This window comes from Lates calcarifer, unplaced genomic scaffold (assembly GCF_001640805.2).
Source record: "Lates calcarifer isolate ASB-BC8 unplaced genomic scaffold, TLL_Latcal_v3 scaffold_8_19, whole genome shotgun sequence".
Taxonomy (NCBI): Eukaryota; Metazoa; Chordata; class Actinopteri; family Centropomidae; genus Lates; species Lates calcarifer.
The window spans coordinates 7,408-78,897 of NW_026118185.1; the positions used below are offsets into that span (position 1 = coordinate 7,408).

General features: G+C 41.0%; 3 protein-coding genes across 7 annotated transcripts in view; 1 reads left to right on the forward strand and 2 right to left on the reverse strand.

Annotated features, from left to right (window-relative positions):
• Nucleotides 1–5,567: 5,567 nt before the first annotated feature.
• LOC108884609 (WAP, Kazal, immunoglobulin, Kunitz and NTR domain-containing protein 2) lies at nucleotides 5,568–9,252 on the reverse strand. The gene is made up of 2 exons (XM_018678604.2): nucleotides 8,650–9,252; nucleotides 5,568–7,833 (listed from the first exon to the last, which is right to left on the reverse strand). Exons 1-2 carry the CDS (start codon nucleotides 8,833–8,835, stop codon nucleotides 6,292–6,294), a joined length of 1,728 nt encoding a protein of 575 aa, XP_018534120.1. The 5' UTR covers nucleotides 8,836–9,252; the 3' UTR covers nucleotides 5,568–6,291.
• Nucleotides 9,253–13,870: 4,618 nt separating this feature from the next.
• Nucleotides 13,871–54,628, reverse strand: abcc3 (ATP-binding cassette, sub-family C (CFTR/MRP), member 3). 4 transcript variants are annotated; one of them, XM_018678605.2, is made up of 31 exons: nucleotides 54,285–54,623; nucleotides 42,109–42,285; nucleotides 41,528–41,653; nucleotides 39,427–39,564; nucleotides 37,047–37,172; nucleotides 35,894–35,955; nucleotides 34,497–34,628; nucleotides 32,094–32,351; nucleotides 30,851–31,028; nucleotides 30,608–30,769; nucleotides 30,107–30,199; nucleotides 29,625–29,828; nucleotides 27,947–28,093; nucleotides 27,749–27,836; nucleotides 26,964–27,030; nucleotides 26,721–26,847; nucleotides 25,948–26,124; nucleotides 25,594–25,761; nucleotides 24,392–24,575; nucleotides 24,189–24,297; nucleotides 23,906–24,062; nucleotides 22,963–23,170; nucleotides 20,560–20,873; nucleotides 17,927–18,126; nucleotides 16,863–16,989; nucleotides 16,560–16,661; nucleotides 15,927–16,073; nucleotides 15,685–15,843; nucleotides 15,357–15,523; nucleotides 15,070–15,264; nucleotides 13,871–14,730 (listed from the first exon to the last, which is right to left on the reverse strand). In XM_018678605.2, the coding sequence occupies exons 1-31, from the start codon at nucleotides 54,318–54,320 to the stop codon at nucleotides 14,619–14,621; spliced, it is 4,647 nt and encodes a 1,548-aa protein (XP_018534121.1). In that variant the 5' UTR covers nucleotides 54,321–54,623; the 3' UTR covers nucleotides 13,871–14,618. The 4 variants fall into 4 exon arrangements, with proteins under 4 accessions (XP_018534121.1, XP_018534122.1, XP_050925627.1 ...); XM_018678606.2 differs by lacking the exon at nucleotides 20,560–20,873 and adding an exon at nucleotides 22,144–22,454 and having other exon boundaries at nucleotides 54,285–54,622; XM_051069669.1 differs by lacking the exons at nucleotides 13,871–14,730; nucleotides 15,070–15,264; nucleotides 15,357–15,523; ... (2 more) ...; nucleotides 16,560–16,661; nucleotides 16,863–16,989 and having other exon boundaries at nucleotides 17,988–18,126; nucleotides 20,654–20,873; nucleotides 54,285–54,628.
• A 4,607-nt stretch (nucleotides 54,629–59,235) lies between these two features.
• Nucleotides 59,236–71,490, forward strand: part of LOC108884612 (ras-associating and dilute domain-containing protein) — a 21,706-nt gene continuing 9,451 nt past the window's right edge. For both annotated transcript variants that reach the window (XM_018678609.2, XM_018678610.2), the window contains exons 1-10: nucleotides 59,236–59,826; nucleotides 60,691–60,890; nucleotides 61,614–61,788; nucleotides 62,859–63,091; nucleotides 64,037–64,473; nucleotides 66,861–67,157; nucleotides 67,239–67,643; nucleotides 68,606–68,643; nucleotides 68,732–68,946; nucleotides 69,254–69,366. In XM_018678609.2, the coding sequence (XP_018534125.1) occupies nucleotides 59,711–59,826; nucleotides 60,691–60,890; nucleotides 61,614–61,788; nucleotides 62,859–63,091; nucleotides 64,037–64,473; nucleotides 66,861–67,157; nucleotides 67,239–67,643; nucleotides 68,606–68,643; nucleotides 68,732–68,946; nucleotides 69,254–69,366 (2,229 nt within the window). In that variant the 5' untranslated portion in view covers nucleotides 59,236–59,710. The remainder of the gene's footprint in view (nucleotides 59,827–60,690; nucleotides 60,891–61,613; nucleotides 61,789–62,858; nucleotides 63,092–64,036; nucleotides 64,474–66,860; nucleotides 67,158–67,238; nucleotides 67,644–68,605; nucleotides 68,644–68,731; nucleotides 68,947–69,253; nucleotides 69,367–71,490) is intronic.

Below are 71,490 nucleotides of genomic sequence, written 5' to 3' on the forward strand. Positions count from 1 at the left end.
CTCTCTTTCTGATGAGGGGATTGCATAAGAAAGGAGAAGGGATGGATTCAGGTCATGGTGGCTCTGGGAGCCAGGGTGAGTGATTAGACCAGACAGAGTCAGGCAACTCAAGCTCGTTCCCTGTCTGGAGAGGAGGGATGGAGGGATGAAGTGAAGGAGAGAGAGACAGACAGAGAGAGAGAGAGACCGGCCGTCCAGTCTGTCAACCCATTCCACTTGACTGCTGTTTCTATTCCTGACCACCCTGTGTGCTGTTCCAAAAATAAAACACTATGAAGGAGTGGGCGAGCTCCTGCATATGCAGCAACACTCCCCCCTCCGCCTCCTCCCTTTAAAAAACACTCCTCACACATAAAACAAATGACAAAGTCTTTTCCAAATCCTGAGGAGGCTCCACCAGAAAAAGAAAACAAACACATCCCCAAATACTCTCTACTCTAAGAGTCATACTTGACTCAAAAAGTAGAGGAAAAATTAGCACATTAAAAAACTTCTTCAGTGCAACCAAACAACCTCAGCAGATTATCCTCTAACTCATCATTAGTTATAGTTACAAAGATAACAAATGATGGACATGGAAAGAGATTAAAAAACACAGATGGAATAAGATCTAACAACGTTGGCTAACGTGTTAGTTTTTAAACATCCAGCAGATTAACATTCATTTGGAGTCATGTTTCTGTCCACTTAACAAATGTAAATCCTACATTTATTCTACTTTTAGCTCTATTTTGGTCCACATAAACTTTTGAGAAAAGTGGTGACAAAACAATAACGACAATTATTGCAAAAAAACATTTCCTCAATAGAAATTTCTCCATGATAGAAATATATTGGCTTTTCATGTTGTCTGTAAAACATGGATGGAATAACTTCTGTTGACATTGTATTGACCATGTCTAATATTTGTACTGAGTAAAAGTTATTTAGCGGTAATTATCATTATCATTTTATCAGCTAGCTTTAAGCTAACGTTTTCTTCTCTGCCTTTCATCACACCTTCACTGTGATGAAAAGATTGAGATTCTGAATGTTGAACAGTTTCCTGAAGGTTACATCCAAATAAAATCCTTTATTGACACTGACACATTCAGCTCGTCTTATAGTAGCTCTACAATGTTTGTATCTGGTCTCAGTTAAACTACCAATTCAGTCTGTTTATCTGGTGACATTGTGTGAATGCAGCATCGTACCGTTGACCCTAAACATCTGTCTATCTATTCTCATGTCCTTTGTTCACAAATCTTTTAATTTTTTAACATTTAATATTTTAACCTTTAGTTATCAAGTTCAAGATTTTAAATGTTAAATGTTTAGTATGAAAACACTTTGCTGTTATGTAATTTTTGCTGCTGTTAACTGTTCAGAGGATTTCCATACCAGTCCAATATTAAAGATGAAAAAAATGCCAATGAAACCAATGAAATATTCAGGAGCAGTCAATCAAGGACAATAAACTGCTTCCTTCTCGGAGTGTCACTTTGCTACCTCGTCACCATGACAATAAATGACGGGAGGACACACTTTCTCCCCTCGTTTTCCACCAGTCAGTCACTGTTTTGCTCCGAGCAGTGAAAGTTGCTGAGTTTGCAGTGTGTATCTGTGTGTGGTTATATGTCGTCCCTGGCTGTTTCATTACATAAGGACAGCAGCAGTGGAACAGAAGTGACCTCGGGCTCAGTAACTGGTTTACAGTGGAAGGTTGTAAAAAAGAAAAGAAAAGCATAATCGAACAGCTGGATGGGAGACAGAAGCCTGCAGTCCATTTCAATAGCACCCTTTAGTGCTTCATTACATGGTCAATTATCTGGGTCTTAGATAACAGTACTTTTCCACCAGAGGACAATAAAAGTCAGGCAGAACTAAAGCTACTTTTCCTGAACGTGTTTCTGCATTGCGGGTAATAAGGCTCCAAGAACGGACCATTGGTTCTCTGAAGTTGTCTAAATGCTTCATGAATCTATGGGAAAATAGATAGTAAGGGAAATGATGTTACAAGCACCCACTCTTGGACCACTCTGCCTCAGTATGGATGTTGGAGGTAATGGATTACACAAACTTGTGCTGCCATCTAGTGGAGTTTAAGGATTACTGCGCCTAATTGACAATATGAACCGTGGTGGCTGAGATATATAGAGATCTCATTCATCCATTTTTTTGCCTGATAGTTCTTATTATGGGTCACAAGAGGCAGGAGCACATCCAAAGTATGCACTGGGAAGCACCCTGATATTGCCAGGCAGTGTCTTTGAATTTGCCCAGTGTTTTGTACCCAAATACCTCCCAATGTAGTGTTCATAGAAAGTCATCATACTGTGTCAAAATCCCTACCTTTGAATCTTTTTCCAGCTGTATTTACACATTATTACCTTAAACATCAAAGAGGAAATAACATTTTTAAAAGAAGCTTGACCAATTATTAAAATTTGATTGGTGAAATATTTGGTTTGGAGTCCACTACTAGTCCATGTCAACGCAAAGAATTCAACATGGTTTTATAGGTGGTTTTAAAAGGTTTCTAAGGATGTTGTGAATAGGCACAACCTAGGAGAGGGAAAGACCAAGTCAATACCCTGATGTCCAGTGATGCCTAAGGGTGGACTTGAAGGGCACATATTCCCTGATCTAAGTGTGCAGAATTGTCAGTAAACATGCAGGTTGATGGCTGTAATTAAGGGACTGATTACTTTTCCAATTTTGTTATTGTAGTTTTTCATTTTTATTATTTTTCAGAACTGTTGCCTTTTTCTTTTACTTCAATGTTGGAAAGCAAAAAAGTATTTCAGTGGGTTTGAAGTCAGTACTTCAAAGGAATTGGTTGACTTTCTATAGGCACTGCACTGGGTTTTTAGATTTTAAGTGTCAGTGGAAGGGGAAGATCTGAAAGTGTACTGGCAGACTTATTCTCACAGGTAACATACTATTTAGTTACCTACCTACACTTTAGCTCACAGCTGTAGCTAACTATATATTTCCAGCCTTACTGTTTCCTCTCAGTAACTATATCTAGTTACTCCTTGCAGTGGCCCAAACGGCCATACGTAGACAGGCTTCAGTCAACACCAGAGGATGCTGTGGCTCACACAACCTCTCCAAATACACAACCACATTACCTGCACTGCAGGAACACAGGCAAATACACTGCTCTGCACTGATGAGATCAGCTTTAAGGTGGTAAATTCAAGCTTTATATTCCACTACATCTTTTTTTTTGTTTAAATTAGTAAATCCAAAAATCCACTTTTGCTATCCTCTAGTTGCAGCCAAAAAACTGAATAAAGGAGATTTAATTCACTAGTTTTAAATAAAAATAAGATCCTAAAACACTAGACTAATGACTTGACAAACACTCTTATACGAGATCATCTTTTCCTGGTTTTCAGTCGATCGTACACTGATGGCCTTTTCAGAGAAACATCATTAGAGAGTCTGTCACCATTGACAAAGGAGGGTTTGTGGGTGAAGTGCCTTGCTCAAGGCCACTGCTAACTGTGATTCTGGGAAGTGACAGCATTTCTCAATCATGTCAGCCTCCCAGGCTACCACCTACCAGCTTAAAACCTTTCAACTGCAGCTGCCCCGGGATGATGTACTGCCAGGGGATCCTGTTAATCTCCAGTCAATGCGTGTGAGTGGCTACTGTATCTTTTCAATACATGTTCCAAATGATATGGCCATAACAGATGCAGGTCATGAATCAAAGGTCTTAAACCACCCGGCTGGCTAATCTCTTCCACAGGTGCTATGGTCCGATCTCCTCTGGATACACAACATGGAGGCACCGCATAGAAATACAAACAGAGAGTCAAACCGGCTGTTGGGTTTCCAACTCTACTGTCTGCTTGTGTCCTCTCTACCTGATGCAGGGCTACATCTGAGCCTTGCATGGACCTCACCGACTATTCCTGCCTTGAGTGAACTGAGCTCGTGAACGCAATGACCCCATCCAATCAACAAACCCTGAGAGGAAGGAGAGGAAAAAAAATATGAGTGAAAATTCTGCACAGAATATCAAAGCATAACTCCTGTACCCTTTTGGTTGGCCCACCTCAAATTACAAACATGATCACACATGTTTCGAATATGCTGAATTTTAATTGATAATAAATTGTGCTTTTGTAGACCCCAGACTACGCATTGAAGTGGTAAAAGGTGTTTTTTTTAATGGAGATCAGCTGGAAAATCAGCAGAGAAGAAAAATAATTGATGGCCTTTTGAGGTTGTTCTGAGGAGTTTTAGTTTGATAGTTGAACTAGTTCCCTCAGCTGAACTGTTGCTTGCACCTGTGAATGCTATAAAGTTCATCAGTCAGACTAAACTGAAGCTACATCAGCAGATAACGTATGTACCAGTATTTAACAGTACTTAAGAAACTAAAATGCTTCTCCATAAGAACCAGTTTGTCATTTAAATAAACACTAATTCAGTGGTTCCAAACCTTTTTAGATGACCCATTAAAATATTGCAAAGCATGGCACCCTGTAGAGGTTAAGAGAAAAATAGTGTATGTATGTAAATATTATTTTGTGTAACAAGTATTTTCTCTCTTTTTTGCCATTATTCAGAAGACACAACAACATATGAACTTTTGTAGGCCAACCCAGAAGTTTGCATCACCCTGGTTCCCTTCATTGGGTTTTGGATTTTTGCAGAAACACAACTGTTCTGGTGTTTGAAGCCTAAATCCAACCTCCAGAAGTAAAAAGCTAATGTTAGGCTATAAACCAACTACACCACAGTACTCACAACTTATTCTTAGTGTTCAAGATTCAAATTCTGTCAAAGCTGCACCGTATAATGTTATATTAGCATTATCTGAATTACATGTGTGAATAAACCAGTCGAAAAGTTTAAACTGTGGTCTTACTGTGAATCAAAAAGCAATAAACTGTTGGTAGGTCTGTGTTGTTGAAATGAACCTTGTTTATATTGCTTTCTGACGTGATCCAAGGTGCTGCAGATCTAATATCTCTCTGCTCCAGTCTCAACAGCTGCTGAAGTGCAGGTCTGAGCTCCCAGGTGGTTTTGCCAGTAAAGGAACACCGTACATGGGCCGATCTCCTGCCTCCCCTCTGGATGGGAGAAACAGAATCTCATCTGGGAAGTAGAACACCCTCGTCGAAGCCCACCAAGGCCTGTTCCTAGTAACCCAGAGACGCTTGTTGGCACGGCATGAAACACATAACTCTTTGCATGGGAGTGGATCTGAGGTTTACAGCTTGGGCTCCTTACCCAATTAGACTGGATGACGGAGGCAAAGCAAAATAGGATGAAGTTTTTACAATGCCACAGGGGTCTTAAGAATGGATGGGGGGTAGAGGGGGCTGGGGATACTCTATTCCCAAGTCTCTTTTATCACGACCAGTCAGAGGAACCACACAGGTACATGGAGCAGCCATCTGTCCTTCAACAGGTACAACAACGAAACCAAGCTAAAAATGTTGTGTACCTTGTCCGATTATTTGTAAAATATTAAACCATTTTGTCACCTCTAGAATCAAAATATAGCTAAATATTACACAGATTTAAACAAATATCAACAAAAGAGACTGAAGAAAAATCCCAAATCTTTATTTTCTTTGCACAAAATTACAAAATGACACTTATTTTCAGAGGAGGTGAAGTATAAAAACAAGACAAAAGAAAAGCTTATATGATAATAAATAGCTAAAAAGTGGTAAGACAGTTTGTGACGAAGTGTGCTGGTAAATAAAATATATTACAACTCATTTATTTGGATGAACCAAACTCAAACTTAATTTGTCATACTGTATGTGCAATACCCTGTTGAGAAATACAGTATGGAGTAAATGTATGAAGTTAAAGTACTCTCAGGTATTGACAGTGCCAGGAGGGAGTGGGAAAAAAAATAATGCTGGCAAATAAAAGTATCAAAAGAACAGTGACAGTAAAATTATGTACATAAAAATCAAACTCAATCGTGTCTGTTTTATGCTTCACTGCAAGTCTGCAACCTCCATTTCTGCTGGAGGGCATGAGGAACGACGGAGTCTGGGGGATTAAAGGTAACAAGAGGATCGTGATGGATGTCTCTTGTGTTCACGTACATGGTATTTCAATCAACAACACCAATGACCGCACCATAACAGACCACACGAAGACACACTTCTGTACATACAAGACAAGGTTCCCAATCAGGAACTTTCAGAAACAAAAAGAAATCCATTAAATGTGGCAAAACATTATTACAATTAATGTTCAGAGGATGACAGCCTGTTGCTGTTGAGTCAGATTTTTTCTAAACTTTATGTTCAGATTACGACCCTAACCCTACTGAGGGCTGTTAGTGATTGCTTTGAGAATGTCACACGTGTTCTTAGAGATGACTTCTCTCAGCTTCCGTACGCGGCGAGGGCTGGAAGCACCCACGTAGCTCTCCGGCTGAAGGACTGCCATGCCGTCGTTGACGTTGCCCATGATGATGACCTGTCCCTCGGCGGCAGCACCTGTGATGTTTGGGCATGGGCAATTCCAGTCCATGTTGAGGAAGGTGACCTCCAGAGGTTCCTTACCGAAGAAGCGGAGCCCCATCTTCTCGTCCTTCAGGATCTCCTCCACGGTCACAAGGGCGTGGCCCGAGTCCTTCTCCTCTGTGAGCTCTGTCATCCGACCCAGGATGACGAAGTCGCTCCGGCAGAAACTCGTCACCATCTTGCCTCTTGGCTTGCAGGACTTGCAGTGTTGGTTTTTTGGGTAGGGGCACATCTCCTCGCAGGCTTCCTTAGATTCAAAGTTGTTTTCGTTGCCCTCACAGCCTCCGTAGATGAAGGACTGGCACTGCCGCAGGGCGCTGCTATAGGCCCAGCGAGGCTCGTAGGCTTTGCAGGGTCCTTGAAGGCTTGGGAGTCCGCAAGGGCCTGAGAGCTCTGGACCGCAGCACTGCATGCAGTCCTCATATGTCTCGAAGACCTTCCTGGCATGCTGGCTGTTGTTGTTGCTGTGGCAGTGGGTGAAGGAGAAGCAGTTGTTGGTCTTGGGTTCATAGTACCAGCTGACCTTCTCCAGCTCGCTCCCACAATCCTCAGGGCTATCAGGGGGTTTCAGGCACTCATCAGGCAGGCAGCGGGTGATGTTCTTCGGCTCGGGGGTTTTGGGCGGCACTGTGGGCAGCACGGTTAGTGGGTGGCTGACCTTCACTGAGCCGGACGGGTTCTTGGCCATGCAGGTGTAGACGCCTGAATCGTGCGGGTGGGCGTTGTAGATGACCAGCTGACCAATGTTAGTGACCACCATGTTCCCTCGCACGTGATTGGGCCTCATTATCACCCTCTCCATGCCCTCCGGCAGCTGCTTCTCCCAGGTTATCTCGGGCCGGGGGCGGCCAATCACGTCGCACAGGAAGCTGGCCGTGTTACCCTCCTTTACAGTCTGGTGAACGGGGCTGCTGACTGCAACGGGCGGCTGAGAAGGCGGAATGGTCGCCTGAAGGGGAACAGTGGTTGGGCGGAGAGTGGTCACCTGGGGCAACGAGGGGCTGGTGTTGGGCCAGGTGAGGTGGAAGCGGCAGGTGACGACGGACAGGGTGATGCCTTTGGAGCACGCCTCCGCATCCATGTAGCACTTGTTGTAGTAGGTCATGCCGTCGGAGGCGCAGGTGAAGTGCGGCTCCCTCTCACAGCGGTCCCGGCATTTGCACACCGGCTGGCCGTCCCAGATGTCGCACTCGGACCCCTGCTGGGTGCACATAAAACTGGCACAGGAGGCCTCCTTGGGCATTCCCACGGGGCCTTTCTTTCCGTCCACGTAACGGGCTGCAACACAGCTTCGATTCCCACACACATTTTGGCAACACTTCTCGAAGGTCTCACACTCCTGTAAGAGGAGAAGAGAGGAATTACAGTTGCTGGATGCTGCGTTCAAGTGCAGGATTTTACAGAGATATGACAACACTAAACTTAAACTGAAGATTAAAATGGTTAAAAGCAAATTAATCTATATAATACAGAACCTGCATGTCAAACAGCTTTACATTTACAGACTAGGATTGCAAAGGAGTAAAAAATTTCTGAATAAATTTCCAGAAACTTTCAATAAACCTTCCATAGAAAGTTAGGCTAGGGAATTTTGGAAATACTGAATTAGAAATTAGAATTGAATTAATTGGAAATTAGGGGTAAATTACACAAACTGTATCATATACAAACAAACATTTTGTTTTGTCAGAAACAAACTAATACAAATTTTTAAAATTTGACTTTATTTGTAAGTAGAACTTTAATCAAATCTTTCATTGCACAACAAAAAACATGAATGTTGAATAAAATAGCGTTAGCTAGCGTATATTTAGCATATAGCATGATTTAGCAGCTAGCTAGCTACAGTATAAACACACACTGATGTATTTTTTGCCCGTAAAACTTTAATATCACAGATCAAACATATGTACTCCTGTAAAACATCTAAACTGACTTGAGTTGATGTAGTCTGTGGGCTCAGATGCAGTAGCAGAAATGATCTGTGCATGTGATGTGATTATGCTGTAATATGTTTTTTTAAACTACATTTAAATTCCCTGTTACAGGCGAACCTGCAATTTTGCAAATTTCCCGTTTATTCCTGTTAATTCCCGTAATTTTGCTACCCTATCAGGAACTGTAAAGAGGACGATAAAAAAGTGATTTTAATTACCTGGTCGGTTTCACACTCTCGCGTACAGGTGCTCATGGCGTCCACCCACAGGTTGGGGTTCATGTCATTGGGGCAGATCCCCGCGTGGGAGTAGGTGATCTGGGGCAACACTCCGACCTGGAGCTCCATCCACACGGAGACGCACGCCAGGAACCAGATCCACCGTGGAAACAGCATCCACCACATCTCCAGAGCGGAGCGGAGCACAACTCAACAAGTGGAGGAATTAAAAAGAAAGAAAGAAAGAAAGAAATAAAAAAAGAAATAAAGTTGGAGGTTTTAATCCAGCTGTAAACAAATTCCACTTCTTTATGGATAAAAGTTGGAGAAACAAAAACCAAATTAAACGCGCATCAACACGTGCGTGAGTCTGCGGTGTGTGTTACAGCTGATAATCCAGGTTGTTTTCCCACCTCTGCAGCGATGATGCTCTATTTATACCACCGACCCGCGGCCATCGCCGTTAACATGACTCACCAGAGTTACCCGCTGCATGACAGTTTATAGGAGCTGCTCCTGGGACGTTAAAAAGTCAGCGGCGGTGAGCTTTGGGCTGGGACTGGCGGGGCACCTGCCTGTTTAAAGGATCACTGGTAACCCTGTTTAACCCTTTGGGGGCTCTGTGTGCAAACACGAGGAGGATTCTGTAAAATAAAGATGATTTATTTATTACTTACTCGAATTAAAACTTCCTGAACAGTTAACAGACCTTCGGCAAGTCCTGCAGTTTATAAAGGTGCATGAAAGTCCATTATTTCTATGAATAAATATGTAAATAAATATATTTTTACTTGCCTGTTAGAATAGAAACTTCATAACTTTAGTATACAATTGGCTTATTCATGAAATAATTATACATTAGAGATTATTTGCTTAATATTTTAGATAATTCAACACATTTGTTTTTGGTGCAAACTAAATACAAAATAAAACAAAACACATTTTAAAAACACTTCAGAGGTTATAGGATGATTAGTCTGTATGTGCTTTTGCTTTTATTTATTTATTTTTAACCAAGTTAGATTTAAATCAGACATCTTCAAAAAAACATGAATAATGATTGAATACAGAAATGTGTGCTGATGAGTAAAGTTATTCAGGTTTGACATGTGATATATTAACTGAAATGTGTTAAAATAAAAATGACAGACACATTTATTCCTCCTTAGTTTAGTGCTTTACCTTAAAAAGTGTTGTGGCAAAAATAAATCTAATCAAATTAAAGATCAAACTGAAATACTGAAGGAGATGATCGTCTCTAATGTAAAAACTTAATTTACAGTTAATTCCACTGTTGCTCTGAATTGTTGTAAATTAAAAGTCTGAAATGTTTCTAACCTTGTAAAACACTGCATGTACAGTAAATGTTGGACTGATTAAAGAGTTTTTCCATGTTTTACATGTGACCTGTGATACCGGTCATATGCCCTGGACTTAAACTTCACCATATACATGCTGTACATTCAACAGAGCAAGTCATTGTACACAGGATTAGTTTGGTATTCTGTGTGGATTTATGGAAGTTTACAGGCAAAATCCTGAAAAAAAAAACTGACTCAGACTGTTGCAGATGTAATTTGTGGGGCATTGACTCGACAAGAAAACCATTGTTTGCAATTAACATCAGACACTCTGGTTTTTGTACGAGTCAGGCTTCATACCTACGACTTAAAATAGCAAACACAACTCCAGCTTTGAATACACGCCTTCTCAAATCTGACTCGTAGGCCAGCAGAGGTGAGATGAGGACAATATAACTTAAAAAAAAAATAAAAATACTTTACAGATCAGGTGATGTGCTCCAGTGGGGCGTGTGTGTGTGTGTGTTGGCAGGGCGTTTAATGAATGAAGGTGTTGTTTAATTTGCACCCCTCATTCCTTTCCTGTGTAAACTCCTTCGACTGGTTTCATCCACAGTTCAGCTGAGGATAGGGGAGCTATTAGACCGCCTTCCAGTGCAATAACAGTGGACTCACGCTGGAGTCAAAGTGTTTGTGCGGTGGATTGTTTGTTCTTGATGCAGACATGCTGATTTTTGTGCATATGTGTGTAATAAATAAAGCCTGTTTATCTCGATCTTTCCGAGCTTCCAGAGCTGCAGGTCTCAATCCTGTAGGAAGGATTATATCTGCTCCATTTCACTGCCAACGACAAACAACTGCACATGTATGATCAGCTTATTTAACAGCTTTTTACTGTGTATCTGGGTCCTTCTCATCTGGGTCACTTTCTGTGCAATCTACCTGCAAAAATCCTTGACTTTTTATTAGATCCAGAATTTTAAGAGCTCCTGACAGCTGACTTAAGTGATTTTGTGTATGTGTGTTTTTTGTGTGTGTAAAACAAAAATAAAATACCCAGTCTTTTCCCGACGTCAGGAAGAAGACGGCTCACCTCGTGCGACCCTCACCCAGTCTGAACCTGTCATTTACAAATGAGACGTTTCGTACGGAGGCGGAAATAATAAACTCCAGTCAAACGAGGATGGATACATCTTGAGGCTACAAACACATAGGAAATGATAGGCTTTATTCCACGTAACCAAATAACAGGAGCCCAGAAAAGCACAAAATCATCTGATGGCACGCCATCAAGTGAGAGGTTATATGAGGATTCCAGCTTCAATATAAAAGTAACAGTTAGTAGAAACTTCTCTCAACCAGATTGTAAAATTAAACCCAACACCTAGTGAGTTTTTTTAAGATATAAGTGAGTCCAACGTCAAACCACATAGCTCCAGAAGCTCACATTAGACTTAGGTGACCATCAACACATAACACTTCAAAATCAACCCAACATGAGACTTGCAGACGCAAAAATATAAAATGAAATAAAACTGAAACAAAACTGTAAACAAGTCTAACTAAGTCTACTAACGCGTTAAATCTCTGGAGCACACACGAACAGATACTGTCAGAGTTTTGTTCTTATAGTGTGAGAAGACCAACACAACCACACCACACACTAACAGATTCACCACCAACAACCAGTCTCGCACGGTCAAACACAACTTCAGGGTGAACAAACATGGCGGATGACAAGCAGGAAGAAGTGATGATGGTAGTTTGCGGATGTTTGCACATGCTCGGTTTTCCTCGGGAGATTTCTGCCTGTAAATCCTGAACACGTTTAATATTTATCGGTGCAGCCATGATCATCTTTGGAGTAGATCAGGGAAGGTAAAACCACTCTGAACACACCTCACACCACAGGAGAATCTGACAAGATCATCTTAAGGACCTTCAGATAATCAGACCTTTGCAGACTTTGATCGGGAGGGGAGTGTGCGTCTTGTAGTGTGTACCCTAAATATCTCTCCAAGAAAGTAAATATGTTTATTTCCCAAAATGTCAAACTATTATTTTAATAAACAAAAGGTTGCTTTGTCTGTTGTGACTTCTTGTTTTTACACTTGGGTTTTTGTACGAATTAAACAAATTAAATATATATTAGTGGGTTTTAGAGGTGCTAGCCAAACTTGCTAATTCCCCTCTGTTCCCAGTCTTTATGGTAAGCTAGGCGAACTGGCTGCTGGCTGCAGATGAATCAAAAGCAGTGAGGTGAATAAGCATATTTCGCAGAATTCTGAATTATTCCTTTAACTGTTTAGACAGCTGTGGGTGGCCCAAACACAGGTTGGCATCCACAGATACAACATTGAGCAACACTCAAGATAAATCATGGACAGAAAAACATGGAGTTTTTTTGTGCATTGTCACCACTTTGCTGATGTTGTTTTTTAATCCTCCAACAGCCAGAGCCAAGCCTCCCTGCCATTTCATGCAGCTTTGCCCATAGGCAAGGACATTACAGAAAACAAGCTGGCAGCCGAGCGCTCATTCATACTGGGCCATCAGCATCTGTCTGTGTTGGCATGGCATGTTCGGCTTCAGTAATTGAAGGAAAACACTGCAGAGAAATGCTAACCGCAGCAGGCCATGGTGTACGTCTGTATGTGTGGGGGCAAGAGATATCTTGCTGTGAGGGATCTGTGGTGAAACACATCCTCCAACTGAACAGTCGCTCGATTAAAAAGTACAGAAACTCCTGAAACCCTGTCAACACGTTGACTGGACAGGTTTGTCATTTAGTTGTGTATGTATGTGTGAGGTCACTGCTGACGTGCTGGTGTTTAAGGCGACTTCACCTCAGTATGGATCTGACCTGGTGTCAAAACCCTCCACTTATATTTTTTATTCTTTAAGGATCAAAAGTTTTTTGGAGGCTGCTGTAATATCACAGCAGCTCTGTAGCATTAGTATCTAGTGGATCCCTGATTGACTGTGAGCGCACTCTAGTGGACGAGTCGGAATAATTACATCTGTATGTAAAGTTAATGCCTCACCAAGACTGATTATCTCTGTTGGGTCAGTCTGTCTGTCTTTATTAGATACACCAACAGCAGCTTGAAGGATAGGTTCACATTTTTTCAAGTCTGTCTTTAACCTCCTTGGCCCTGAGCATTGATTTTGTCTGCATTTTTAATTTGTACTAGCCATTCGGGATCAGTAGGACTTGATTAGTATAAAAACTGAACCATATCTTTGAACAGGAAGCAGTTTTTTAAAAAATGTCATTAGCATATGGGGACAATGGGTTTATTTTACTGTATAACAAGTTAAAGTCATAAGTGTCACACTTGGGCACTTACGACTTTGAAAGAGAGGAGATAGCAGGGAGAGGCCGGGGCGACAAGAGGCTCTGGATCCTCCTAACAGGATGGATGTAGATGAATCTTCTGAGGAGGAGGGCTGAGGTGACGCAGGTAACCCTGAACATGAGAGAGAAAAATTACTAAAACGTACAAACACAATAGAACTGCAGCTCAATAACCCTAAAGGCCGCCTGAAGTTACCACCAGCACTGTGGAACAATCTGACGAGGAGGGGAGGGTCCAACCAGGCTTCTTATACTGTGGCAGGTGAGCTGATTGAAAACAGGTGAGTCTGGGGTTGTCACAGCGACCACCTCTGAGGGGAGAGAGAGAGGAAGAGAGACACAGGAGCAGCAAGAAAACTTGCCGCCATCTTGTTTTTACACTGTTGGGTGCATTGCACAAGAAAGTGTCAGCAAACCTAAACTGTAATGTCCCCGTATGAGGACGCAGAGTCTCAGGAGGAGTCATGTTTTGAAAAATCCACGGTTCATTTCCTGTGCAAAAATTTATTCAAAGGTTTGACTGAATATGTCTGAGGATCATATCAAGACAGCACACAAACAGTGTTCTTCCTTTTTTTAATAAAGGCATTATCATATTTTGGTGGTACAGAATTCAAGTTTTTATAGATTTGGTTCACAGAAGAATCACATACAGTATTTAACTGAGCAAACTTCCCTAGATGAGAAAAAGTCTTTAAAAAGTGGCTTAAATAATGGTACAGTACAAAAATAAGTGGGTTTATCACAAAAGTGTATGTTTTTTTTTGTATGAGGAAAGTACAGTGGCACAGCATTTTTCTTTGTAGAAAAAATAAAATAAAAAAGTTCCTCCTTTTTTTTCTTTTTCATTTTTTTGTTGTTTTGCAGCAGACAGCCAATTAGAAAATGATACATTCACTGGCTTTCTTCGTCCCACTGACAGAAGGCACTAAACAGCAGACTTGGATCAGCTAGAACTTGCACATATGGCTTGTTTTTCTTTTCCTATTTAGATGCCGCAAGGACAGTGTTTGCCCCACAGGACAATAGAGTCAGTGCCAGACACTTAACACAGTCAGAAGAGTGAGATAATGTCCTGATGTGGGTTCAGACAAACACTACACAACTGTTAGCAACTGCTAACTGATCCAAGTTTGCAAAAGAGTTCAGACAAAACCAGCAGTTAAGTGCCCTGAAAATATACCAAATGCACATGAAAGGTGGTCTTCAGCTCCACTGCCAAGGTTTTTTAAACTCAGAGTCCGACTGAAGTGAACTGAGCTGATCCTCCTCCACCCTGCTCTTGTAGCATCGGGACAGAAAAGGTGGTCCTACTGTGCCAGTCCTGCATCTTTAGCCATGCCGTAGAAGATTCCTCTCTGTGATATGAGGTTTGCAGGAGTATCGAACTCTGCCACCTGTCCCTTGTCCAACACCAGAACTCTTTGAGAAAAGAGGAGAGAATGAAGTGAGATGTTAATAATGATATAAAGGATTCTCAGAGAGCACATCATTAGAAAAAAAAAAAAACTGAATAAAGTAGTTTCATGTTAAAAATCGGTTTTTCCAGCACTCTTTGGCGGACACAGGACGTCGGTAAGGGGCTGCAGGTTGTTAGCCGAGCTGCTGCTAACGTTACGTTAGCTTGTTTTTAGGTTAGGATTCCACCAAGCTATAGACAGCAGCAGTGTTGACTATAGCTTAGCGGTTGTAATATTAATAGTTCACTCAGAGTTTTATGGTGGATTTTTCTTTTAAAGCGAAAGTGTATAGACATCTAACCTTGTGTAATCCATGATTGTGTTGAGTCTGTGTGCGATGGTAAAGACGGTGCAGTCCTCAAACTGAGTCCTTATGGTGGACTGGATGAGATCGTCTGTCTCCAGGTCGATAGCAGCCGTAGCTTCATCCAGGACGAGGATCCTCGTCTTCCTCAGGAGAGCTCGAGCCAAACACACCAGCTGCCTCTGGCCCACACTGAACACACAACAGCACACAACAGGTTTATCTAGTAACTAAAAAATTACTTTAAAACACAGTTCACTGAGTGTGCTTTCCTCTGAACCGACCTGAGATTCTCTCCTCCCTCCGAACACTCCAGCTCCAGTTTTGCCGGCTGGTTGCTGACAAACTTGTGGAGGTGAGAATGTTCCAGAGCTTTCCACACCTCCTCATCGCTGCACTGGTCGAAGGGGTCCAGGTTCATCCTCAGAGTCCCAGAGAACAGCACAGGCTCCTGTGATGGAGAGAAGTCAGGAGGATTAGGGATTTCTGGGGGTTTTTATCTCAACCAGACTCCATTGGCAAAAACAATAATTTAACAGAACTGAATTTAAGGTGCTAACAAAAAGGTTATCAGAAGTCAAAAAGATTCATGGCCTTTAGGGTTTAGGTTACCTGTGGAATGATGGTGAGTTTGGACCTCAGGTCGTGCAGGCCGATCTCGGCTATCTTCACCTCGTCGATGGTGATCTCTCCTGCTGCAGCCTCCAATAATCTGAAGAGGCAGAGCGTCATGGAGGACTTACCGGCTCCTGTACGACCCACGATACCAATCTGTACAGAAAGAGCGAGTGATTAGGAGGCCATTTTGTCTGACCCGTGATCCTTTATCGATCAGCTTCTGACACCCTCCCCACCTTCTCTCCGCCCTTGACGCTCAATGTCAGGTTCTTCAGGACGAGGTCCAGTCCCTCTCGGTATCGAACGCTGTATTCCTGGAACTGCACGTTTCCCTCCATCGGCCATTCAGGAGGGGGCTTCTTGTCCTCCACCTCCCAGGGGGCCTGTGAACACAAACAGCAGCAACAGAACAACTCATTAGCCTGCTTGAACTGATTTGTTTTATCACTCTGAAAACCTGAGTTGTGTGCAGACAGTCCCTCAGAGCTGCCAAAGGTTTATTTAGTTCACCTTGGGGACGAACTGGATGATACAAACAAAAGGATTTATGCTTAAAAATATACCAAAAAAGTACACTGTGTACAGTACAAATGCCCTTGTGCAACAGAGGGGCCCTTGTTGGCATCAAGTAATCTAACATTTCTGGATCTAGTTATAGTTTATGGGTCCTGTGTTGTTTAAGAGCATGACTTGGCAGCAGGACAGTTTTTAAGAATGTGAGTAAATTCCTACTTTTTTTATCAGCAGCACAAAGCCAACACTTATTTCACCTCTGAAAGAAAACACATGCACAGTCCATGTCAAGCTTCTGTGAGGTATTAAAGAGAAACACATTCTTTATGTACAGTCTCACATGCTGCAGGACATACCTCTGGCTTGGTCTCAGAGTATTCCTTCACTCTCTCCACTGCCACGATGTTGCTCTCCAGATCTGAAGTCATTCGCACCATCCAGTTCAGAGACATGGTCACCTACAAAAACAATACAGGCTTTAGAGTGATGCTTAAAGGAAGTAGCTCAACGGGACCATAGACGATTTTATCGCCCATCACGATGAGAAAAAAAAACAAACTTCATTTTTAGTGTAACTTCGCTATCTATGCTACATATCATACAACAAATGAAACAGCTGAATCAAGTCATTTCCTATTAACAGTCAGTCTGTAGTGTACCTGTAGAGCGTAGGACACCGACAGACCCACAAGGCCGGGGTTCAGATTCTCCTTTCCGGTCACAGCGAACAGAGCAGCGAACAACACAATGCAGTTCCCAATGAACTCAATGCGCACTCCGAGCCACCTGTACGACAGAGTTACAGCAGAGTCACAGTTAATAAGACACCTGACCTGCAGGAGAACTCAGCTTATTATATTTATTATATATTTATATTAAAACTTGAAAATAAAATATCAGGTCAAATTGTGTTGATTTATCCTTCTAATGAATGTCTCATGATAAAGAATTGTTTTTGATGGTAATTAAATGCTAATTTAATATTACTGCCTTTTTCTCAGCAGACATTTTTACAGAACATTTAGATTTAACAGAGATAACTGTCATTTTTTAATGTAAATAATTTATAGGGACAATAATCTTTGGAATCGGTGCAGTATTGATTAAGAACAGACGCCAGCTGCTGTAAACAAATGGTACACTCATCCACATCAAGATGTAAACTCTGATTTTGTGACACCACAAAATAAACGATAGCATGCAATATGAAACGTCATCTGATAATATCATCATCATATCACAGCTCTATCATTTAGAAATGAGACTGTGTAGAGCTATGAATCAAGATTGTGATTTTAATATGATTAACTGTGCAGCTGTCATTGCTGCATTCCTTATAACACCTGTGCTTTTCCTGCTACGACCAGTAAAAATGTCCGCTGTGAAAATACCTATTATTCTGTAAGTGAAACCATATTTAACTACTGTGTATGTGTAAGCTGCAGTGAGGCTGTGATATTCTGGTGTGTTTATTTAGTGAAATATGTCAGCAGCTGTGTTTCAGTGTCATTTTCTTTTGCCTCTTTCACCTCCTCTGCTCAGCCTCTGGTCTGAAAGAACTGGCAGTTTACTTTAGTGAATATGTTTATTTCCAAAATGTCAACCTCGTCCTGTTAAGATAAAGCCAGTGGCTGTGCACAGGAGGATAAAAGAAACAAAAGAGACAAAGTCTTTTCAACTGGAACACAGCAGCTGTTCTGCTGAGCTGAAACAGGACACGTACCTGTTGGACACTATACCAGGGTAGTAACTCTTTTGGTTCTCATCCACTTTCATATCACTCATCAGAACAAAGGCAGAGTGTCTGCCATAGGCTCGGATTACACTAGCGCCAGTGATGGTCTCAGAGAAATGGGAGTATATGGGAGAGCGGCTGACCGACTCCAGGCGCTTTAGCTGCCGAGACGTGGCAACGTAAAATCTCTACAGGCGTTGAGGAGGAGGGGGGGAAAGAAACAAACACAACATTACAACTGAACAAGACATCACAGATGCTCAAATATTCAAAATAATAGTAATTGTGATGTACACAGACGAACCCACACACATACACACAAGCACTCAGAGTATAAAGAAAGCCTGTGTGAACAAACCACCTGCAGTATTCATTTGATATCCCAGTTTTCAGATTGTTTGATAAGGTACCAGTTTAATGTGACGTGTGAAGTCTACATGGAAATCAGATCACCTACGTTAACCTCAGGAATGTCTTACACTCTGTTTTGCATATAAACAGTTCTCAGAGTTATCGGTGTAATCTCGAGAGGAAAACTTCATCCGTGTTTTCCACAAGGAATAAAAAAGCAGTGGTGATTTTTAACTGCAAGTGTTTTGTTCATCATTACAAATACTGTTTGCATCAAAATCAAATTTATAGTCTAATAAATTCAGTTATTTTGAAAATGTTAAAAGGTTGAAGTAGCAGTTCTGTTTCCTTGAGTGCAATCATGTTGTTATAGTGAGTTGGTTTTAGCTTTCATTTGATCTATCAATCAAACTGATTGACCGATTATAGATAAATGATGCAGCAAAGACAAAGGCCATGCAAGATGGATGCCATGACAAAGCCACAGGAGTAATGTGAGCCTGTTAGTTAGGTTGATTTTGGAGGTTCAGTTAGTATGAATGAAGTGAGCACACAGAGCCTAAATGGCCCATGAATCTCTGCCCTGTAATCACTTTAATAACTAACTGTATTCACCCATATAATATAAAACTCTATCTTTTTTTTAAGGCTAAAACAAGAACCTTTCGTGAGGTGGCACCTTGCACTGTATGAAGTTTAGAGCTACCGCAGGATTTCCCGTCGACCGACTACTTTCTCACAGTTTCAAGTCCCGTCACTTTTTATAAAGTTCTAACTATAATCTTAAATCAGATGAAGGATTTTTGACATCAGACATCTGGATCTTAAGTAATCAGAGAAACAAGCTGAGCAACTCTCTATGTCCAGTGTCCATTCAAGAGCATCACAGAGAAACATCGATTTTTAACATGAAACTGTTTTCTTCAGTGTTTTTACTGATTTTAACTACGTGATCTGTTTGTTTTGAAGAGGAGGAGACCTGTGTCGATAATTCGGCTCCCAGTAAAAACCTCCTGAACATGAACACTGAAGGAATCCTAACCCAAAAACAAGCTAACGTAACGTTAGCAACAGCTCAGCTAACAGCATGCAGCCCCTTACTGACGTCATCAATGACTTGTTTCACAATGCAATCAAGCCGACTACTCCTGATTGAAAGCTGATCTGATTTACCAGATTGCCAACACTGTATGATCTCTATCCAGTGGGGATACTACAGCAGTTTAGTAAGTCACTTTCCACAATCTGAATCAATAGGACCTTTAAAATAAACATGAAAACCATTTATGTGACCACCTCACCTTCACTCATCAGCCCTAAACTCAAAGATAATATAAACACAAATATCACCATCACCTGTCTGTCTTTAAACTAGTAGACATGAGAGTTTATTCCTGCCTACAGAACAGCCCTACCGGAATTAAACAGGAATAAACTGGGAATTAGCAAAGTTGCAGGTTGCAGGTACTAAAATGTAATAACAAAACATCTAGCAGCATAATCTTGGTTAAAACAACCAGATTGAATGCAAATTCAGACTACATCCACTATGTTTTGACGATATTACTGGTGTAAATGTATTTGATCTGTGGTATTAAAGTATAACTAGCAAAACAAAACTGTAAATTTCCCCATTGTGGGACTAATAAAGGATTATCTTAAAAATAAATCAAAATGTGTTTAAACAGTAGCTAGCCGCTAAATCAGATGTGCCAAATGTTAAAAAAAGAAATAAAATAAAAAATAAAAAATAAAAATGCAGAAATCAGAAGCTTGAGAGAAAATGCTTTCATTTAAAATTTTGAATGGCTCTTTTTAAAATGTTTATTTTATTGAACATTCATGTTTTTGGTTATTAAAGAACTAATTAAAGTTCAACTCAAAAGTCAAAAATGACAGTTTGTATAAATTACCCCAAATTTCCAGTTTATTCCCTTAAATTCCTGTTCCTGTTTTCCTGTATTATTAAAATCTCTATTCACCAAAATTAACAAATCACTGTTTAAATGTTATGTTTTAAATCCGTAAAAGGTTTTAGTAGTAACCCACTGAACCGAGCGGAGCTGCCGACTAGAGCTCCCACTACGACAAACTACAGACTGACTATGACGGCTACACTACCAGCGACCAAACCACACTGCAGCTACAGCACTACAGCAGCAATGATCATCGTTTCACCCACATGCAACAGTCCAGCAGCACACACACTCAACAACACTCTCAAACATGCATGTTGTATTAATGAGTTAGCAGACTCGTTTCCTATTTACCTGAACCCACCAATAGAACACCATTAACGGGGCTATGACTATGAGGAACATTGGGGTGAGGGCAGAGCATATGAGCAGCACATTCAGTGTGTACCAGAAAGTGCGCATCCATATGTCAATATTGTCTGGGATGTGGGAGTCTATAGCATCCACGTCTTTGCTGAAGCGGTTTAGTAACCGCCCAGAGGGGGTGCTCTCGAAGAAGGCCTGCGGAGCTCGCAGGACCCCCTGGAGCAAGTTGCAGTGCGTGAACTTGGCTGCCCGCAGCATACTGTAGGCCCGGCACAACAGGCAGTTAACCAACAACAGCAAACCTGCGAGAAGGGGGGAGGGGAGGGGGGAGGGGTCAAGTGTGACAACACAACAACACCTGTGTTAAATGGATTAGGACCCACTCCTAATGTCTGATCAAACAGCACCTCCCGCTGTCGGTGCAGGTTTCACAAACTCACATTTTGTTTTTTTTTTTTTTTGAAAAACATCTCATGAGACAACAAACAAGACAAAGTTGTTTGTTGTTTTATATCATCACTTTTCCTTTTTTTGTAGCTGCCGTGTTGGTTATTACTGCGCAAGCTAACTATTTGCAAAAAAGGGTGCTCCAAACCAACAGAAAAAATAATAAGATGCTGCGTTTCTTGTGTGCCAGTACATGTCACTAAAAGTAGAGGAGAATGTCAGAACAAATACAACACAACTTTGGCATCAGAAAAGTTTACCTTCATATGTGTATTCACCCTAATTAGGCAACATTAAACCACTGACAGGTGAAGTGAATAAGGACCCGAGGTTTCCCAGCAGAAGACTGAATTGTAACAAGATGATTAATGTGATTGACTTCACCTGTCAGTGGTTTAATGTTGTGGCTGATTGGTATGTACCTTTACAGAGTACTGATCCAACACCAGCTCGCTTTTTCTCACATGTAAACCTATTTTATGTGTACGTCACTGCATGGAAATCACTGGAAAACATGAGGCCAAGGGATACTGTGGCAAAAACACAGATTTTTTTTATGGCACATAAAACTAAAATCTGTATGACGCAGTCGTATCTTCTTTTAAAGTCAGGATTAAATCAAACCCTAAATACAAACAAACAAAATGAATTGTTGTAACACCAGTCCACCACTAGAGGGAGGTTACGGATCACTAAAATAAATGGTGCTCCCCGATCAGGTTTTACAGTAAAGTCAGCTCCGGTACACTGTGTGCATACTGGGGTTGGTTGTATTGCTCAATATGGCAGTGTGCATGTCTTTATGAGTGTGTGTGTGTGTGTGTGTGTGTGAGGAAGGGTGTGGAAGCAGGCTGCAGGGCAAGACAGGAAGTGCTTCAGCTGCGGAGAGAGCAAAGTGAATATACGATTTGAATAAACAGAAGGTAAATCACAGCAGCAGATGCTCATCGCGGACAACATCACGTCACAGGCTGAACAAAAAGCCCAAACTCGGAAGGTTAAAGAAGCTGCTGCGCCAAAACGTGCATGAGGCATGCCATTCCAGGAACAGGAAGAGTCGCAAAATTTGCACAGAGAAGAAGAGAAAAAACAGAGGATCATATGTTTTTTTAATCCCTCGAGTACCTGGACAAAGACGTATATGAAAGCCAGGGGTGCTATGACAACGGCAAAGATGGGCGTGCTGGAAATGATAACAATCATGGTGGAGAGAGAAACGAAGAAGGTGCCCAGGAACATGAGCACGGTGGCTGGGAGAGCCTCGTCGATCACGTAGATGTCCTTGGAGAAGCGGTTGATGACGCGTCCTATAGGCGTGGTGTCAAAGAAAGACTGGGGGGTGTGAAGTTTGTTGGTGAGCAGGTTATAGTGCAGCTTCCGGGCTGCGCCGATGTTCCCCATGGCTAGAGTGAAGGAAGAGATCATGACCAGGATACCTGAGGACGGAGGCGAACCAGAGGAGGAGGAGGGAAAAAGATATGAGACAGGACAGGTTATTGTGGGAAATGGAATTACTTGTAGACACAGACGGCATCTGTCCTGAACGTACAGACGGTAACAGTTCACTGAAAAAGGAACAAAACATTATGTGTCACATCCACAGGCGCTGTGCTCTCAGCCAACACAAACCACCAGACGACAACAATGAATACTGATTGTTATAAGTGCAGCTGATCCTCTCAGTCAGTGTTTTAAAGCTATTTCTAGTAAACGTCCTCTGGCCAACAGCAGCTCTCCGGTGAGAAAACCTTTCAGCAACAAGAAACTGTGAGTGGAAGCGGCGTTTGGCAGCATGGAGTCAAAGAAGCTTGTTCAGGTGCAAAATGATTGCAGCACCGTGACGTGGCAGCACACCTGAAAGCACAGTCTGTACCACTGTGCAAAATATTAACAACAATAAACACCTGAGAACAACTTTAATACGAGCTGCTGCTTCATTCTTACCTTGTGCAATGCCCAGCGCCGCGTACACCCCCACCCTCATATGAACATTCTCCTTAGTCTGATTCCTGGAGGCGTCGTTGGTCCACTGGCTGAGCCAGATGTTTGCTCCGATGGCGGCGGCGCTCTGGCAGCCGTACAGGAAACAGATGAGCACTGACAGCAGCGGTCCCACTGCCTTGGCATACTCTAGGTACACTTGCATTTTCACCTGGTGAGGAGCGAGAGTTGAACACAGGTCAGTTTGATGTTTTATTATGCAGACAATGGTATTTTGTTTAGTTCTATAAATGAGTAATAAGTGTGATATTGCAGTGTTATGGAGATGGAGGTATGTTTTTAAACTTGAAACTTTAAGATGATATCAGACCCAGTGTGTCCAGATTTAACTTATTTTATTAGGAATAATTTCTTCTTAAAAATGGATAAAAAGAATAACACATTATTCCTGCAGCTAATAAAATATAATTGATTTGAAGTGTGAACCAAGCAATGAAGCAGAAGTTTAGCATCTTAGTTATACTCTTCTTTTTTTAGTATATATCAAACAAAACTTGCAAAAACTTGTCTTTAAAATTACATATTGGTGCGTTCCAACTCAGAAGTCGAAATTTCCAAGTTCCTAGTCAGAAATTTCAACTGGAATGTGTCCTGAAGTTGGATTTCCAACAACAGTCAAAGAAACCCACCAACCCTGACATAAGAATTAAAGATGGCTGCTACTCACATTAAGTGAGCACTCTGCTAATTTATTGTTTATAGCAGTTCTGTCTTATTAGTTTCACATTAAGTCAGTCATACACATAGTACTGTTCAGTTTTTATCCGTGCATATGTTGCTACACTGTTTGTATGAGCAAAACAGAACAATGAAAATGAAGTCTTATCTAAAAACTGGACGATTAAAGCTCTTTGCCTGAGATAGAGAAGAGATTTGATGGACTGACCCTGCCGGTTTCTGCAGTCTCTGCCTGGATGAGTTTCTCCACCTCATGTGGTTTCTTCTTCTCTTGTGCTTCTGAGTGTTTCCTCTGGCTGCAGCCATGTCTCCTCACCGACCGACACCTGGGGTTCTCTCCATCTGCTGAAATGATGCTGATCTGCCTGTGAGAGGGAACGCAGGTTTCGTAGTTTATTCAGATTTATTTTGTCCTGGGTGTGTGCTCGGCTGCAATGCAGTCTGGGTAACAGGAGCAGGGTTTGAGGTTTTACTTGTCTTCCTTACAATACCTTATGAAATGTCTCTTAGCTTCATTTATCACCGGTTCGTTGTCCACCATGTCTGTGTGGTTACTAAGGGCGTCGTCAGGGAACAGCTCCTCATCTTCGATCAACTCCTCTGAGAAAGCATCGAGGAAAAACAGTATAACACACAGCCAGAAAACAAACTCAGCCATCTGATATAGAGCAGAGGGAGGAAGCAGAGCTCTTACCGATGGCCTTGTCCTCCTCCACGATGTCCTCCAGGGCGTAGTTCCTGAGAAACTCTGCGAAGGCTCCGTTCTGTTTGAGCAGTTCCTGGTGGGAGCCCATCTCCGACACCCGGCCGTCCACCATCACCATGATGTTATCCACCTGAGGCAGGAAGCTGATGCCGTGCGTCACCAGGATACGTGTCTTGAGTGAAACACCAAAAAGCCCTCTGTTATAATTTAAGAAAACATATACATACACTCACCGGCCACTTTATTAGGTACACCTTGCTAGTACCAGCTTTTGGTGTCAGAACTGCCTTGCTGCCAAATTCTGACCCTACTATCTGATCGTTGCAGCAGAAATCAAGACTCATCAGACCAGGTGACATTTTTCCAAACTTTTATCATCCAGTTTTCCTCAGTTTCCTAATCTTAGCTGACAGGAGTGGCATCTGGCGTGTTGTTGTCGTCGTGTTGTACGTTCAGAGATGATCTTCTGCAGACCTTAGTTGTATTGAGTGGTTATTTGAGTAATCGTTGCCTTCCTATCAGCTTGAAACAATCTGAACATTCTCCTCTGACCTCTGGCGCCAACAACAAAAATTTGTTTGGATATTTCGTCTTCTTTGGATCATCCTCTGTAAACACTAGAGATGGCTGTGTGGGAAAATCCCACCAGATCAGCAGTTTCTGAAATACTCCAACAACCACGCCACGTTCAAAGTCACTTAAATCACCTTTCTTCCCTGTTCTGACACTCAGTTTCAACTTCAGCAGGTCGTCTTGACCATGTCTACACGCCTAAATGCCTTGAGTTGCTGCCATGTGATTGGCTGATTAGATATTTGCGTTAACAAGTAGTTGAACAGGTGTACTTTATGAAGTAGCCAGTGACCGCAAATAGATATCAACGCAAACCGACAGCACCGCACACGCATTTTATTACCAGCAGGATGCAGGCGCTCTCAACCAGCTCTTATCAGAAAATGGGGTCATAAACATGAAAAACAAACTGATAAAAGATACAACTTCCTCTCTGCTATAACTAAAACATCTAACTTCCTCTGTGCCTCTATTGGAACAAGATTACAGCCACACTAACAGCTCTGTCAGGCTTTACTTAGGCATGCAGGTGCTTTGAGCTAAATGCTAACATGCTAAAGTTAAAGCAGGTATAACATTTACAATCATCCGTCCTCCTACAATCGTTGTCCTCTCACCTTGCCCTTCAATACGCCCTCTGGGCCGATGAGGTTGTCAAAGATGTGTTTGGACACGTGGGCGTCCACGGCGGACAGCGGGTCGTCCAGCAGGTAGACGTCAGTGTCGCTGTACAGGGCTCGGGCCAGGCTCACCCTCTGTCTCTGGCCACCGGAGAGGTTGATGCCCTGAAAATATATGAATGTAATCAAATATCTAAGAATCTAAGACTTGATCCGACGTCTTAAGACTTTATTTGGTGACAGATATCAAGAATTGCTGAAAGGAAACTAGAACCAGAGCTGATAGTTGGAGACAGAAACAAAAAGTGGTCGCTGAGTAAAAAGGAAATGAAAGTGGTTTTCCTTCTGTACCTTCTCTCCGATCTCAGTCATGTCTCCTCCAGGCAGTACTTCTAGGTCAGGGGTTAAGGCACAGGCTTCCAGGACGCACCGGTACTTCTGCTCATTGTAGGGTTTTCCAAACAGGATGTTGTCCCGCAAGGTGGCGTTCTGTATCCAGGCCTGCTGAGGTACATACGCCACTGAACCCTGAGGACCAGAAGCCAGACAAATGTTTGTTTACATACCTCAATGCTCTTAGGGCCATTAGGCGATTTTATTTGTCTACTTCGATCTACATCCTTTTAAAAAATTCTGTACTAACACTCATTTCAATTAATCCCTTTACCTTAACAACCAGTGACAATAAGGCTTAATGGACGAAAAGTTCACATTAAATATGCTAAAGCTAGCAGGTGATTAACTCAGTTTAGCATTAAGACTGGAAACTGTCCAGAGTTCAAAACTTCACCTCCAGAGCTCATTACTGCATCTTGTTTGTTTAATTGTATGAAGTAAAAACATGTTTCTGTAAATATTTTTTAAAATAAATTTTCATTCTTTTTTTAACTTCTGTTTGAGTGTTTACTTCTTTGACATCTGAAGCACTTTGAGCCGCACTGCCCATTCATCCGTTTACTACACTACTTTTGTGTTAACCAGTGCATGTAACCATATATAAACAAAGTGACCCCTTTCACATTATCCATGGTCAACTGATCCCCATTGCTAAAATACAAACATTGTTTAGTGCAGCTTTAAAGGATTCAAAGTGAAAATAAAGAAGATAAAACATGAAGTCTTACCCGAATAGAAACCTCTCCCTCTAGTTTCTCCATCTCACCCAGCAGTGCAGAGATCAGGGAGGACTTCCCACAGCCAACGTGGCCCACCACTGCCAGCAGGGAGCCCTGGGGCACCATCACATTAATGCTACAAAACACACAGTCAGCACTCAGCAAGTTTTAAGAATAGCCTGAGGTACAGCAACAAAAAGAAACCAAACACGAGACACATAACAATGGAGTATGTGGCTTTTCCTGACGTACTTGTGCAGAACAGGAGGATCTTCTTTAGCCCAGGTGAATTTGCCGTTGACAACTGTCACTGAAAAGTCTGTTGAGCAACAAAATGTCACGTGAATTTCTTTTCAGCCACAAACTGATGACAGCTCACATTTAGATCTGAGGATAAAAGACTGAAAGGCATTCTTTAACGATCAGTCATCAAAACGCTCTTCAGGCTATGAGTCACTGGCTGAAAGGTAAGAGTAGGCAGCAGTGACTTGCACTTAAAGCCTTGTAGTTAAAGAGTCTGCTGAGTTTATACAAAGTTATACAAATGATGACATATTGTACAATGGCAACTAGGGCTGCGTGATACGTCAAAAATCTCATATCCTAATAACGACATATACGCAAACCGTCACAAACCGTCATCCAAATGATGACAAAATCAGTTTACGCTAGACTTATTTTTTTACGGCCAACTTGAAACTTCAACTACTGGACATATATTTTTAACAGACAGTTAACAGCCTTCATTTAAACAACAATAAAGCACAAACATTATGATTTAACAAATGTAATTGAGTAGTTAGTACGACTGAACTCCCTGAGTGACATCTGCTTCGACATGTCGGAGTCGTGCAGAATGTTAATACGCGAGTCAAGCCGGGTCACGTGACCAAACACTGAATGAAACAGCAGGGATCCAAGGAAAGGTTTAATCGAAAGCAACTGGACTTAGTTATAGTCTAGAAGACGTTTAGAAACTGAAGCTGGTCTGGGTGGAACAAAACATTAGAACAAAGGAGGAGCATGGTTAAATGTACCTGTGGTTGTGTTCTTTCTGTCGACTGAATCTGGATCCAGCTCATCATGACTCAGGAAACCTTGGATTCGCTTCAGTGAGACACTGGTCTGAAAAGACATTTAAAAAACACACGGGCACTCAGTGAAACCTGCTAAACAAACACAGGCAGGAGAGGAAGATGAAAAAGATAAAGAAAAGAAAAAAGAAGAGTTCCCACCTGCACCATGCTGCTGATAACTTGGGGGAGCATGTTGAGAGGAAACCTGAGGATGTTGAAGAGTGAGAGCGACACAAAGGCCTTCTCCGCGTCCAGGACGTTATTCTCATCCACGGTCACATACACGGCAAATGTTGTCAAGGCAACCTGGGAAACACAGCAGCAAACAGGGCACTCACACACATTAATATCTGAGTCAACCAGTGCTTCATCAATGACCGCAGTATTAACAGCTGATGATATTCACCACACTACAGGGATTTTAATCACTGATACACACACAAATAAAACATGTTAAGACCACAAAACAACCAGTAGTTTAATTACATACTGCAGGTACAGTGACTTTATGATTTAGGTCGGTAGACGAGGAGTAGGTGGATGAACAGTGGTGTGTAATGTTGCTATGGCATGTGCACCTGAGCTTTGCTTTGCAGTAAATTATTTGCCCACTGTCTCTGGTGTTGTCAGGTTGATAAAGGGGCCAGTCACAAGAATGTTTAACCACCATTTCTTAATCATTAAAAAAAAAAATGTGGCAGCTGTTGGCCGGATATTAAAAAAACTTCAGCTGACATCCTAACCTAAAATCAAGCTAACATTAGCAGCAGCTCAGCTAACAGCCTGCAGACCCTTACTGACGTCCTGTGCCTGTCATGGAGCGCCGGAAAAACACAAATTTTTAACATGAAACTACTTAATTCAGTGTTTTTGCTGATTTTAATTACTTAGTCTTTTTGTTTAGAGAGGAGGAGGAGAACCGTGTGGATATTTCAGCTCATCCTAACCTAAAAACAAGCTAACGTAACTTTAGCAGCAGCTAAGCTAACAGTCCTCAACAGGTGCTTTACATTTCACTACAGAGGCATATATTCACTCATTATAGGCAGCTGTCACTGATGTGAGGAAATACTTTACTTTTTTGGGAGCTAAGCTTTTATGGCTAGCTTTAGCTTTAGTGGTACATTAGCTCTGTACTGCTAACAGCACGTGTATCCTTGGATAAAGTTTGACTATTAATGGCAACTGTATGGCAACACTAAGTAAAAATGACATTGACATAACACTGTTTTCTACTCTTAACTCTAAAAAAACACTGTACACTCAGCACCAAATAGAAGATAAATTAATTCCAAATGAATGATAATGTTGTTCCATAACTGCTGGATGTGTAAATAAGCATCTATTTGTTAGTAAATTAGCCACATAAACATCTTTCTATGTCTACTGTGCAGCCGTATCATTTAAGAAAATTAAAATTTAATACAAAATAAATATTAAATCTGACTTTGATTTGGCAAATGAAATTAAAAGACTCAAAATTGGGGGCTAAAACCACTTAACTGGGAGACTCCTAATGCCTATGGTGCCAAGATGTTTTATTTACACAAAACTGACCCCAATATTCTCTTCCTCCTACGGTTTCTACACAAAGGAGCCCTTTATCAGCAGGTTTCTAAAAATGGTTTCAAATAAAGCTCCTTTGTAATTTCTGACCACAAACTAGGCTATCTGAATACTTGCCGAATTGTATTTACAGCCGTAAAACATGACTTATGAGCTTATGAAGGCTGCCTGAGGGGAGACTCCTAACTGGCAAACAACAGCACTGACACTTATGTTGTCATCTTTAGAAAGGCAAAGAAAGCCAGCATCCAGACATGTGGATCGAGCCTACCAGGAAAGGGGCGCTGGTCCAGGCCATGGTGGACAGCGCTCCCAGGTAGGCCGTCTTACGCAGCACGTTGAGCTCCTTCTGCCGAATGGCCAGGACCTTTTCTTTGAAGGAGTTCTCCCAGGCGTACAGCTTTAGGACTTTGATGCCGTTCAGGATCTCGTTCATCAGCTTGATGCGTTCATCCTTGTACTGCATCTGTTCCACCTGGGCAAGAAGAAGAAGAGGAGGATGAGGATGAAGATGAGGAAATGAACACCAAAAACAGGGAAGAGTGGACAAAGATGCAAACCAAATTACATTTTTGACACTGAAACTGAAGGTTATTATTACAATGAGCTGTATCCTATTTTCTGCTTTTTTAAAAATAACTCTTGGAATAACTTATAAAAGTGTTAAAAAATAGAAACAAATTGTAAAATAATAACACAATATGCTTCTATAACTGTTGTAGTTCCACTCAGTCTTAGTTTGACTGATGGTACCTGGTAGGCTCGGGTCTTCATGGCGATGACGGCATTAAAAGGGATCAGCATGATCATGACAGCCACCCCAGCCAGAACAGATGGACCGAGGTTCTGTCAAATACAACACAGTAAGTAAATCATGATAAAATGTCATTCTAAATAAATACAGATAAAGCAAATGTGCGCCCATGTTATCAAGCCAAAAGGTTTACACATTGCTCCTTACAACGAAAAATGTAGATCTCTGAGATGCTTTTATTGGTTGTTTAGATTAACGACATTTATTTCAATAAATTGTAGTTGATCATTGGTAATTTTACTTACTAAATGTTTCGTTTCTGCTGTTTAGCACCAACAGTGTGGATGTATTAAAGTTATTTAGATGTGTCTTGGTTTATCAGAGACTGAGGAAATACCTTGTTATTAACTATCTACAATTTATTCATGAGTTTGTTCCAGAGAAATGATTCAGAGATAAAGTGAAATTTCCTGTAATTCATGTATAATTTGTGCACGGACCTGCCACAGAAAATAAAGCGCCAGCATGATCTGAAGAGGAGCAGACCACAGCATGTTGAGGAAGGTGGTGAGGTCCATGAACCTCTGTGCGTCAACAGACATCAGGTTGACGACCTCTCCCACCGTCGAGGAACGTTTGGCAGCGTTGGTTATCACCAGTGCCTGCAGAGCAACGAGCAACTGTTATAAATGTCTTTTCTACAGTCAAATGTGCTTTTTGAGTTTTGTGAATTTCTTGCACACCTTTCTGTAGATAGCTCCGATGATGGCTGTGCGTACGTTCATGCCGGTGACAAAACAGTACTGAAAGTGATGGTGGAGGATGAGGGTCTGCAGAAAAGCTGTGAAGAACATGAGGAAGGCCAGCGAATAACCCCACCAATCAGGAACTCCTTTCTGTTTCGTGAATGAGATCAGCATCCTATAAAAGTATCGACACAGAAAGAAGTCTTGGTCTGTAGAAAATGTGCCCTCTTTGCATGTAAAATCTTTGCGTGAGTTCACACAAACAAATTGTGGGTTGGGCTCAATGGAAATTCTGGCATTATGATGAGCTTATTGTTTTAGCATCAGCAAATGATCTTATCTGGACATAGCATTCAGCAGAGAGCTATTTCAGTGCAACTAAAAAGAAAACAACACTAAACATTTGATATGGAAAAATTCTTTCATGACTCTGTTAAATCAGCTAATAACACCTTGTCCACCTTCCTCAAACAGTCTGGTAAGAACACTGCAATGAGACTTTACACAAAAACAGAAAGTCTAGTAGATTGTCATGATACTGTTTAATAATAAACATACATTACTTTAACAAAAAACAAATTCAAAAAAGAAAAAATCCAAGGCGCTTTTTGGGCAAAAAAAGTTAAAAGGCCTTTATTCAAATATGAAATTGATAAAATCATGGACACATACATGTTAAAAGAGCAGAGTAATAACCCTCATGCAGAGGTAACAGCCTTCCTCAGGGTGCCGAGGCATGTATGCACCCATGATTTTATGAATTTCATCTATTTTTGCCAGAAGAGTGCCTGGGATTTTTTCTTTTTTGATGCTATAAAATTACCATCATCTGTGGCTACTAAAGTTCCTCATGGTTTCTTAATATTACATGGGTAAGATATAATATCAAATAAGTTCTGTGAGAGAAAATTATACAACGGTGACAAAGCAGAAACTAATCAACATTATCCAACAACATGATGATAACAAAAGACAAACAGGAAAACTGTGGTGAAACATATCTGACAGCTTATCTCTCTCATATACATGGAGACAAGGCTTTCACACGACAGCTTCTGTCACTAGACTTCCCTCCCCCTGGGCCATTAGAAACATATTTACATAACAACTTTGCATCCTGAACAAGGGCCCCATGGTTTTTAAATAAAGACAGCTAACATGCTTTGGATAAAGCAAACAAGCATGCAAAAACATAAACACAAAATGCAAATAAAGATGTCCTGAAAATAGGATTTTTTACCTGAGTAGCTGAGGGTTGACAAAGGTGATGATGTCCTGCAGGAGCTTGTAGGCCGAGCCGATCAGAAAGTAGGGCCCGAAGGCTTTGATGAGGGCACGCAGGAAGGACGGCTGGCGGGGAGCGGCTTTCTGATTGGACAGCAGCACCTCAACTTCCTCCGGGCTGCTTTCGCCTCCCCCACCGCCTCCTGCGATGTGGTTGGTGGTCGACGGCGGTGGTGGCTTGGAGTACACGGCCTGGCTGGACAGGTTCTGTTCGCTGTGGATGGAGAGTTTGGGAAGTCATTTGTGGGTAGGACACCTGAGGATTGGGAACTCTCATCATAACGTACTCACGTTTTATACAGTGACACCAACAATAAATCAGACATCGATGAAAGGCCTCATGGAAGGCCCTGTAGCTGATTACAGGAAAACAATCCTGGTGTGTTTTACTGGCAGTCAGTGTAATAAACTACATGTTGAAAGCATGTTATTTTGTTTTGTTTTGAAGGACCTGAGGCAGTGAGACATAATGCAAGAAATGCTTCAAGTTTTCAGTGAAAGGAATGTTTTGCAAACTTACACAAAGTCTATTCTAATACCAGCTTAAAGCGCAGGAGTCGGATTCCAGCAGTGCATTTAATTGGCGACTACAGTTCAACCGGACAACTGTGATGGAATTCAGCTTAATGCCAAACAGGTTTCCAACGCCCCCCCACCCTATCATTTTACAAGTTGCTCTCAAGTGAGAAAGCTCAATGAAACTGTGACAGGAAAAACTGCAGCTGAGAGAGAGAGGAAGCAGCCCGCTGGAGGTCAGAGTTCAGACGACTTGTGGTGTGTTTGTGCGTGAATTTGCTGAAGTAGCACAGCCGCTGAGTGGCCAGGCTGCTAAACCCACAGCTCTTTAAAGTAAATATGCAACAGAAGTGGTGCCTGTTTCATAGTGATTGGAAAAAAAAAAAAAAACATGCTGATGGTTTCACTTGTGCAACAACATACGCCTGCACACACATGCACATATACAACCACACAGAAAAAGCCCAGCCTTCTAACACAACATCCTCTCCTCTCTATGCTCTGATGAGGAAGTTAAAGGCAGGGAAGCCGACAACGGCAGGATTTTTGAAAGGAGCGTTTTCTAGACGTGTGTGAATCAAAGTGAACATTTCTCTTTGGAAATTGGATTTACCTCACACTTATTTGTTTAAAACCATGTTTCGGAATGTGGTTCAGTTGGTTTACATACGTAAAAGTAACCTGGAAAGTTGGTTTTCTGCATTAACCTCATATCTAAATGTAATTTAAACAAAAAACAAGATACAAGAAACTCTAATGTTTGGTAATCTAAAGCCTGATGTGTGTTATTCCTCCGTGCCACAGAGCTGTGAAAAACTGTTAAAAACAAATCAATGCACCACACTGTTGCTCTGAGTCACATGTTCCTTCACTATCATGAACACACACACTGTAGTTTATTTTCAGTCAGTCGCAACATAGGGTGGCAAAATTTCAGGTAAATTTCCAGACACTTTGCAGAAACTTTTCCATGGGAAGTTACGATGGAGAATTTTGGAAATATTATAAGTTTTTAACTTTCAGTGGGAATTAAAATGAATTCACGTGAATTAACTGGAATATATGGGAATTAACGTGGAATTTTTCTGTTGGTAATTTATACAAACATAATATACAAAAATAAATATAAACATTATAAACAGTTTTGTCATAAGCAGACACACCTGCAAACAAATTTGAAAAATGACATTTTTGACTCATTTATTTGAGAGTAAAACTAATTAATTTCTTCATTGAACAACAAAAAAACATGAATGTTGAATAAAAATATATTGTTTTGAACCAAGATTATGCTGCAAGATGTTTTTAACTACAGTTAAGTTCCCTGTTACAAACTAAATTGCAATTTTGCAAATTTCCAGTTTATTCCAGTTAATTTCCGTTAATACCCATGGACAGTTTCCAACTTTTGGTATTTTGCAACTTGAGCCCCACATATATCGTCCTGTTTGAAATATTCACAAGAGAATCAAACGTGTATTATTCTGTGACCCCAATAAATACATTGTCCTATATCCTCACTACAGAGTCTGGTCTCTCGTTGTATCGTCAGTACAGCTGCTCCTGAACCAGGAGAACAAAATAAAAGGCTTTTGAAGCTGCAGCATCGTATGTCAGTAACACACTTATAATAAACCAGCCTGAGCTCTAAAATATTGTGGTGGATAAATCTGATTATTGACCAGCTGTGCATCTTAAAGTATCCAGGTTATAGCAGTTCTCCGGTTTCCAGCTTTAACCTGATTTCTCCCAGTAACCTGCAGCCTCTGTGAGTAAACATAGTGACTGTTTTTATTTCACAGACTCAGTGAAGCTTTTATGCGAGTGAAATGGACAAACACACCTCTTGGCTTTGGCCTGTTCCTTCTCCCACTCTTTGAGGAGTTTGGGCACCATCATCTTGGAGCTGTCACGCTGGTTCAGAGACCACAGGTCTTTGGCCTCCAGGGGCATTTTGTAGCCTTTAATGGCCATACTGAGAGAGAGGAAGAGAAACTGCAGTTTAATTCAATCTGGTACATTAAACAATTCAAAACAGTCACAAGTATGATTATTGTAAACAAATGAGACCTCGCCTAAACAGTTTTCAGTCTCCATTTCAGTATTTTTCTTGTACGTGGCTAAAATTTGATTCTGATACTAAACCCTTTTATCTCAGAGACAACTTAATAAGAATTGCTTTCCACTTAATTGAGTTTCCTGGATTTGCTAATCATCATTATGTACAAGTGGATCAGATTCCACCGGAAACTGTCTTGATGTATTTTCCAGCACAAGGGGGAGATTGGCTTACAGAGCAAAATAAAAAGATGCTGTACTTCCATCAGAAGAGAACGACAAAATCTTCTTAGAGGTAGAAGCTGTTTTCTGTAATTATCAAAGTATAATTCTACGATTATTCTGTGTTGATGTAGATGTTACTGTAGGGAGCCCTATATTATTATATTAAAAGACATATTAAAAGACATTATATCAAATAATGTTTCATCATGACACAATATTATACTGATTCAACAGACAATACAATGTTTGCCGATAGCACAAAGTCTGCTAGGATACGATTTCAATTCAGTTCAGGGGCTAGCGATCGATTTATCGTAAGAACTAGATCAATGTTCGTGTGCGGTTTTACAATGTCGACAACCTCTGTAGTCTCATTTAGCCACTTGTTTGCAACGCCTTTTTTAAGACACATAAAAGCTTTAAAAAAAGTGGAGGATTTTCTGACATATTTTATGTCGTAGAAGAGAACCTAAGCTTGTGTTAAAACCACAGACTTTATTTACATTTAACCAAAAACCCACTGACTTTGGGACGAGGAAACAGGAAGTGCTAACATGCTAACTTACTTCCTGGTTTTAGGACCACTCTATCAGACATCTACGTGGCATTTTGTCATGATTAGCATATGAATTCTTAAGGTATGGGTAAAAACGTGTTTTATAACAACACAGTGATCTTGACCTTTGACCTTTAAACACCAAATTCTTATCAGTTCATCCTTGAGTCTAAGTGGACGTTTGCGTCAAATTTGAATAAATTCCTTCAAGTCTCTCCTGAGATGTTATAGTTATGAAGATGGATTATATTGTAATGTATTTTAATTTTTTATTAATTACATGAATGAACAGTGAATGAACAGGCTCAATGCTCAATATACAGAACTTAATAATTGCTGGTAATTACTAAAACACCATATATACAACAAACTCTGGGTGTGTTGATGTTGGGTGCACCTACCTTGTGAACCACCAAAATGTCATGGTGGAGAGAAAACCCGCTGTGGTTTCAGGGCAGGGATTCTGAGGAGAAATTGAAAAATGTGCAGGAAAATAGGCCAGAGAGGTTAAACAAGGATAAGGAGGACATACTTCTGTGAGCAGCAAGAAACAACCGTGTTCTCTGTGTACGAATGAGAGTGTGTGACCTGCTTTAACAAGTGTGGAGTGGCCCCAGAGCACACTCAGACTTTCAGCTGCTCAGAACACTGAGCGTACAGAGTCAGCAGGAATATAACATATCCTCCTTAAGACCGACGAAAATACTGTTTCCAGGTCCAACTTCTCCAAGGCTCTCCTGTTTCTAAGATTATTCATGTGTCATTTTACCACTTTCCTTGTGATGAGAACGAGAGGAATAAATGGCTGCAGTTGATTAGTAATTTTTAAAAAAAAGTTTGACACCAGCAGGTGCTAACGTTAGCCAGCTAACCTAGCTAACATTAGCATCGGTTGGCACCCACTGGTTAAAAGTGGGTACCCCTGATATAAGCTATGGTTTTATAGTGTGTTTCTTGCTATGAGCCCACATCTTCATGTTTCAGTTGTGAGTCCTTTTCTGTGCTGCCCAGCTAAGGCAAATAAAGCTGGCCTTAGCTGGCTATCCTTGTGAAAACAGATGGCCATATCTAGCTTTTTTTGCTATTTTTGGGGAGCACAGAAAAAAAACGAAACACGAAGATGTGGACTCACAGCAAGAAACACCCTGTAAAACCTACAGGTAATATCAGGAGCACTTGCTTTTAGCTAACGTTAGCTAGGTTAGCTGGCTAATATTTGCACCCGCTGGCTGATAATTAGCTAGATATTGCCATCTGTTTCGCTGAAGATAGATAGCTAAGGCCAGCTTTAATCATCTTAGCTGGGCAGCACAGAAAAGGACTGATAACTGAAACATGAAGATGTTTGTGATTATATCAGGGGTACCTGCTTTTAACTGGAGCTTACGTTAGCTTACGTTAGCTAGGTTAGCTGGTTAACGTTAGCACAGGACACAGCACTGCAGCATCTCTGCGAAGTTGGACCTGGAAACAGTGTTTTCATCAGTCACAGCTTAACAATCAGATAGAGCACAGTCTTCATGGATTGTGGGTGGACACTGCAGCAGGACTCACAGGGTCTGTGACAACATTGGAGAAGAGAGGAGGTTTCTCATTGAAACAGCAGAGGATCAACTCGCAGACCACCAGGCTGAAGTAGAAGTAGAACGTGGTGAATCGCAGCTTGTCTGTCACTTCGCTCTGAAATGTAAAACAAAGACACACACATGAACACACAAAGAGGTCAATTCAGATGTACGGCTGCAGGCGTAATCTGTCAAGCAGCTTGTTTACATGCAGGCAAATTAGGCATGGGTAGCAAGTATGAGAGATACGAATGATACTCCAGAGTTTACGCTAGACTTATTTTTTATTTTTATTTTTTTCGACGACCAAGAATTCAAGAATTCCTGCCATATGGAAAACTACCTGACATATATTTTTAGCAGTCAAATAATAGCCTACATGTAAACAACAATAAAGCAGAAGTCTGACTTGTATATATTAAAACTGTAAAATGCATGCAGCATGGATAGTAGTATTACAATTTACAATTTCTAGGGATGACAGCAATGCAGGGTGCATGTGACAAGGAAAAGAGCATAACTTGCAGTATTCCCAGTAGCTAAATATAATATTTTCACGCATGCAAATGTCCTAAAGGTCAACTTCCATCCATTCGTTTGAGTTCTCAGACACACACACACACACACACACACACACACACACAGGGAAGTCACTCACTTTTCTTCCCTCCTCCACTGAAACACAAACATCAATATCAGCTGAGGACAATTATGAATAGACGCATCAACGTTGACAGCACAAAATCACGTCTTTTTCACAGTCATATGTGTCTGGACATATTTTCAGGATCAACCCGATTATAGCAGCACAGGGCTCTGCAGTCGCCTGGACTGACCCCAGCACAAGACTTTTAAAAAGGAATTCTCAGTTATCTTCGAGGTTTGTTATTTTCAGCATTGACTACGCTTTTAGGATTAATGCCAAAGAGGCTGTAACAATAGTTAGACACACCTTTTGCACTTTGACATACACCTGCAGACCGGATAGGTGTAGTTGGCTATGAAGTGATAAAACAGAAGTCCCGCCCACACACAGGCAGCACATGGTTTGGTGAACAGAGAGTTGGCTGTAAATGTAGTGTGTGGTTAAAAAGAGATCAGAAAGAACCTCTGAGGTCGCAGTGGGCGACACTCGTAGCCATAAATCAGATTATCCTGCACAGCACAGAAACACCAATATGAACCAATGTTTTAATCAGAGACAACCTTACTCTAACTGTTGACCATAAACCAGTTAACACAAATTTTCACAACAAAGTTGAGAAAGTGTGCCCGTTTGCCAAACTATACTGCAAAAAATTAAAGTGTGTGAAATACCATGATTATTTAAATGCTGTTTTGTGTAGAAGAATGTGTTTTTTTGAGTTGTTGTTTTGTGAAATGTTTTGTTTTCTGAAAACATTTCACAAAACCAAAATGTTTTTTTTTCTAAAATACAGTTGTATTTTCTGAATTGTTTCGTTTTCTGAAGTGTTTTTGTGTTTTGTGAAATGTTGTCAGAAAATAACATTTCACATAACACAACATTTTAGAAAACTCAACAACATTCCAGAAAACACATTTCAGAAATGTCATATTGTCTGAAATACTATTTTGTTTCTTGAATTGTCGTTGTGCTTTGACCGTCAGGGCCACCATATATTTCGGATTATGAACACAATCTAGACAATCTGTATTCAGTCTACATTCTCTATATTCTCACAAACTACGACTGGAAATTAAATTATGAATTTTACAGATAACTGGTTTTGTTTCAAAACAACAATTTTCAGCTTTTGTAGTAGGAATGTTTAATAGGTCACTAATCTTGTAATCTTGAGTCTTGTAATCCAGTAGATTATAGCTCTACAGTTCTGGATGCCAGAACTCTCAGCACTTAGCCAAACAATCACCTGGGTCACTGTTATTTATCCACAACTCTACCCTATCAATACCCACGCATATGATTTTGTCTGATATACATATTTAACATTTTATATCTGTGTTTTTTTTCCTCCGTGTTGTCCCATCTGGTTGTGTCTTTTCTCCAGCCTGACAGACTTGCCAGCTGTCTTGTCTTTGCAGACTGCAAGGTTTGTCTGGTGTGTGAGATAAGTGATGTAAGTGTGGAAACAACAAGCCTACTGTTACCCCTCTTCACTCTCCGCTTAGCCGCGCCCTGGGATGACCCCTCCTCAAACTGTAAAACTGCAAACTAAACTCCTGAGACAGCAAGATGGGGGAAGGGCGGAAAAGTGAGGAAAATGAGCACAAGGAGGTGAGGAGACACGAAGTAGGTGGAAAAGAATCTTGGGGAGGTGGTGAGGAAACAGCAGCAAGTTGAGGACAGATATATAAAAGGCATTTGAGGGCTGACGGTGTGCTCTCACCTGGCTGGAGGCCTGCAGGATCTTGGATCGGAAAGGCACGATGGCACACAGCACAGACAGGAACCAGAAGATGAAGAGGACCCCTGAGGACTGAACCCCACGTAACCTCTCAAACTGGATCAGAAACGTGGCCAACAGCTGAGAGTGGAAGAGGAGAGCGGGGGAGCAGAGGGAGAGACTGGAGTTAGATTAGCCAAGACAGAATCACTGAGGGCATGTAAGGTAAACCCAGAGTCTGACTGGGTCAAGTCATGCTGACAGTTCCTCTATTGAGCGCTGAGTTGCATGAGCTGCTCCAGGAGATTTTTGTGACCTGACTTCAACTCCAGGAGAGCTGTGGTATGTCTGTAACGTAAAAACAAGTCAAACATCTACACTACATACTGCTGTAATTTAAAACAGGCTTTGGTTTTGTTTGTATTGTGGCCACGCTGGAGCAGTGACAAAATGAAGCAATACCAGACAGAATGCGTACTGAATACAATTCCTGCATTTACCCGTGACAGTGAACAACATATGAATCTATTGTTGGAGGCATCACTTAAACACAGTGATACTTTGAGCTAACAAGTCAACATAACAAGCTAACATGCTGATGTTTAGCACACATAACATTTACAATGTCCCCCATGTTAGACTAGCATATTAGCATGCTAACATTTAAAAAAAAAAAAATGTGATTAAATTAGCGCTAAGCACAGCTGACAGGATGGGAATTTGGTTTATGATCAAATAATGTCATGAACTTATGAAATTACTGGAAAATTTTCAATCTTGACCTGGTGATGGCGCTACAGGAAAAATCTGGGGATCACCAAAATCCATCCAGTGTCTGTCAAGCCTTTCTGCTGACGGCCTCATCCACCCAGCATTTTAACAAATTCTTGAAGGCCCCAAAGGCTTTTTTAAAATTTGAAATACTTGTTTTCAGTCCAGTTAGAGACCAGCTGTACTCTCCCCAGAACCTTTATGTTTTCATACTCTGCTGCCATGTTTTTTTCAATAGCACCTTTCAGTTTGGCCTATTCTCCAGCTAAAAAGAAAGCCATTAATGGTGTTATTATAACAGGAACACATTAATTTTCTTTCCATGCAAGTGCAGAATGTTTTACTGGAACTGACCTCAGATCACCTAATTCAGTTGGCTTTGGTTCCAACTGTCTGATTTAGTGTAAAAGTGCCTTAAGAATGGACTAACATAAATTTCCTCTGAAAACATTTTCTCCATACAGTATTTGTTTTGCCAATATTAACGACTATAGAACTGATAAAATATTCCATCACCATAGAAGATTATTTTCCTGTTTCGTGCGGGAACATGGTGAAGTCTCTATTTGCACAGCTTCTGGTTTGACCTACAGCACCAGCTTTTTAAAGAAGAGCGAACACATAACAACCTGATTCTTACCTGAACTCGTTAATAATGCTTTCTGCACATGAATAAAGTAAATAGGTTGACATCTGTGGGCATCAGATAAGATTTGTTTTAAATTCCTTTGAAATAGCTGTCAACGACTGTTTGATTGTGCGATTTGTTCGTGACAAACACAACCAACAAAGGCAAACAGCTTTACACCTTACACTTACATTTCTGCTGAAAGGTTTTCTAGGTTTCTTTCAGACCTGTAGTTCAATGTGGTCCTTACACCAAGGGCAAATCAAGTTCTAGCAATGGATAGAGAATCAGTGCTTCTTCTGTGTATGTATATGTTCCCTGGTGTCAATCAAGCTGACAACTTCTGTCACTAAGCTGGTTGCTGGATGTACTTGTGGAAAACCTTGAACAGAGTTTCGTGACAGCAAAGAAACCCGACTTACTAGAAGTGTTTGAATATTTGTCGTTATGCAGGTTTGACGAGGATCTTTTGTCCTATGATACTATCTCTTCACTGTGTGCTCTGAATCAGCCTGTGTTTGCGTATGTAAAAATCCGAAATGACTTATTCAAAAATGATTTTTATAGGTATGACATGTTAAACATATAAACCATAAACAAAGTCACAAAACAATGGACAGAGAGCAGCAAGAGCTATTCAGAGGCATCTTATCAGGAGGTGAACTGTTGTGTAACTGTGTCTGGATGGACGTTCTATACCCTCACCATGGTCACGCCGAGAACCAGCGGGGTGATGAAGTAGATGGGCGGCTGGCTGAGCCCCTGCCGCAGTTCGTGGAATGTGTAGAAGAGATCTGTCCAACACACTATCCATAACAACACACCAAAAACCTGAGAGCAGTGAAGGGAGAAGAGAGCAGAGGGGGAAAAAATAACAAGAAAACAAGACATAAAATACTATAAAAACAAAGGGAAGTAAAAGAGGTGGTTAATGTTCAACATTAGAGGGTAGAGAAGTGTTTTTGGCCAGGCCTGTGCTCATTGTTGGCCAAGTATTGTTGGCATGGGCTGGCTACCGGTCAAGGTTTCAAAACCACTCATATTTACTGTCATACAGTTTCTACGGTATAATCTGATATAATCTTCATTAAAATGAATCGTCAGACACAGAATAATATATGTTCAACTGTTTTACTTTTTTTAACTTAATGAGTGTCTCAAAAGGTTGTTGACGTTATTTTAAAACATGGAAATGCATCTTATCTGTTTACAGATTACACTGAAGTGGCTGAAAAAAATGAATGAATGAATGAATGGACTGATGAATGGATGAAGTCCCCTCTCACCGTTTTGAACCTGTTCATAATGGACATCATGATGTAGCCTCTGTTGTTCCTCTTTAGATAGAAGAGGTAGATCGGGCAGACGGCCCATAGGTAGATGCAGGGCAGCCATGACAGGACTGACAGCTGGAAACACTCGGGGAGATCGGGCCTATCTGTGTGGAGTGTCTGATTGGCTACCTGCACAGACACACAAGATGGGGAACGCCAGCTTTAGTTTCACAACAAACAATGTTAGAGACAAAACAAAGAGTCTGACACACCAATCACACAAAACAATTCATATGTATAATACAATCCACAAAGAGAGGGAGAGGGATTCAGCCACTGCTAATTAAGATGTAAGTGAAACAGTATTTTTAATGAATTAAGTGAGCATACGTAAGTTGTCAGTGCTTTGGACTACTTTATGGATGCAGGAAACTAAAAAACACGCCGGTAAAGGTTGAGAAACCGTATGAAAACGGTATGATTCATTTATTTTGTTGCTGAGGAACAATAACTGACCACTACAGAGGACATCCGGCGGAGAAAGGTAAAGTAAACATGAATCATAGAGAGGTGCAGTCCTGACACAGTGGTTATCGTGCTCCCCTGGACAAACACTGTTAAAGGCCCACCCACAGACAGAATCAAGATAAACACAGCTGCCAGCCTCCAGCTACTCTCCATAAGTTGACACACCTTTGTGCTGAGTCGTGTGTAGGGGTAAAGAGTGTGTGAAAGTGTAGTGGTAGTGAGGAGGTGAGGGGTGAGTGCTGAATGTGTAACTGCTGGTTTCATTACTCTTTTTGACAGCACAGATTTAACACACCGCCAGCAAAAAGGCTTCTGGCTGTGTTATTTCTTTAAATCATCATGGTACGTCATGGTTTTTATTTTTCCAGTGTTCTGTCATACACACACCAACATGTGTTTTCAGTCTGGAACAGAAAAAAAGGATGCACTCGAGCTCTAATAATGACTCAACAGGAAATACAATAAACACTTCTGACCTTAACATGTCATCATGATTTGGCTGGAGCCTCCATCCTTCCAATTCAAGTGAAGCTTTACTATTTAAATTCATGCTAATTAATGCTAATTCTCAATGGAAAAACAACCTGATGCAACTGCTAGCTGCCATATATCATCTAAATGAACTGATTAAATAAATGAAATGTTTGTTGACTGCAAGCCAAGTTCCCCATCTGGGATAAATAAATGACTGAACTGAAGATACACCAACCAGCTCCACAAACGCTCACAAATTAACATGTCATATCTCGTCTATTCAATCTGTACAAAAACCAAAGTGCAAAACCAACATTTGAGGTTTTTATGTGGATGAGTCTCCACCGATTGCCTGGCAACTACACTGACAACAAAACCACAGTTTGCAAGTGTAAGTTTAAATGTAGTTTAATCATAATATAAATGTTTACTAAGTGGAGATTTATTTGTCACTAAACATTTTGCAATCTAGAGATTAGCTGTTACAAAATGTTTACATACAATTACCTTGTGATTCATTGTGATGCTACATAGTTGACAGGACAGCACTAGGGATGTTTCATAGGAACGTGATTACTTATTTTTTCAAAGTTTTTACCAGCTAAAACATCAGGTTTTTCCACAAGTGCTGTGTGACAGAAGTAGTCTGTTTGATTGCATTGTTAAACAACTTCTACAAGTCTTTGTGTTTCAATTGTAGGTTAAGATTCCTTCAGTGTTCAGAGTTCAGGAGGTTTTAAAACTAGAAAAAACAGAGAAAGTAGTTTCCTGTTAAAATTCTGTGTTTTTCCAGTGCTCTTTGGCGGAAACAGGACATCAGCAAGGGGCTGTGGGCTGTTAGCTTAGCTGCTGCTAATGTCACGTTAGCTTGTTTTTGGGTTAGGATACTTTTAGTGTCAATCGTTCAGGAGATTTTTATCAGGAGATTAATTATCCACACAGGTCTCCTCCTCTCCAAAACAAACAGACTAAGTAATTAAAATCAGAAAAAACATTGAATAAAACAGTTTCATGTTAAAAATCAATGTTTTTCTTTGATGTTCTTGGGCGACCACAAGAGCAGCTGTTAAGATTATAGTTATGATGTTATAAAAAGTGTCAGTGATGGGACTTGAAACAGTGAGAAAGTAGTCGACTGAAAATGTTTTAACGTGGAAAACCCTGATAACACTAGCTAACGTTACATTAGCTCAACAGCTAAAAAGGAGACTGAGAGCTATCAACAGTGTCAGTTTAGTTGATCTCATCTCTCTTTCTCATTATTACCATAGGTGAAAAATCTACATAGCTGTCATCTCCAAATATAATTATGCTCTGAATGTAGTAATTAGCTCTTGGCCCCATTTGATCCTTCTCTGAAGGGACTTGAGACAGTGAGAAAGTTTTAATGTCCAGGCCCCAAACTAGCGAGCAGCTCCTAAAAAAATAGAAAGTCCTTAACACACTGACTTAGTAATGAATTTAAGAGGAGCTGGTGCAACACAATCCTGACGTTACCACACCCTAGCCAAAAAATAATCCCTCACACCATCCCAGAGAGCCACAACAAACAATCAAAGCAACACCATAAATACATTTAGTTCCAAATATGTCAGTTCAGTTTAAATACATAAGATACACACATAAGACATATTCATACAACATTTTACTACTGCCTGTTTTTCCTCCTCTGCACAGTATTTGTTTGAAGTAATGGCCTCTGCAGTGTTTGCATTGCAAATGTGAGAACAGCACAACAACTTATACGCCCTTCATTCCAACATTCCTCTTTCTGTGGGTCAACCTGAGCAGCAGGAAAGCAGCTGACGCATTATTTGCATTCACACTGTATGGTAACACACAGTACTGAAAGGCAAATGTCAAATTTAAAAGCATTAAGATATCTCCTCTGCACACTGAGGGGAAAAGGCAGTGAGTAAATACCATGTTTAATCACTGAACACAGGGCACAAAGACTTTTTCTTTGCTCACACACATCATATTAATTCTTATCTTGGCAACAAAGGCACTGGTTTAATTAGTTTTAACAATGATAATGATGGATGAATAAAGAAAATAAAAAGCTCTTTGGTTGCTGTGGTTTTTGCATAAACGCAGAAACTGAACATTTTGTAACTGCACGTCGGAGCTTTCAGAGTAAGGTGTGCAGCCCATACTACATGCAGAATATCTCGGCTTTATTCCCATTTCACACACTTATCACTACACTTAAGACCTGAAACCTGAAACTTCAACAAAAGGTGAGATGAAAAAGGGGTGAGGTGCTTTGCGATAACAGCCAGCCAGCAGAGATGGGAAGATTTCTTCACTTAACCCGGGAGAAAATCGTAGAGTAAAAAGAACATTCAGGGTTTTTTCTAGTTTTAATTATCAGGTCTGTCTGAATGGACTTGTGGATTTGTCATGTTTGTTTCCACCGCTCATTGAAAGAGGCTGAGAAATAATGTTTTCAGAGCCTTTAAAGCTTCAGAAAAACAAAGTGTGTTGTGTAGTACTGTAACCTCCAAAGCAACATTTGAATGACCTTAATCACCCATCAACAGTGCCACTGTGTGACGAGTCAAGTGACATAATTTTCCACATCTTAAGTTAGTCTCATTCATGAAAGTATAACAAATATTTACTCCAGCAGTACTGACCAGCATATATTATCCTGTTCCCAGTCTGGGTTAAGGTTAGAAGAAACCTTGCAATGGTGTTTTAAAGTTTTTAAAGTCTTCAAATCATGGCTAATGTAATCCTGATTATAAGCAGTATTACCTTCACATTTCACCACAATGCAATGCAATGCAAAGCAATGCACCCTTTCCATGAGTGCAGAAATGAGATCATATGCTGAGTAATGATGGTTTCACAATGAAACAAACTGCACAATTAGACAAACAACCCACACCTGCAAAAAAACCCACACATACAAGCCAGTACACATTCATCCCATGTAGAGGTGAAACAAATTAACAAATTAATCTCTAACTATTGTGTTGACTGTTGCTTTTCTTAGTTGCACGACAATAAGTCGAATATATTTGGGTTTTGGATTGTTTGTCCAACTAAACAAGTAATCTATTTTTAATTTCATTGACAAAATGACTAATCAGTTAACCTATACAGTAGTAGTTTAACTGAATATTTTTCCTGAGAGGAAGAGGACAAAAGGGGTATTCTGAGGACTTTTAACCAACCACTTGATTACTGTAAAGATGTGCAACACAGTGGTGCAGGGATGACGTATTTTTGTGGTCCAGCCAGGAAGTTAGCATCATCCTGGTTCCTTCGACAAAAAGCCAATGGGATTTTTTCATTGGGTTTTGAATTATTGCAGAAAAATAAACTCTGTAAGCAACAGAAGTTTATGATACTTAAATGTTTAGATCATCAGATAACAGAGATAGAGACAGAAAGTGAGTAGAAACACAGCAAGGCTGTAAAGGTGGACCAACAACCTCTGTAGTCTCATTTAGACACCTGAAAATGTCTTGAGCTTCTGTTAAAACCACAGACCTTATTTCAGACATTAAACCAAAAACGTATTGACTTTGAGACGAGCAAAAAGAAATAGACCAGAACTACTTGAACCAGTAGAAAATGTACTATATCATTACTGGGGTTTTAGATTTTGGTCTGTAAAGGGTAACTTGTTGAATTTCTCTGCGAAACCTGATCTTAACAATAAACAGCTCCTCTCTTAAGACAAAGGGCAGACATGCAAGATCCTCTCACTCGCCTCCAAACCATCCATCAAATCACAGCTTTATTCTGACACATTGTCCAAATTGTTTACTTCTGCGACCTGAGCTTTTTAGATGATTTCATTCACTCCACTCTTTGTGACCGTGACCATGAATCTTCTGAGCTTTGAGAAATTCACATTATACTCGTATGTGTATTTTGTAACTGAACTCCTTTGACTCACTCAACCCATTTGTTGTCTCAAGCAAACACAACCAAACTGATTAGTCAATGAGATGATCAATGAAACACACTTCTAATACAAACAAACACATACAGTACTCTGTGACACGTACTGTCTAATCAGAACACCTTTGAGCCTCAAGGCTAAAACAGTGTCTCTTAGTATATTTAGCAATTTCATGTCAACACATATCAATGCTGAGTTAAATTCAAAACATCTGTAGTGAACAATTTCTGTTAGATGTCATGTCACAAAGTGATATAGATCTGTACTATAAGTGGACATTACAAAGAATAAATGACTGAGACAGCATTTGTGGTAAAGCCACTGGCAGCCAGCTGGCACCAGGTCAAAACAATTTGGCCAATTACACAGACATACAGCAGGAAACATCAGCCAATTCTATACTGAAAATATTGAGAAATATGTGACAGTATGAATTAACAGTTACAACAGCATGAGATGATGTGTTGGTTGGACCAATAGAAACTCTGCTATACTGTTTATTATTATTATAGGTTGTTTTATCACTATATTTTTTTAGTACATTATCAGAGATGACGGCCGTGTTGATTTTTCACTTGTGATAATGGGCAAGAGATTTCAGATCAACTGAAACGATCCTGTTTACAGCTCTCAGTCTCTCTTTTAGCTTGCAACGTAACATTAGCTTGCGTTATCGGGTGTTTCCATAAGCACATTAAAACATTTTCAGCTGACTACTTTCTCACTGTCTCAAGTCCCGTCATTGTCACTTTTTAGAATGTTATAACTATGATCTTAAACCAATTAATTACTTGGTCTGTTTATTTTGGAGAGGAGGAGACCTGTGTGGATAAAACTAAAAACAAGCTAAGCTAATATTAGCGGCAGCTCAGTTAACAGCCCCTTACCAACGTCCTGTGTTCACCGAACTCTGAAAGAATCTTAACTTTGATATGACACACAATGACTTGTTTAACAATGCAAAGAATAACTCCAGCAAAATTCATGATATCTTCATAACCCATGGACAAATCAAAGCTAGCTGTTAGCCCCAGTTTCCAGTTCTTATACTGAGCTAAGCTAACCAGCAGTTGCAACGAAACAGTAAGCTAGGCTGCAGTGAAAATGCATAATGATCATGGTGCAAGTAAAGCGTGCTTTATTGGACAGGTAAAAAAGATTACACTGATTATCGCTGAGACGACCGTCTTTATTGTTCAAACTAACACAATTTTCTCTGCTTACTCAACTAGCAAAGTCACATTCTATACAATAATGCCATATAATGGAGCAATGAAGATTATTTCAAAAAACAAAAAACATATACTAGGATACTGCAACAGTGTCTGCAGTATAATTATTAATAAATATAAATATTAATTAATCTGTACCGGCTTCCGCAGGGAAATCAAAATGAATCAGTTAGCATCACTCTGCATGCTCTCAGAAATAGAGCAGGTGGTGTGGGGGTTGTCAGACTTTGCTTATGCTTTCTAGTGTATTCAGAGGTTTGAGAAAATAAATTGCAGCAGGCTGTCCATCTGTTCTCCGTTAAGACTGAAAAAAAACTGTCGAGCGGTATAAATGGAAGGCCGACAACAGTAAAGACTGCAGGAGGACAGGAATTGCTGCTGGCTATGTTTGCCTACACCCTGACATGGAAAACATGAGCAGTGTTATTCATGGATCTGCGTTCTTCATAGATTAACAGACACACAGATTCCTTAAAAGCAGATGACAGGATGGATATTCCAATTTATGATTTAGGTTGGAATTTGCTGTCTCACTTGTTGGAGAACACGCACGGGAAGTGACCGAGACGGCTGCAGACTGTAACAAATAAATCACAGACGGAACTACAGAGGAGTTTGAAGAGTTTGATCACAAGGCAGAGATCCTGACATTTTGAGGTGAAAATGAGACCATTTCACAACTCTCAATTCCTGATTTTTTGCTGGGTTAGCAGTCTTTAAGTTCGGGAAGTAGACACTACATTTGGGGATTTTCTGTGTAAGTTACTGTTACACACACACTTAGTACAGTGTTTGAGGCAGGTTTGGCTAAAAGGGAGGCTCAAATGGGGCCAAAAGCAGATTTGTATTTAGAGATGACAGCTAAATCTATCACTTACTTTTCACTTAATAACCATCAGGCATGAGATATCAGCCAAAATAATCCTGTTTACAGCTCTCAGTCTCCCTTTTAGCTGTTAACCTAACATAACATTAGCTTAACACAAGTAACGCGTAAGGTAACACACATAAGCTAACGTTACATTAGCTTAACAGTAATCAGGGTTTTCTGTATGCACATTAAAACATTTTCAGCTGACTACTTTCTCACTGTTTCAAGTCCTGTCACCATCACTTTTTATAACGTTATAACAATAATCTTAAACTAAATTAAGGATTTTTGTCATCGGATGTCTGGGTCTGAAGTCGTCAAAGAAACAAGCTAAGCAAACAGCTGCTCTCGCCTAAGAGCATCACAGAGAAACATTGATTTTAATGTCTTTTATTAAGTGTTTTTACTGATTTTACATTCTTGATCTGTTTCTTTTGGAGAGGAGGGGACATGCATAAATAATTCATCTTCCAGTAAAAACCTCCTGAATGATGAACACTGAAGGAATCCTAACATAAATCTAAACAAGCTAACGTTAGTAGCAGCTCAGCCCACAGCCTCTTTCTAACATCATGTGTCCGCCAAAGAGCACCAGATAAACACAGATTCTAATGTGAAGCCTCTTCATTCAGTGTTTTTTCCAGATTTAATTCTTGGGTCTGTTTGTTTGAGGAGGAGACCTCTGGGGATAATTCAGCTCCTAGTAAAATGATTCTGACTAATGTTTAATAATGTTCGACAGTATGGGTGTTAGTCAATACTGTGCCCAAAATAAATACCTGAGCTCATAAAAACTAAAAATGAGAAGTCTGCCTGTGATTTTAAGGAAGACGTTTCAGGGAGGTTGTAGTAACATGACATTCGAGGTTTTAAAGATGTTATTGTGCCATGGTTCAAAGTTTTATAAAGTTATCTAGAAAAAAATGCTCTGAAAAAGTTGAAAAAGTGGAAGTAGCCTAAAGTAGAAAACAAACTGCGTTATTTCCCGCTACACTACATTATACAGTCATTATAGGTGATACTACTGTTAACCGAATGTTAGATTTCTCATTCATGGTGTAAAAGGCTTTGACCTTGAAGCCGTAAATCTCTGCATTACAGTATCATTACAGTAATCATTATATTACAGGTAACACACCTTAATGAACACACACTAACTACTGGCAAACATTGAACTTTCCCAGCACATGTCCTCTGTCATCATGAGCACGACTTCTTCAATTACAACTACTTCCTCTTTATCAGTTCCTATTCAGCTTCAGCTCCACCCTACAGATTCCAAACCTGAGCTATGTGAAGACAGACTATTCCAGACTTACACACCGAACACCCACCTTATAGATTACACAGTGTGTGAGAACTCGAGGCAAACTCCGCCTGCCTGGCTGTGCTTCCTGTGAACACACAACTGTAATCCAAGCTGATTGAATTGTTGGTATATGATGCGGATGCTTTGTATCAGCCTGTTAATGTGTGTACTACACCTTCCTGCATCTATACTCCTCAGATATATACTCCACAGAGTCAACATTAGGTTAATGACAGCTCAGTGATTATGATATATTTGTATGTTTGGACCACCATTGCTTTTGCTTTGGGTGAGCACTTTGATAAAACACTATAAAACCACTAGCAAACAACGTCTATTCAGTTCAAATCCCCCGCAGTTCAAAAGGCAGCAACTGCAATTTCATATTTTATAGTGAAAGACATGATGCCAGGTAGAAAAAAAAGGACTAAAGAAAGTGGCTGACTCCAGGTTTAGAGTCCAGGATGGAAAATGGAGCAGACTCAGCTTTATGCAGAACATCAGGCAAAAGTGGAAGAGCAGGTTACACACTTTGACACCATTATTAGAGCTTTGCATGAGGTCAATGACCATAAATGTTGCGATGGTCACAGAGAATATTGAATTACTGACTCAAACTTTACATTCGTTCATCATCAGAAATGATGAACAAATGTAAAGTTACTTAAATTACTATTTATATATTCTTTTATTATTCAGATTTTCTTATTTATTTAAGTTTTGTGAGAATTGTTTGTTATGTGTATGTCCTAGGCATGGGATGATATATCACGACAAAAAACACTTAAAATAAATTGACCATAGAGAATTTTCATCATCTGAATAATTGTGAATGGGGATTGTTAATTAAAAAAATCTTTTCAGCCAACATACAGTCCTGTATTGTTTTATTTTGAATTGCCACAAGGTGGAGCTGCATCTTTATAGTCATTCCAAAATGCTACTAAAGTTAAATTTCCAATCTGAGCTCCCATCTCCATGACAACCAGCTCTGTTTGCCGAACTCCAGGTAAAATTAAAGTTACGGAAAAAAAATTGCAATTAGATATTTTCCCAAAATCATTCAGTCCTATTAAAATATACCCTGTGAAGTTTTTTCCAGTCTAACAAACATGTTGAAGGTTAATCTTAATTTTGCAAGCCTGCAAGGAAGAGTTCCTCTCTGTCAAAGAGACAAACAAGAGACAGTGAAACCTCCCTCAGAGTACACACTGCATGTATTCTTTACATTATGCAAGACAATAATGTGAGGAACACTGATTTACCACTGAAACAACACTATAAACAGAATTCCCCGCAGTTACACTGACGTAACGTCAAATTCACAAACACTACAGGAACTATCAAGTTCTTGTCTAACTGTGGTGAAGCTATGAAAGTGAAAACCCTCAAACTGAAGCGACTGTTTAATCATCATGTTAACAAAGTAAGACAACTTTCGTCAAAGGCTGATTCACAAATCTACGAACAAAGCTCTGACTAATATGAATGCTGATGTAAACTTCAGCTAGAAATGTGCAGGTTGCATACAACACCTTCTACAAACACTGAGGCTGCAAATAATGCCCTTGGCCAAGCCTCAGTATTTAACTTGACTTGCAGTGAACATGCACCGTTGAGAGCTGAGGGATTACAACCGCCTGCAGTTTGTTTGAAGTGGACATAAACATGCAGCAACTAGCTTAAGATCACTTCAGACGGCCTGGAAAACAACCCAGTCCTTTAGAGTAATATCCGGCTAGAGGAAAATCAGGTGCACAGTCTTAACACTTTTTTTTTTTTTTTTTTTGAAGTGCCTCAGAGGTTCTTGAGTTTGGTACATAGAGGGGTTTCCCACCCTACACCAAATAGATAAAGCATGACACAGACCGGTTTCATATGATTTACCCCAAGCACAGGGATGTTGCATGGACGCTTGTACAACACAACTGTTGGTGTTTGTAGGGTGGAAAGAGGTCACGCTGATATGGCTCTGCCCAGCTTCAATAGGATCATCACACTTTTATTCTCAGGATTTGTTAGAAAATATTTACAGCTGCATTAATCAGTATCTTTAAGACTTGTTTTGGGTTTAAGGCTCGTTCATTTCAAGTTGTTTTCAGCAAATAAATCTTTTATAAATTGATAAAATACTATCCGTCCTGCACTAGATGGAGAACAGATAAAGTTAGAGTCTCGTTGGTGGAGGATTTAGTGGCTAAAAAAATGATATTTTTCTCAGGGGATGGAGAAGACCAAAAATAGAACTGAAAGTCAAGTGAATATTGGCCAGCAACATGGCTCTGTTGATGTGTACATAACTGCAAACTCACCATAATAATAATAATAATAATAATAATAAAACTAGCAAATTCAAAACTATCCAAATTTTGATGGTAAGCTAGCAGGTGAGTCTGTAGATTTATCGTGGTTGGAGAGTGAGGCAGTTACAAAGTCGACAAACAGCCTTATCTTTATTCGTGACTTTGCGATCCGCGGTGTAGAACCCAGAATACCTCTACACGCTGCTTCTCAGATGCGTTGGTGTCGGCCCTGCTCGTTATTGTCCTCAATTTTCGTAACAAAACAACAGCATTTTCATTAGCTTAGTTTACGGACAGGTCAATAGGTAAAGCTGATAGAGCGCCCTCTGGTGGATCACAAGCAAACTACTTCAACTGGTCTGATGCACTTATGTTGTTACAGCTCAAATATAAACTTTTCACCCACATTCTGACAAATGTCTGAATTTAGAATTAAAAGTTACAGCCCTGTTGGATGTGTATGCAATACAAACTCACCATAATGCAGGTTTAATTAGTTCTACAGCTGCTTGACATTTTATCATAGATACTATCTGGATACTCAAATGGTGCAGTCAAACAGGATATTATGTTTATCTTATGATCATTTTAAAACCATGATCACAAACCTCTTTGCCTTGTATCACTGTTTAACTGTCAGTTGAACCTTATCTGTACTTCTTTTTTGTACTTTACTTTAGACATTTTCTCATTCTAGTTACATATTTTCTCTTTGTCACTCAGGCCAAAGTGTAAAGAAAAAACTGATTTATCACAGAAACAGTTTCATAAACAAGACTTCCCCTTCAAAGAACTTTAAGTGACCTTTTAAAATCTGTTTGTTCAGGGTAAAACCAAACATGGACCCATATCCAACAATATTAAACGTACTCTTTACTAAGTTTAACCCCATTTACTTCTCATCATCCTGTTGTCTACAAGGTGAAGACTAGTGTTGATCTCTGAGGAGAAAACAGAAAGCATACATAATATTCCCGCTGGGATTTAATGTGTCTGTGGACCTGTTGTACTGTACTGTGGTATTTCCCTCTCACCTACAATATTCATCACAGTAATAGTTATTAATAAAAGTTCCTGTGGTGCTAAATTAGTCATTTCAATGCCATGATTTTCTCCTGTGATATTTGTACACAGAAATATTTTGAGTGTTTTTAATTTGTTATCCATTAGCTACTTTCTTACTCTATGTCTTTGCTATCACTGCTGTGCTATCTCTCTAATATTCCTGGAAGGACCCGGCTACTGTGCCTGAGATACGTTCACGGACCTCACCCAGGCAAAACTTGACAGTTTCTTCGAGGAAAGACGAGAGCAACAGTGACAACAACATGGCATTAATTGGGAGCTCGTTAACACAGTAAATGCTATTAAGTGGGTTATTTATAGCGCGCTGTACCTGTTACTGTACTTCTGAATGGAAACAAAAGCAAGCCGCTGACATGATACTGTAACATCCAGCTGGTTTTTAGTCGTTCGTTAAGTGTGTAAAGGCCACAGGAGTTACAGGATCCTGTGACAAAAACCACCCGAGCTGAGACGGAAGCGTACTCACCCAGAAAGGGAGCTCCGGTCCGCACAGCCGCTCCATCTCCGCGGCGGCGGCGGCGGCTGCGTGAGACCGGCAGGGAGCGAGAGAGAGAGCGCTTAATGCCCTCTAAAGGTCGAGCCTTTTTTCTTCGCCGACCTGCTTCTCTTCTTCCTTCGCTGTCACATGCCACACCGGGCAGGTATGTGCTACGGAGGCGCCTCGGTTCTCTGCGTCCTCCTTCTCCGCCACCACCTCCTCCTCCGCCTCCGCCTCCCCCCTTCAGCGACAAGCGTGGACCGAGCTGCGTCAGGAAACGCTCCGCTCCTTCCGCTCCGGAGAGAGACAAGGGAGAAAAGTCACCACCGGAGCCTGCGAAGAATTATTTCTATCGGAGGGGTTGACGTGAAGGGGGAAGGCAGGGCGTCTGCCTACTAAACCCCGCCTCCCTCCCTCACCCCTCCTCCCTCCTTTACACGCTCTCTCACACACAACATTAAACAACAGTCATGCTGAGTCATGTCGCCACAGCTTACAAGTGAGGAAAATTAGATTTATACAGGTGAACATGGTACTGGGTACCGGAAAATTTACGGGAATTAACTGGAAATTTGGGATAATTTATACAAACTTTGTCATATACAAACAAACATTTTTCGACAGCAGACATTTGTTAATGACATTTTTTGACTGATTCATTTGTTAGTTCAACTTTAATCAGTTCTGTCATTACACAACGAAAATGTTGAATAACCCCCCCCCCAAAAAAAAAAAATTAAAAAAAATAATAATTTCCCGTTTATTTCTATTAATTCCCATATATTTCTGATAATTCCCTTATATTTCCGTTAATTCCCATGGAATGTAAAAACGTTAATAAAATAAACATAATTCTTATGATCCCTCTCCAAAAAAGGTCCCATTTCAAATGGCTGCAGGGTAGAAATTCAACCAAATATACATTAAATTTGATTGTTTTAACCAAGATTATGCTGCAAGATGTTTTTAGTTCAACTATATTTAAGTTCCCTGTTACAGGCTAAAACTGCAATTTTGCAAATTTCCATTTTATTCCTGTTAATTTCTATGAATTCCCATGGAATGTTTCCAATTTGGGAAATTCCCTGAATTTGCAACCCTAGCCTTCAGTGAGTTTATGGTTCTCCTCAGTCACATTCATGACTTACAGGGTGAGTTCAGGGCAGAGGGAGAAGGTTAGGGGGGTTGGATATAAATATTTAGGTCTTTATGGTTTGAAGTTGAGATTAAACGTTATATGTGTGTGAGAGGTGACAGCTGCTTGTGTTGGGCAGCTCCCAGTGTAAATATGTTGTACAAGGTGGAAGTGTGTCTAACTCTATTGTGCAACAACTTTCTCTGACTAAATAAGGAAAAAGGAAAGAGAGTCTGGATTTCATGACACAGCACTTCACTTCTGAGAAAAAGTGCTGGTATACTGCATGTGTGACTTATTTAAAACATGTTCAGACTACTTTATCAGATGATGGTTATCCAGAGGATCCAGTTTATTTTAGACTGTATAGTAACTAATTCTAAGCAGTCTTTTTGCATCACATTATCCCCTACAATATTATTATTTTTTTGTATGTTATATGTATGTTTTTTGTACTGTATGTGTTTTTTTTTTTTTTTTTGTTTTTTGGATGTGTCTATGATCTTTGGAAGCTTGCAATATTTAGTGTGCTGACTACGTCTCATTTTCTGTTGTGTGCAGCTTTTTGTCCTGCACCTCTACCCTGTTTATTCTGAAGAATAGTCCATTGTGTGTTTTCTTTAGAAGTAACCACAATATTCATTCAGCAGTTTTTGAATTATTACTGTCCTACACCATGTTTTACATGTACTTTTTGGTACTTTTAAGGAAAAATAACACATTTATAACATATATCTACTCTCATATCAACTGTATAAACCCACATGTACATATAAATATACACTTTGGATGTGTTGACATTATATAACAACTCAGCTCAGCTACTACCCTTTCATTCATTTTATTATTTGCACCTGTGCTTTTCCTACTGTAACCCATCAATGAAAACAGCCTGACCCTGCCCTCTGAGTGTATACTTAGAGATGGTATCTTGTGACATGCACACACCCGGGCCATGACAACCACCGAACCAGTGACGAAAATGAACTCACCCAGTGGAGGCCACTCTCGTCCCAGGACAGAGGGAATAACAGTTCAGCGTATGGTACACAATCAGCAAGGCATCATGGGACTGTGCAGTATCCAGGACTTGTCTGTTAGGGCTGTTTGTGTATGGATGAATCGACAGATCACTAAATTTTAACCCCTGCCAGATGTGTACATGGAAAATGGTGACATAATCAGATCAGTGGCTCTACTATTTCAGCAGGATCTGCTTATTAACCCTGTAACAAAGTCAAAGATAATACAGAAAATACACAGCAGACAGTTCATGGCAGCCGAAAAAATAAGCAAATAACATTGACCATCTCGTTACGATCCGATGTTCTGCTGGGAAACTTTGGGTCCTTCATTCTTCTGGACGTTACTTTCCCCCGTAGAAATAGGGTCGTCCCCCAGCAGGACAAACCCACTACACCACCAAGCCTGGAGGACCACGACAAAGAACCCAAGGTCTCCAGACTCCCCAGATCCCTATCTGATCCAGCATCTGTGGAACAAGCCAGAACCATGGAGGCCCAATCCCACAATCCACCAGGACCAGGACCAACTACTAGTAGTGTAGCACAACTGCAACACTACAACTGTAGGTTTATCTTACTAACCACACCTTTAGACATAATTCTGTCTGGAAAATAAAAACACCCTATGAGTATACTAGAGATCACACCGTTCATAGCCAAGACTGCCAACAACGCTCAGTAAAAATAGAACTGTGGCTACAGAGCGCCCAGGGCTAGCTTAACCTCATCTCACATCAGCATTTATGTACAAAGAAAACGCTCACAGCATGTGACTGGTTTCCCCTCACATTAAACAGACCCATGTCTCTGATCAAAAAGGCACCAGCATCAGTTGCTGCAGACTCCCTCTGGATAGTTAGGATGGGTCAAACTCCAGACACGTACCCGTTCTTTAACCGAGTCTCTGTGGTTTGCCGTTATCTAACAAACGTTATGTTGAACTGGGAGCTGCCAAGTCTTTGTTCTGTTCTGGCTGAGGTTGTGTTTCTGTGCCATTAGACGTGTAGGTTTACATCTGCCCGTGATAAAGAGTTTTGAGATACAGAGCTTCAAAGTTCTCTGTAATCTGTTAAAAATGCCATGGTCACACACTGTATTTCAAGTGAGTCACTTCAGGACAAATTATAGGTGAAGTAAGGAGAAGAAATGTATGGTGCTTTACTTTTTTTTGCGCTTGTTATAAAAATAGCAGCGGTGGGGACATAACAAGAGGGAAGAGGCGAACTTGACTGACTTCACCCTACATTGTGCTGGCATTCCTGCTGTAAACGCACTCAGCGGTAAGGCCTTGTTAAGTCTCCAGGCCTCCTGCTGCAGGGGATCTTCCAGCTGGGGATCTGATTATCAGACATTAAGCCTTTCTGTTCCAAGGAGATTTGACCTTGGCCCAACAGGCTGATGGTTCCGCGTCCACGATTAGTTGGGATATCCTTAAATCTGACGAAACGAGGACCAGACCTGCAGAGCGTGAACTCACTGAGACCTGCAGGAGCTGTCACAAGTCCTCAAGCTTTAACACTGTCACATTATGCAAGTAAGGGCCTTTACAGAGCAGGTCCACCCCCACCACAAGGACCTGTAAGCCCATTTATCTCTGCATGCTGGGCCAGGAGGGATTTCCCTCTGGCTCAGAGGCTGGTGTTTGATTTACACCAATAACGTCAATAAAACACACATAATAATATAAACACTGAGAGGATTATTTCATAATTAACACTGCCCTTGTACATGAGACAAAAACCTTCATTTACACTTTTTAGCACTGTGGTTTTTATTGTCATTTTTTTGCATGGTAAGTTAAACTGATCAGTTTGTCACACCTGGTTCAGGTTCCGGTGTTTCCAGGGTAAAGCCCGCCATCTAGTGGTCAACAGGAGACACCTGTGACACACATACAAATAGCATTAGGATCAGGATTATGTTTATTATTGGCATTAATGCTCAAATAAGTTTTAGTGGAAGCCGCAGCCATGAATGTTGCCATGAGTAATTTTATGACAGAAAATCCTGCTGTTGTTTGCATAATGAGAAACGTACGAATGAGAATGTTTGGAGCTCAATAACAGTTAATAAAAGTCAGTATCTCAGCTTCTGATTCTTAAACCTACAACGATGGAAGCCTGTGTGACAGACGTGGTCTAAGGAAGGGTCTGATGGATTATGGGAAATGTAGGATCCGGCAGTTTTGTTGTCTCTCTCATTCTCTCTCTGGTATCTCCCACCTTTGTGGAGGTGAAATACTAAACTAAACAGACTCTCCGTCTTCAGATTGTTGCATTAAACTATCAGACCTGTTAAATCCTGCAAGACGTCTGTAGTTTCTATTTAGAGTTTATTACGTTTTACATGAAAAAATAAAAAATAAAAACAAGGACTGCAGGCAGGAGACATGAAACTAAAAGCTGCTAGCATTACCAGCAAAAAAAGCGAACTGATATCACGGATATTTCCATCACTTGCATGTCGTATAATCTCAGGTGTGATCTGTGCGCAGCCAGAAGATGGAGTCCTGAGCGCAGCAATGTTTGGTTTCCTCCGGTTCATTCGGTTCACAGGCTCAGGAAGACTTCACTCTGCTGATGCACAGTTTAGTTGAATATCTTATCAATAAGTCTTCCTCGACTCCAGCTCTTTTAAATCAGCTTTAAAAAACTGAACCGTGCTCATCGGCGCGTTTTATTTCGAAAGATGTAGAGAGTGTGTGTGTGTGTGTGTGTGTGTGTGTGTGTGTGTGTGTGTGTGTGTGTGTGTGTGTGTGTGTGTGTGTGCACTTGGCATCCCCAAGCAGTTGCGCTGTGGAACCAACATCTGGAGAGCGGGTTCGTTACGAATTTGAAACAACCCGCCTCCTCCTGCTGCAGCGGCACATATTACACGATTTAGATCGTAATCAGATCGCTCTCTCCGAACTCTTGTCATTCGACTATTTTTATCCCATCGGATCTGTCAGTGTGCCGGAAACAGTGCGAGCTTGTAACCCGAGCCACGGCCGTTCAGACCCGGCTACATGCAAACAGCAGCTCAGCAACAGCTGGATGGGGGCTGGAAACATCTGCAGCGTCTGTTCCGGAGTGCGTAAAATGAAGCAGCAGCTGAATGGCTCTCCGCCGCCTGTCCTCCTGGATGAAACATCCCAGGAATGAAGCAGAGCGGTTTGGGCCGATGGGACGTGACAGGAGCGCTCCATCTTGACTTTTCGAGAAGTCAGTTTTGTTTTTACGCGGAACAAACGCCCACAGTGGAATCAGGCAGGGATGAATCGGATGAAATTTTCCTCCGAGGAGTTGCGCTCTCTGCCGCCGAGACCACCGGCTTCTCCAAAGAGACGGTTCGTCAGGCTGGGGAGGAAGACAAGTGATGGCTCTCAGCAGTGAGTATCAACAACTGGACCGCAAACACTTAGTAGAAAAGGATTCTGGGAGAGTTGTGGAGATCTACTTTCACTAGAAAACAGACGAATTTATCGCCGCCTTCTTTTCTTTTTTAAAGAAAATGCATTTTTCTGTTCTTATGCTCTTAAAAGTACAGAGAAATACCACTCATCCTAATATTTCTCCTTTATTTCATTTATTAGAGATGTTTTAATTGGTTAAGGGGGATGATAAAACTCACTTAACTCATAAAAAAAATCAATTTTTAGAGTCCAACACAACGAAAATCTACTTAAATTCTTTAAAAAAAAAAAACAACCTCTAATTTCATTCATGTGTCATATTAAAACTACTAAACCACCATCGGTCCGCTTGTTTCCCATCACTCCTCCATCATCATCCCAACGGTTTCACGAAAATCCTTAATCAGAAGTTTAAAATCTTTCATATCCCAAGCAGTGGCGTAACTGCAGAGAACCTTTGAACCATTAGTGATAAGAAGCTTACAAAGCTCGGTCGGCGTAAACAAGACTTCATTATTTCATTAATGTGCTGAGGGAAGCTGAGGGAGGCATGGTGAAAGAGAGCGGACAGCACTCTGCTGGGGACAAATATGTTTGTATTTTATTGTTAAACTGCTTCTTTTTTTCCTTCTACTAAACTTTTTCACTTCGTCACAGTTATATTTTCTCACATTCATCACCTTATTTTATCCTTTGTAGCTGCATCAGTTGTACTTCCTGATTCTTTTAACCTCCTTTTTGAACCATCTTCCTCCTTTGTAAGGACGTCAGGTAGGGATTCAGAGTCTGCCTTGATTGGTCTTGATTGAGGACTCCTCTTCTCTCTCTTCTTTTTATCAGATCAGCTTCATCCACCGGCAGTTCGTCCACCGGCAGCCATCAAACCATCAGACAGCCCAGCAAGAGCCGCATCCGTCGCCATACCAACCGCCTCTCAGGTGTCTTCCTCCGCAGTCCGGCCTCCGCCTCCAGCTCGGGCTCCATGGCTCTGACGGCAGGTCTCAGGTCGTCACTGTCGGTCCAAGCCAGGAAGGGAAGCAGTATGTCAGACTGTCTTTCACTTTTCTACTTCCATATTTACACTAGCAACTTCATGTTAGTGCTGCTGCATTCATTGTGAGATGTTACTCTAACGGAGCTACAGATTTTACACATAAAGGTCATTTTATTAGTCACAGGGGGTTGTTTGTTGTGGGTCTGGAGGTCAGAAGTCTCAGAGAATAAATCTGTTGATGGCCTCAGGAGTCATTCTCTAGGTTGGCATTTAAAATTATAACAAAAAAGTCTATATTATTAAAATAGCAGGGGGAGTCTGACAATGGGCTTTTACATTCTGGAGACTAAAAGTCAGTGTTTGTGTTATCTGTCGAGAGTTATAGGCTAACCTGAAATTCTGGTTAATTCCCATGGAAAATTTCCAACGTTGAAAATTCCTGGAATTTTATTTATTTATTTAATTTAATATAACAAAAGTTTTAAGAAAAACTGTCCATTTTAAGCTTGTTAAAGGGAGAATATGTGGCAGAGCTGTTGTACTGGATTGCACTGGATTGTACAGGTGTACCTAATAAAGTGGCCATCTGTGATCCGTGTTCTAAATGAACAGCAGGACAGTACTTCTAACTGTTTTGACTGTGTAGTACTTTCACACTGAAAAGGGACAGGACAATGTATGAATATCACCACACATGCTTAAACTGCCAGATTTCACAATGCGGTTTTGACTGACGCTATTCCCTTTATCGCTATGTGTCGTCATGCAGTGACCTCTGCGGATGCTTTAATTGTGGACGACCCGTCTGAGCTGTCCAATCAGATAACTGCTCCAGGAATCCTGAAGATCTTTGGGAATGAAATCTGCGAAGGAGCTCACTATAAGAGCGTCCTGGCCACGACACAATCCAGCGCAAAAGAGCTGGTAAAAGAGGCCCTGGAACGGTGAGACCATGTGTTATCTGTGCACGTGTGTGTGCGTCTGCCTGCCACATGTGTCCTTGTGTGTGAGTTATGTGTCCGTCTACATGCTGCAGTACACCTTTGTGTGCTACATCATTTGTATATAAAAGCAGTCAGGACGTTCTTTGATGCACAAAAGTCGAAGAAGCATGTTCATGTTGTTGTGATTACTGTATCTCACATGAACAAAGTCGACTTGACCCGTTGCTCTGTTTGTTATAATTGCAGCACAGTTCACACAGTGTATGTGTGTGTTTGCATGTCTGTGAGCCAAAACGTTCATTTAGTAGTCCTGAAAAGGTCTTGAGCAAACCACAGATCTGTGTGAAAGACGGCCAGAGTCGGCCACGGCTCAGAGGCGGCCTCTCAGGAGGGTGAACGTCTGTCAGGCCTCGCTTAAGTTTCAGCCAAAAACATAATGGAATGATTAATACAAGTGGTATTCAGCTTGTAGAGGAAAGAGTAAATCATTTTCTCTTTTCCACTCAGTGAAAATTTACACAGTGACATTCAGCGATATCATTATTAGATCACACAGTTAGTAATGGGTTTGTAAATACAGAATGACTCTTGCATGCAGGTTTAATGGAAACGCATGATAAGATTTTGCTTTGATTTGAAAGAGAAAACAGCTGAAAATAACCCTCAAGTGTTTGCATGTTAAAGTGTTTTACAGTAATGCTGCTCTAGTCAATATTTTTAGAGTGATAATGGATAAAAAATTACTCAGTTCCTCTCAGCCTTGCGAGACATTTTAGGACTTTTGAGCTCATTGTTTTGGGTTTACAGTTTTTTGGTTTGAGCTAGCTATCTTCGCACAGCTAAGATGGGCGACGTGCTGAATGTGTTCATCTTTTCTTTTAATGCCACATAGTCCTCCTTTGCAGCCCCATTGTGTTGAATTGCTATATAATTATAGCTGCAAAATTTTGAGTTAGAAGTTGACAATCTTTGCTGCAGTCTAGGTAATTCAGTTCAGTGTCCCTGGGTGCTAAATTCAGTTTATCTAGTTGCTTTTTCATCATTCTAATGATTATGTTTATCTTGTCCAGGTATGGTCTGGGCAAAGAAGAAGCAGAGTCCTTTGTACTATGCGATACCATCGGCTCGATTGGTGGGAATCAGTGGAGGACGGAGGGGTTTAGAGTTGTCGGCGACAACGAGAAACCCCTCCTCCTGCAGTCGCTGTGGAAACCCAGAGAAGGTCTGGCAAGACGGTTCGAAATCCAGAGGAGGAGCTTGGTGGAGGAGAAGACATCCAAAGACAAAGACACCATCACCGCTGGTACTTTAGCCTCAGGGTGCTTTAGGGACTAATCACCTCACAGTTTATACCACATCCTGACTCAGGGTGTCTGCATGTCCCAGAAAAAGAGATTTTTTTTTACCATTAAGTAAAGCATTGTCAGTATTAAATCCAGTTTTAGAGTTCTCACAGTAAAATGTGGTTTGTTGGCACGCTTATTTTCCAGAGAAAATCAGCCAAGCCACACAGACCAAACTATATTTTAATAGGTCTACAATTTCTTTTTGTTCGTTCTTTTCAATTTCTGCTACAAATTCGTGGGGCCTATATTTCATTCTTACTGTCATTAAAATGGTCTAAGAAACTCTGAATTTAATGAGCGTTGCAGACATCCTGTGATTTAATTAAACTTGTTCCAGCTGCACGCCCTTTCTTTAACACTTTACTGTTTAAACTAAACACTATAAAAGCTTTACATGGCAAAATATCCTGTCCACTGATATTTACAAAGCATGATGCAACAGAAAAATACCCAGAACTTTCCATAGAGGCTTGACGCAAACACTACATGGGTCTGCAAAATGAGCAGGGTGGACCCCTGTTCTGTCATTTCTACTATCGTTTCCACTGGAGGCCCTGGCTGTGGTTGACACAGCTGTGGTCATGGAGTAAGTGTGTGTCCTGTTTTGTGCTTTGCTTTTATGAATGACGCAGCTTGTGATAGCCTTCTATCAGTGCCAGCTTGTGTGGATGAACCTTTTTTTTATTTCCATGAGCTCTGTCTTTCTTTCCACTGAGGTCTGTTTCCTGTGTTTCAGTCTGTGCTGACTCTGGCATAAACACATGATGTACAAACGACCGAACACACACCTCACCTTAACTCCAGGGGAAAAAAAAACGGGTGTCGCCCTATCACCACACTCCATTACCCATGTTTTGACAGCATTCCTGACCCTCTTATTTGTTTATACATCTGCCTGTTAGGTATCAATGCCCAGGCTCGGAAGCTGCAGAAGAGCCGCTCCCGAGTGACCTCCACCCTCATAGACAGAACAGGTCGAAGCCACAGACTGTGGAGGAGCAAAAGCGAGATGGACCTCTTAGATTCTGATACCAAACAGGACACAGATCGTGACAAATGTATCAAGAATCCAAGCCTGAAGGAAACCTCGCCGCAGAGCTGCGAGCGCCCCGAAACGAGCCCAGAACAGAGTCGCATTCACAGCCTCGCAGTTCCCTCCGAGGGGTCGCAGGCCAAAACAGAGCTCCTCTGTCCGCCAAGGCCGAGGGGTGAGCGGGAAGGAGAGGAGTCGGAGAGGGAGGAGACGGAGAGCAGCGACGATAACACCACACAGTACTCCATTCACCCTCCTCACGACTGTCCATACCTGCTGCTGCTGCAGGGCTGCAGCCCCGCACAGGTATCTCATTCAGACGTGTCTTAAAAAAGGCGGTTGCTAACGAGTGTCTAAATGAGACTACAGAGGTTGTCGGGGACGTTAACATGAAAACCCATCTACTCACCAGTCCACCTTTACAGCCTCGTTGTGTTTCTACTCACGCTCTTTCAAACTCTCACTAACTTTCTAAGAAGAAAGGCTTTTGTAGAAGAGCTCAGAGCTAAATGAAATGACCAGTTGGAAGCTTAGTGGTGGAGACGTTGACGTCATGTGACCGTGGTGTAGTTGGTTTATAGCCTAACATTAGCTGTTTACTTCTGGAGATTGGATTTAGGCTTCAAACAAGTGTTGTACATTTGTTAAGATTATCTGATGAACAAAATGTTTAAGTATCAAAAACTTTTGTTGGTCACGGTTGATTTTCAGAAACAATCCAAAAGCCAATGAGGAAACCAAGGTGATGCTAACTAAAGTTCGTGGAGTTAACGCAAAATCTTATCATGAGCTTAATTAGTTTCGCAACAGCTGACAAACTCTGCCATTTCAGCTAGTAAAATTGACGTCATTGGTTAGAAATAAGAGGACTGCTTTTGTCTATGTCTGACAAAAAAAATCAAGGACCCATTGTTTCAAAAAATCATGAGAAAATATTCAGTGCCACCACATACACGTAGACTGATTTTGCTTCCTTTACACTGAGAAAACAGGCTGTTAGAACATTTTGTAAAGACACAGACTGAGAGGAGAATCATTACGCAAGAGGTCACTAACTATACACTTCAAAACACCGATCAGGAAACAGAAAAAGACAACCCGGGCACTGCTTCCTGACTGATTACCAGTGGTTTTTAACAGCGGACAACTGCCACACACATGGAGACACACACACAGCTGTGATTTAGACTGTCTCACATTTGTTTTCCCAAAATATCCTTCATAAGAATATGATCATCTACCACAAGAAATACAATTATGAACAAAGTCTAGGGAGTCTGTTTGCAAATTAATTCCGTTGGTTAAATCTGGCCAGTTGGAAAAGACAGGCATCACAAGGGGAACGTCAGATATAATAATCCCTGTACATTGTTCTTTCCACTCACTGCGATTAATAAAACATTGTTTGTCTAATCAGGCTTGGATCAAGACTATAATTCTAATACGTCCACATGATCAGACTGTTAAGCTTTCACTGAGAAGGACTGTTGTTATGTAGCTAGTGGTGGAAGTAATTATGTTAAATCTGTAATTTCCTGCTCTTTGTCAGTGATTGATATTGATCTGGTCTCACCTCAGGTTTTTACATTTTCTGGACCTAACGACCAGAAATACACAGGAGAACAGTAAGTTATGTATTAACAACTGAGGGTCATTTTTAGTGGCTAAAACACTGAAATCCTTCAGTTAAGTAAGAAAAGCAATACTATGATGAAGCACTGTGATGTTGTTTTTACCCTTAAGTAAGATATGACGATATTATACAACATATAACAGATGAGTGGTGTTACCTGTGTTTGTGGGAACATGCTTCGCAGTTCAGCTACTCTGCTTCTCAAAATATCTCGGACTCTTCTTCTCAACGCTCGCCTCGTCTTTTGAGCCTCGCGCTGTGTCCGTTGGGCCATCGTCTTCTTCGGTAACGCTGTGACTCGAGTTTTCGTTAACGTTTCCTGTCGCCATTTTGTCTTCGATCTCGCTCCCGCCACTGACGTACTCCTGCGCAGTAGCCCAAACATTAGCACGCTCGCCGCCGCCGGCAGCGGCTCTTACGCTCTGTGCTGTGTGCGTCAACCTAACATTACGTAACTCAGTTCCGGTCACATGATTGGTTCGGCGCGGCGCTGTTCTCTTTAGGATTGGCTTTCTTCAAAAGATGGACGGAATGAGTGGTATCGAAGTTGTATCGACTGTGTCTTACATTTCTAATAAGGAACAGTTAGCGTTTTATTGCCCGGCCCTAATTACAAGTAAAAACGCTACGTTTTTTTTTTTTAATATGTAAGTATTATCATCAAAATGTACGTGTCAAAAGTAGAAGTGGACATTATGCAGGATTGGCCCTTTTTGCTAGCGTGTTATTACATAATACACACTGTAGTATTCGATAATTATTTTTGATACAGTTAGGCGTAAGTAGTTGTTGCTGGTTGAGGTGAACCGATTTTAATCACATTACATACATACATTTTGTAATATTCCACTTCATTTGGAAACCGAGGAGAAACAGAAGAGAAGCTAGCTAACTGGTTTATGTTAGCAGTGATAGCAAAAGCTGAAGAGTACCATCACCAGGAACTCATCAGCAGAAAAAAGGACAAGCAAAAGTGGCCGAGAAATTCTTTATAAATTGATAACATCATTAGCTTTTTGAGATTATTATTGTAACGTTGTCAATTTTTCTCTCCACTCAGGATTTTGTCATCTATCTACTCGTGGGGCCAAAAATTGTAATAGGACGGCAAAGTGATCATGAGGACGGGTCAAAGCCAGACGTTCTCCTCTTCGCTGCCGACATCCTTCCGAGACACTGCTGTTTCCATCGCTGTGGCGTTGGCGGTCCCACAATGCTCTGCCCCTGTCAGGATGCAGTGGTCACGAGGAACGGTGAAGTCCTGACGAAAGAATCACAGCTTAGTCCTGGCGACGTTATCGGGCTGGGACAATTCTACCTGTTTCTTTTCAAGGATCCCTTAGCTTTGATGTACAAGGTACAACACCCGTCCTCTGTATTTGCTGTTGTTTGTCTCCTGAATTTTGTTAAATTTCTTCTGTCTTTCTTGGAAATGAAGGAAGCGAACAGTGTTGCTCCTGAGTCCAGCTTGTCCACAGTCCCCTGGATGCTGGGTCACACCTCTACAACAAGCCATACCACAAACATGATTCTCTGCAACACCTGCATCTCGGCCTGCACTGACCTCCAGAGGCTGAGCTGTAAACAGCCCCTGAACACAGACCCTCCATTTTTAAAATCACCCGAGGGCCACAGCCTGACTCTGAACTACAAGACAGAGGACGAGGATCGCATCGTCAAGGAGATAGTTGTCATGGGAAACACCGGAGGCAAAGACAGACCACCACTGACTACAGCTTTTTTGCTGTGCATGTGTGTTCAGTATTCGTCAACATGTCTGCAAACATCAGACCTGCGAAGGCTCCTGCTGCTTATAGCTGGTGGAGTTCAGAGCGCCATGTGGGTAAGTTGTGGTAAAAGAAATGTAGCTACTCTAATCAAAAATGTTGCATTAACAATGAATCAATTAACTGTGCTTTGCTCCGCTCAGTTCCTAGTGGGGGTGGGCATAATTAATTGATGATTACTAAGAATTTTGTCGATGGAATTTAATCTATTTGTTCATATCAGTGAGGTTGTGTGATTCAAAATTGAAAAATAGCCTTTTTTGCAGTTTAAGTATTTTATTAAGAATAGAATAGAATCGGCTTTATTGTCATTGAACAGTAGGGTACAACAAAATTGTGGGGGTGTACAGTGGTGGGGTGCTTGGAACTGCTGCGTCCATGCACGTCGCCATCTTGTCCAATGTTTGATATGATGAGTCTAAAAGGTTTCCAGTTGTGTTTCTGACGAGTGCCATAGCTTTGGTTTGTTAATTTGTTTGGTTGTTGTTGTTGGACTATAATTTCTTCTTTCTTCATTGAGGAAAAACACACTTTTTTAGTAAAAATGTTTTCTGCCCTAAGTTTTCAGTATAAAAATAATGATTAATCAACAATTGATCATCCTGATAAACCCAGATAACAGACAGATGTTAGTTAGGACTAGCTGGTAAACATACTGGAGTCAGTAATCAGCTAAAAAGCCAAATATCTCCTCAGGAGTTGGTGAAGATCAAAAGAAAGCTGAAGGAGAGTAAGTGTTGCTCAGTGTCTGTCGTTAGCTTCAAAGGCTAATGGATGGATGCTGCAAACTTTACAGGAAGAGTTAGTTCGTACTTTTAAAGTCTGGCTCTAAGACCTCACTTCACTGTTTTTTAAGACTGGTGCAGCCTGAGAACCTTCAATGGACATTTAATGTACCTTAGTGATCCGTTTTAACTCTTTGCAACCTCCTTTTTGTGCCCTCTTAATCTTATAGTTATTTTTAATACTTATCACACATTTTCTGTGCTGATATACATTTATTTTTGTTGTTTTTCAGGAGCACACAAAGGATCTAGCTGCCGTTCAGCCTGAAGTGTAAGTGCCCCTGACTGTTCGTCTTCCACTATCTGACATGTATCACAGTTCACAGGCAACACTGCAGATCGTTTATCATGTCTTCCAGCGTCAGTGGCAAAGGCTCAAACTCAGAGGACCTTCATCCTCTCAGCCTGTATGAGTTGATCTCAGGACTGCGCCCCCTGGTGGTGTGGATGTCCAACAGTCTGGAGCTGCTGCAGTTCATCCAGTACCAGCTGCCTCTGATCCTGGAGTGGAGAACCAGGAAGGAGCAGGGTCAGGAGGAGGAGAGGGAAGACGATGAGAGCAAGGAGAGCTTAGGTTAGTCACCTTTGTTGGTGTAATTTTTCTGTTTAATTTGCTCAGTTTTATCAGCTTAAATCGTCTCCATCACAACAAAGATCTGTTCAAACTTATTTCTGATTTAAAGGTTGATTGCAGTAGTATTTGTGTGTAAAAAGTTGTAGATCTACGCATAAAACCTTTTCCTTCTGACAGGAAATATTGTTTTTGCCCAGACTTTACTGTCTTAAAGGATAGCTAAGAGTAATAAGAGACAAACCAACATTTATTTTTCAAATTTCCTTCCAAAAACTGCAAATATTCCATGTGCAACTCGATTTTTCAGCCCTGTTGGAGCTTCGTCTGTCCTGTGTCCGTTCGGCCAGTGAGGAAACGATGGCAGTTCTGGAGGAGGTCATCATGCTCGCCTTCCAGCAGTGTGTTTACTACATCACCAAGGTGAGAGGACAACTGAGCACACAGGTAGAGAATACGCAGCATTTATGCTTTGGTTGTACCGGGTTGGACCTCTGTTGCCTTCAGAACTGCTCTAATTCTTCATGGGGTCATGGGGTTTTTCCCAGCCCAAACAAGAAGCATGTAACCAGGCTCCATCTACTCCTCTCACTGATGATGATGTGTAGTTTCAGAAAGAACAATAATTAAGAGACGGGCTGAGAATAAAGAGCCCAGTTAGCTGCACTCACAGCTTCCTTATAGAGCGACCACACTGAGGGCATTATGTCAGGGGAGAGAGACGGGACACCGGGGGCCTTGTGTGTTTGTGTTTTGGGGGGAGGATGAAGGAATTGAGTGCTGGCTGGGAAGCTTTGCACCGTAGCTGCTAATATTTCAGCTGATCAGCCGCAACAAGATGTTAGGAATACAAAAGAAGTGGAAGACGTGTCACATGAAGAAATGTGTTGTCCATGTAAGATACTGAGAGATCTGATAATCAGGAACAGATGGTTCCCAACCAGTACTGACTATACACGGTAAGACCTTAAAGCTGCTACGTCAGAATTTTTAAACCGACAGTGAATCAAATGACTGTGGAATGTGTCGGTAATGAACCCACAGAGATTTATTACCTGACTCCACAACACTAGTAGTTTTTTTTGTGTCTTGTTTTGGTTTTACAGCCTGCCACTTTAATCTTTTGATTTACTCTGACTGTACGAATCAATCTGTGAGATATTTAAATAGATAGTGGACTTGGCTAGAAACCTGACTCGTATATAAAGTTCATAATAAATACAACTCACCATAAGGCAGAATCAGTGAGAGCCCTGAGCTTGTCAGAGAAGCTCTACAGAGACAATTATTCCAGGTTAATTGTTGTATTTACTTAGTTATTTTACTTACTTTATTTATTCAGAGAATACCAGTTGAGAGCAAAGCTTTCAGTCACAGTGATGCCCTGCAAATACAAAACTAGACCATTGATCTGTGGGCCCTGGCTAATATTGTGTAGGTCGCCCACATGCCAAAATATTCTGGTACCGGGAGACAGCAGTGAATCCTTTGGGTCCTGTGGAGTGTCCATGGATCTGGCTTGTTCCACAGATGGTGGATCAGATTGGGATCAGGGGAGTTCGGAGGCCAGGTCAACACCTCAGGGTCTCCAGACATTCTTGAGCAGTATTTGTGGTGTGGTGGGTTTGGAGGACCTGGTCCTGGTCCTGGTGGGTTGCGAGGTTGGGCCTCCATGGTTCTGGCTCATTCCACAGATGGTGGATCAGATTGGGATCTGGGGAGTTTGGAGGCCAGTTCAACACTAATGTTTAGGTGTCAAAGTAATGTCCAGATGAATGAAGGACCCGATGTTTCCCAGCAGAACAATTGGATTATAACGAGATGATCGATGTATCAGTGGTTTTAATGCTGAGGCTGATCGGTGTAATCACAATCCACAGTAAACCAACCACCAACCACCGACCACGTAAACTGTTCTAAGGATAAAAATGTGAGTAATTTAAAGGAGTCCTGGATCTTACACCACCTATGAAGAACGTTTTTTTCCAATTTAAATCACGTATCAGATACCCAGGATCATACATTCTTGTGAGCTAGAAGAAACCAGAAGAAGGCAGTGTTGTTGCCTCATTGTTATAAATCTAAAACAGCTGTGATAAACAGCATCAGGGGGGTTTGAGGGTGTGGACAGCAGCATGTAAATGATATCTGCATGGTCATGATAAAAATGCTGCCTGTACAAAAGAGAGACGTGCGTGTTTCTACTGAAGAAATCTAATTTAATTTTAAGTCATGAATACAAAGCAGCATTACCTCATCACCACTGCTAATAAGAAAAAGGATTTCTGGTTTTTACTGACACCACAGATTTTCATGCTGAATTTGATTGTGTGCAAATTCATGTTGTTTTCTCAGAGAGCATTAGTCTGGAAAAAAGGAGAAAATGGTATTTCATTGTAGCCACAGTATCCAGTTGTGTGTACCACACCCATTATATGGAATTGTGCAAGGAAAGTTTCAGACAAATTTCCAGAGGAGCTGTGTGGGTGTGGGTAAAAACCAAGAAATATTAATGAGGAGATTGATCGGTTTAAGGTTCATACAGTG

What these genes read in the sequence shown, in the direction of transcription:
- LOC108884609 (XM_018678604.2), bottom strand. Translation starts at nt 8,835, where the DNA reads ATGTGGTGGATGCTGTTTCCACGGTGGATCTGGTTCCTGGCGTGCGTC. An exon ending in GAGAGTGTGAAACCGACCAG is followed by an intron (nt 7,834 to 8,649) that starts GTAATTAAAATC and finishes CTCCTCTTACAG; the next exon opens with GAGTGTGAGACCTTCGAGAA.
- abcc3 (XM_018678605.2), bottom strand. Translation starts at nt 54,320, where the DNA reads ATGGAGCGGCTGTGCGGACCGGAGCTCCCTTTCTGG. An exon ending in CCAATGTTGTCACAGACCCT is followed by an intron (nt 35,956 to 37,046) that starts GTGAGTCCTGCT and finishes ATTTCTCCTCAG; the next exon opens with AATCCCTGCCCTGAAACCAC. An exon ending in GAACAGGCCAAAGCCAAGAG is followed by an intron (nt 32,352 to 34,496) that starts GTGTGTTTGTCC and finishes CTCCATCCACAG; the next exon opens with CGAACAGAACCTGTCCAGCC.